This window comes from Mytilus edulis, chromosome 2 (genome assembly GCF_963676685.1).
Source record: "Mytilus edulis chromosome 2, xbMytEdul2.2, whole genome shotgun sequence".
In the NCBI taxonomy this organism is placed as follows: Eukaryota; Metazoa; Mollusca; class Bivalvia; order Mytilida; family Mytilidae; genus Mytilus; species Mytilus edulis.
This window is the reverse complement of record NC_092345.1, coordinates 88,986,683-89,047,630: the sequence shown is the minus strand read 5'-3', so window position 1 is coordinate 89,047,630 and position 60,948 is coordinate 88,986,683. Positions and strand designations below refer to the sequence as shown.

Below are 60,948 nucleotides of genomic sequence, written 5' to 3'. Positions count from 1 at the left end.
AAAACATATGTGTGGTTCCAGTAACCCTACCGTCCCTACTTTTCAGCTTAAAAATAGCCTACCCTAAAGATTTTAATGTCATTTGCCATTAAGCACTGTTAATGTCAGAATGTTGCTCACATAGACTCAATGTAAAAAAAAACATTTTTTTCAGATGTAACTGGAACCACACATATATTATGTTCTGTTCTGTTCTGTTCTGTTCATACTTTTTTATTTGGCTTTAGAAAAATAAACAATCAAATGTATATGATATAATCGTTTCTGTTGTATTTGACAGTTTTTAGCTAAACTCAGTTTTAACAAGTGAAGATTTGTGTAAACACAATCGTTGAACAAATACCCCGCAACATTATCTCTCTAAATCTACAGAATACTTTTAACTTTTATATGCTGCAGGTTATAAGATGACACATGCTCTGGAAACTAAAATCTCAACATATTTACTATAAATGTCTTTTGGAGGGAAGGAGGCTGTATAGATACAAAAATACATATGTATTCATTTTAGCTTTATATAACGAATTGTGCTCCAGACTTTAAACGCCAAAAGTAAAATCCAGGAAAGACAAAGAGAAGAAATATTTATTTTTTCTGCAGTACTGTGATTATAATGTTGAAGGGATGTAGGAAAAGTCTATTATGTAAGACCACTTGAATATAATTCTAAGCTAGAACCAATTTTGTAATGTTTCTGACTCCAGAAGTGGATGGTTTTGATGACATTATTGTTCTTTTTTGTGTAAAGTATTAATTCTTTTAGTGCAGCATTTTCTTTTTCAACATTGAATATTTATTGTACTATTAATTATTGTAATATATTAAAAAATCTTTTCCTTTAGGTTTATCTTATCTCTAAAATTGAAAGTGTATTGCTAAATTGTGAAATAAATCTTGAGCTAAAATAAGTTATACTGTGGCACTAAAATGTCTGATTATTTATGCGAGTTTAATCACATTTCCCGTTTAAATATGATTAATAATAATTTACATATATGGTTTCAAAATATTATCTTCATGACGTAAATATTCTCTTTATGTCGTGTATGGTGTTATTTTTCGGTTTTACACGAACCAGTTTTTATTCAAATAGTTAAAGATTTGATTGCTCCAGAGAAACGTATAAAAATCTAGGGAGAATTTAGTTAAAAATAATCCTTTTATCGTATAAAATATGTTATAAGTATAAAAAGAAGATGTGGTATGAGACAACTATTTAAAAGAGACCAAAATGGCACAGACATTTACAACTATGGGTAACCGTACGGTCTTCAACTATGTACAATGCCGACACCGTACAGACAGCTATAAAAAGCCCCGAAATGACAAACGTATTTTCAATTCAAACGAAAAAACTATAGGCCTGATTTATGTACAAAAAATAATTGATTTCTTATACAATTCTAACATCTTTATACGTGTTACTACATAGGGTAAATCAAAATGTGTGTGTAGGTGAAACATCATGTTTCTACACATCTTGTATGTTGTAAGTCTGAACGTTTTTTGTTAAGTATCATATCTTGGTACAGGTGTATACAGATGTTCCTGACATTCTACAACTTGAACAATATTCTAATAATGACGGACGACCGACAAAGAACGCTAAATGATGAGACCCATTGGCAGGGTCTGGTTTCAGGAAAGTATAAATGAATCGAAGTAATTCCTAATAAACACTGTCAGATATTTTACCTTATATCATTCGGTAGATAATTGTTTTGAATGATTAATCAAATTGTGCTTTGACGCGAGTATGTCCTTGTATTTTTCTCTTAATCACCAATAAAACTCCTACAATAGCTTCTACTGCTTCAAAAACACATAATAATGAGACTCCGATACACAGTCCTAAAGAACCACCAATATCAGCAATCACTTGGGTTATCTACAAAAGAAAAGGGAGCATAGAAAGCAGAAGATTTACGTCAGTATGACATGAGTTGTTCTTTTGTCATATCTCAGCAATCCGACGTAAGGCTGACATTCAATATTTACGTTTTCCAACCCAGTGTTAATGAACGGATTAAAATAGATATTAGGGGGTAGCATTTTACAACATCTTTCTTCAATCCTAGAAAAAAATAATGAATCGCAAGGCTTTCAACGCTATTATTGTACCATTTTAGGTAAATATGTCTATCTATCGAGACATTGATTATATCTAGTACAGTTATTAATCATTTAGAAATTGCCCTATCAGAAAGTGCAAACATGAAGTCCCAGAAAATAGTGCTAGAACAACAGTAAAAACCATATATGTATAACAAATATCTGTTTAATGAAGCTGTAATGTAAACGGCGCTAGACGTTTTCAATTGCAGATATTTTAATCTAGATGTAATTAAAAAGTTTACTAAACAACAAAAACTTACGTCATACATAGGTTCTTCTACAATCTGTTCATAATTAAGTTCTTCGAAGTAGATATGAAGTTTCAGGAAATTTGAGCTAAAAAATAACCATAGTTCGTAGCCTTTCCCTAACTTATGATATAATTATATTTTATTCATATACTAGAAATATTTTGTGTCATGAAAGTCTGAAACGGAACTTGCGATTACCGAAAGCTATGTGGAAAACATAAGTAAGATTAATTATGTTTCTTCGCTAGCACACAAAGGAGTAAACATTTTAAATGTATCAAATGATCATACACGTAGAAAAAAATGTATGGCCTTTAGATTTGAATGTTTTGTATAGTCTTGGGTAATTTATGACTTGATATATTGTATAAGTCCATTTGGTTGCTTTCTCACCACAGTTTTCTCAATATTTCCCTTTGTACAAATGTAAAGAAAACAAAAGGAAGGAGTATGGTTTATCAATTAATTCATGACACAAAATCTCTTCACACAGTAGACAAAAAAGGAAAAACAAACGAAAGTTACATGGCTTTTATTGCATCTATTCCTTTTATTGTATCTACTCCCTCTCAAAATCGCAGCAAGGCATACAGCATGGAGCAAATAATCGCATCTTAAAGCAAGTTTAGGATTGTTTATAGCCACCCTTTGTGAAGGGACAAATTTATTTGGTGTCGTTAACGCTTCACCTATGTTTTTAAGACATGCAGAGATGAGTGGTCATTTAAACAAATTACCATAATTAACCATACAAGACAGCTTCTTTGCCGAATAATGTCACTGTACCGAAACAACAAGCATTGAGATGACTACGGGACATAACATGATCTTGGTTGGAAAACTCGGAAGAAAAAATACTGAATGCAAATTATTCGAATAACACTATAATGTCGATAACATAGTTACCAACAGAAAAAATTGTAAAAACAAACATTAAGCTACTTAATATATCTAGAATAACTTAGTGTGAGAGCATACCCCTCAAACACTGGACGATAGACCAAACCCTGACACTCTTACAAAACAGAAAAAATATAGTGTAATAATTCAGAGTATAAGAATACTCGGTTATCAGCAATAGTTAATCCAAAAATTTAGGATATGCATACCTTGGAGTAGAATTTGTTATCATATGAAGTCTGCATGCTGTGCTATTCTCATAGGTTGCACACGATGTGTTTTTCAGCTCCTCCTGTAAAATATGATCAGTAATCTCCGGAGCACCTGAGATCACCCCTAGCTTTTGGTGGGGTTTGTGTTGCTTATTCTATAGTTTTCTATGTTGTGTCATGTCTACTATTGTTTGTATGTATGTCTTTTTCATTTTTAGCCATGGCGTTGTCAGTTTGTTTTCGATTTATGAGTTTGACTGAACCTCTGGTGTCTTTCGTCCCTCTTTTAAAAAATTTGGTAAACAATACAGATCTGCAGATATGTACGAACTATTTCATAGGGCTGTCGAAATAATGTATGTCTTTTAAGCTTACTTTGTTTTTACCGCTGGGTTTTACAATTCATTCCCATGGCAGTTCCCTGATCTGTTATCATAACAGAAATCCATTTACCTTTATTTACATGATTATCTGCAATTTTTATTTTATTCAACAGAGAATTTCAGGAAAGTATATTAGATATGTCTAATATGCAGCCCATAAATTACTAAGAAACTAAGTGTCCACTTCCCTCTAACAAATGTTAATTTACTTTCAGATGTAGGCCCCTTTTGCTTATATAGCAACACACGTATTTAAAATAATGTATCAATTAAGAAATAATTCATGGAAGCCATAGATTTGTTGGAAATTTACACATGGCCTGGGACGTGATATTCGAATTTTATCCTGAGCGTTAGCGAGGGATAAAATTAACGAATATCACGGCCCAGGCCATGTGTAAATTTACAACAAATCTATGGCTTCCATGAATTATTTCGATTCTAATAGGACAAATACGATCATTAACCCTCTTGCTGCCGGAGGGACACATATGTCCAAACCGGCAGTGCCGGAGGGACACATATGTCCATGGATAAATTTATGCAAGCTTCTTATCAATGCTGTATCTCTTTCAATTAAAATACGGAAGAATAAACAGGGTTATGTTTTTCTCCAATTGGTCCCAAATGTAATGGTCATTTTGTCGTGACGTCATATATCGAATGACGTTGTTGTTTGGCATGTTACGTCACAGACGTTGAGCTGTCGTATTTTCCGGCATATGAAATGCAACCTTGAAAAACGGTCGGCAGCAAGAGGGTTAAAAACTGAAGCGATGATGGGTATACCGTGTGTGTGGCTGTTCTATTTTACCCACTGTTCGATAAATGTAAAACAAATCTAATAAACCTGCATGAATGATTTCTTAACTAACCGCTAGAAAAAAAATGTGATTACTTTTGTTACTTCTCAGTAAACCCAACATTTGCAATTTTAAATTTACATTTTTTATCGTAAGCTACCGTCAAATTTACTGTTGACATGTTGTAACCAAGTAGCCGCCATGTTGACTTGCTGAAATCAGTAAATGTGCGAATAATGCAATAGAACAGAAAACAAGCAACACCTACCTCAATAATTTATTAATGCAATTGTATCCGAGTTTAGAAGGTAAACGCAATAGAAAAACGTTCAGCTTTGACGTTTTCATTCGTATGACGTCATGTTTTGAAATGACGTTAATGCGCCAAAATCATTACTGGAATTTCGCGGAATTTTAATTTATTTTGTTTTTGTCTATTTTTCTGTTCTCTAATGTGTAAATTCTTTTTGTTATGCGTCAGAATCAGAATAAATGTTCTGTAGGGTTTTATTCAATTGTAATTGTTAACACAGCGAAATCCACAACCGTTTACACATAGGTTACGATACATGTGGATTTACGTGGGAGGCATATTTAAACAGCCATTTGTGTACATCTTGGAGTCTGCGCTAAGTATAGATATATCGAGAATTTTATCACGGTGTTGTTTACAAAGCGAAAGAAGCACGTCATATTAGAATCAATTGTAATTGTTAACACAGCGAAATCCACAACCGTTTACACATAGGTTACGATACATGTGGATTTACGTGGGAGGCATATTTAAACAGCCATTTGTGTACATCTTGGAGTCTGCGCTAAGTATAGATATATCGAGAATTTTATCACGGTGTTGTTAACAAAGCGAAAGAAGCACGTCATATTAGAATAAATGTTTTTCTCTTTTTTCTCTTATAAATGTTCATAATCAAGTTCAATCTGGGAAGAGCTTCGCATGCACTTAATTTATAAAGTGTTATTTAGTTTATTTTCGTTTCCTAGCTAGCACTAGATCGATACTGTTGTTGGGTGGGCTAATACTCCCCGAGTGTACCAACAGCTGAGTAGTTCTGAAGAATTTCGGTATTGACATGATTTAGGTCATTCTTAAATATTGAAATTTCCGTAGATGAATTAGAAATATGAAACTAAGGTTCAACTCCACTAGGCGAAGTTGAAATTATATGAATTTGAATATTTTTTATGTCAATTTTTGTCATTTCACATCCTTGGCTTTCCCATTATTAGGTTTGTAAGCGTTCTTATTATAGGCCAATCCAGCAATGTTCGAACAGGAATTCTGAAATAAACTATAAGACGACCTTTTTAGTGTTTGTGATGTTTTTTTCCAGGTCATTCTATCTCTGTCTAATTGACATATACTCTACACCTAGCTTTTAAATTATGAATTATCATTATTGACGGAAAATGTTTTCATTTTATTTCCAATACCAATGAGAAATTCGTATGTCAGGAAATGAGGAAATAATTAGAATTTCTGGCTTTATTGTTAGATTAATCTGCAGACGAGAATGCAAATTACTCACCAACTTTGTGTCGTGTGGCCATATCGCTCCGGAATATGACGTCGTATAGACATTTTCACTGAAAGACAGAAAAAAACTGAAATTATTGTGTCACCTTTTTTAGAAGAAATTTCAAAACAAATATGTTTACTAAATACTACAGCTGTGACTTTTTTATCAGCCGATCATAATTTATCATAGTCATCAAAAAGGCTTTTCAGTGCAATTTTGTCAACTGGTTGCCGTTAAATACTACTTTATTCACTTGTAGTTTCTTAAAGTTATCTTATCTTCGTTGAAACTCATTTTAAATATTTTATTTTGAGTAATCATTAGATCATAAGACTATTATTATTAAAAACAACTAAATGTTTATACGTACACACAGGGAGGTGGACATGTGCAATATTTAGATACACTCATGAGAAATCCAGGTCGTAGTTTTGCAACACAATCCTTCTCTGAAATGATAATATACTGATTAAAACATTATTTAATCTTAACTGGGACTCAAACGATGGTAATTCTATACTGACTAGAGAAGGGCACACGTCAACGTCATTTGTCAATCTTTTTTTGGTGCACTGAACTCCTATCTTAATTGATTAGTATTGTCAGTTTTTCTATCGAAGGTCGGTGGTTTTCTGCAGGCACTCCGGCTTCCAATCTACCATCTACCAATAAAAACTGGTCGACTCGAAAAAGCAGAAAATGGCGCTTACAAGTGGCATTCAAACACCAACAATCATACAATCATTCAATTAATCAATCAATCTTTTTGGGGTTGAGGGAATTATTTTTTACCCAGACTATACATTTTGTTTCCAACATTTTTACAATGTACTGGTATGTGTACATATGTTCCTCAGGATAAGCAACAAATCAACCAAACCAAGTGTAACTGCGAGCTTCTACTCACTGATGATACCCCCGCCGCACGTGGATAATGCTAATAGTGTAAAAATATGTAAGTGTTCGGTAAACAGGAAGTTGTTGAGTGATGAATCTGAAAACGAATCATACGGCTGATTTATATAAACCCTGAAACTCAATTTCAGAAATCCTGGCATTGTAGTTCCTGAAAAAAATGCGACGAAAATTTTCTACTTGGCCATCATGTGTAAAATGATACAAGTGTTCGGTAAACAGGAATTTGTCGAGTGATGAATCTGAAAACGCATCACACGGTATAGCTGACTTATATAAACCCTGAAACCAAATTTCGGAAATCCTGGCATTGTAGTTCCTGAGAAAAATGCGACGAAAATTTTCTACTTGGCCACCATGTGTAAAATGATACAAGTGTTCAGTAAACAGGAAGTTGTCCAGTGATGAATCTGAAAACGCATCACACGGTAAAGCTGACTTATATAAACCCTGAAACCAAATTTCAGAAATCCTGGCATTGAAGTTCCTGAGAAAAATGCGACGAAAATTATTCATTGGACGGGCGGAGGGATGGACGGACGGACGGACTGAGGGCGGAACGGACAGACTGACTTTTTTTTTAAAGCGGGGGTATATTAAAAGTACGTACGAACCTTAATGGGCCTAAAAAACCTAAAACAGTTCTCGATTCATGTAACTTCGATTCGTTCATACAAATGGAATTTCTTCCAAAGTAAACAAGTTATTGTATTGTTAGCAAAATGGATAAGAACATTGCCAAGGTCAGCAAATGAAAGCATTAAGAAATGCAACAATTTTTACCGACCAAACATCTTTGTCATTCTCAGAGCGCTTAGAGTAAATGTTTATTTAGATTTAGATTAGAATCTATGTGTTGTCATTTGTTTCGTTACTAACTAAATGATCTTGATATAAAACTGATATAAAACAAATGAAATATTTTGAAAGAAGGTTCACACAAACATATTATTGTGCCACTATAACCATACAAATATTTTACCTTCTGTTGTATAGCACCCAGTGACAGTCGAATTTGGGTCTTCCGTCACATTTAATCTATGATCCGTGTAGAAGTGGATTTCTGATGACAAATAGCCAGCCATACAACCACAATGTGCTGCTGCATGAGTTTCCCAACATGTTTGTATGCAACCCTTCAAAAAATGGTGATTGTTGTAATTGGTTCAAGAAAAAGAATGAATGTGTGAACTTTTGGAACATGGATTAGATAGTAATTTGATGTTGGTTAAATGAAGTTCTTTGAGCAACAAATTTTAACTAACCAAATAAACACAACTATAGTGTCGACACTTTGGCAAGGTACACTTTAAAACACTTTGTCATTGTTTTTTTTTTTAAATAAAGTTTATTATAAAACTTTGATATTTTCTAAACACTAAGGATTTTCTACCGCAGGAATAGAAAACCTAAGCTGTATTTATCAAAACCTTTCGGTAATTTGTGTCTCCTTGCTCTTCGTTTTTATTTGCTTTTTTTAATTCAAGCGTTACTGACGAGTCTTTTGTTGACGAAACGAGCGTCTGACGTACAAAATAAATATCCTGGTATATCTATAATGAGTTTTTATATTTGACCAAATGGTACGAATGTCTATTGACAACCAATGATAAGAGAGTCATAACCTGGGAAATTCTGAAAAAGGAAAATATAAAAAATCCAACGAAAAAAATTGTCAGTAGGTAATGATAGTACTGTACAAAATATAGGACTTTAAAATCAATCATATAAAGCAAAACTATTTTTTTAAATAAAATAAATGCACAAACCTGTGTTGTGTAACGAACAAGATGGTTTTTGAAATATTCTACAGGATCTTCACAGTCCCCATACGGGGGCCCCTTTCGTTTTATTGTCGTCTGTAATAAATTAAGCAAGAAGTGCAGATGACTCCTAATTTGCATAATTTCAGACAGGATATTATATGCAAATGAAACCATAAACAACTTCAGATTTCAATTATGATTTATTTTTGATTGTTTTTAGTTTTCTGCATGATAAATCAGAAGTATTTATAAGGTCTATTGATCATTGTGTGTCGAACAATACTACTTGAACATTAAAATATTAGAAATGATATACAAATGTATCATAATCTTAGCTTTTTCCAATCAATCTAAATATTTTGAAAACATATAAGGTGGAATATGTTATAAAACTATGTTCAGTAAAAGTTTCTCATCCTTTTGAATATTGTCGACATTTGAAAAGATATTGGAAATTCATTTCCGTATACTTTTTAAACACTTAAAAATATTTATTATTCAATTCTGTTTCTCAAACATGGGACACAGATCTATACTACGTATGTTGCTTGATTGACTAAGGCCGTGTTCACACCAAACTCCATGTACAGTAAACTTGTTTACAACTTGTTTAATGTACTGGCCATTGGTTTCACATTGAATTTGTTCACATCTATACACTTTATTTAATTACCTGTACATAAGATTTGTTCACACTTATAAACTCTATGTCATTTAAATGTTCATTACGTAGAACCGAATGCAAAGTTTTCGGACATATTTTCTAGCAGTAAGGGAACGATCATTTGACTTCAAATCGGGGGAGGAGGGGGGGGGGGCGGTATTTCGAACCCCAATTGGATAAAAAAAAATCTGGTCCTACAGATGATTAAAAAAAAATCTGAATAAAGAGTTTCTCCATACAATATAGTGTTAAATGTTGAAAAAAAAAAAATTGATCACCATCATCGAAAAACAAACCAACTGAATATTACGTTTGCGCGGGAAAATTTCTGACTTTCTGACTCAGATAAATAAACAAAATACCCCCCTTTTTAAAGTTAAGTGGTTGCTTTTTTATGAAAGACATTTTGATGATTTGCAGTAGTTTAATGATACTAAAGATGTCTCGATTAAGCTTGAGAAAACGTAGGCTGCAGCAGTGTGTTTACAGACGAAGAAGGATTGATATGTTAGGGATCACTACATTTCTATCTTTTCTGTTTGTTTCAAATGGTATTTCTTCTCCAAGGAGTATTTGGCAAAGGGAGGGGATAACGTTTTTTTTTGTTTAGTTTTAAGTGTTATTTTACGGATCCGAGATACTAGACAAACAATACATTTACCTCACACTTTTTAAGTAACGCATTTATAAGTGAATCGTTATTTGAGTTTAGTTTAAACATATTTATTTATAGTGGAATTGGGAAACAAGTTTTGCAACTTATATTAATCCCTTTCCACTTTGCGGGTGCGAGTGCTGCCTTGTAGCGGCATTAGCCTGCTCTTTTTCGAAATCTACAAGGGTGTCTTTAACGTGCAAGAGATATGGCTCTCTCTTAACACGGGTCGGCCATTTATCGTCCCCTTCCGACGGACTATCATCGTTTCCTCGAGACCATAGTCGCAAATGGTGTCAAGGGAGAGCCGAAAATTCAGTTCCTGAAATTTTCATCCCAGACGAGAATCGAACCAGGAACCTTTATGTTAGTAGTCCGATGCACTAACCACTACACCACGGCTCTCTTATTTAAGTGAAGACCAGTGGCAAATATTTCTGTGTAAGTCAAGTCGATTCGGCAAAAAACCTTAATTTTGAAATGAATTATGTGTCCGGCATGATGCTGCTTTGAGTCTTGATGAGGGCTTAATAAAGCTACATTAAGTTTGTTTTCAAAAAAAATATCTATCAAGTTTAGACAAATATTTTTGTAAAGAACTTTTATTAATAACTGTTATAAATATCAATTTTATTCAAAAATCGTTTCTTCTTTAAATATGCACGGTGTAACTAATGTTTTAAATGCCTAGTTTTGTGTACACTTAATCTACACAAGGCCTACATCGAGTATCGACTGCATGTAGACAAAACATGATCTACACTACATGTAAACATTGAGTTTTATCAATGGGAACGTAACTTTGTTTAGTTTACGTGTGAGTTACACTTACACAACACCGAGTTTAGGTCAATGTGAACACGGCCTTAGGTTCATCCGAGTTATACAGTATCGACATTATATGTATTTAAATATGAATTTATATGTTCTGCACTGCAAATAAAAAAACACTACAATACGAATTTTCTTCACAAATGGGAAAAGTTCAAATGACTATATTTCTAAAACTCAATCATTATTATGTTGCCTCAATAACAAGAGCAAGATACAAACAAAGGAATATATAATATATAGTATATTTTTTGTGAGGATATTACTGTTTCTACTAACCAATTTAAGTGCTAGTGATGTTTCAAATCCTCCTGAAATTGTCATGCCTCTCTCCAGAGGTAACGGAAAGCTACCAACTTCATGTAAAGCCAGTCGTAGTCCAAACCCCTCAGTCATTGTCTCAATTGCTTCGTGATTCTCCAGATTTATGGTTAATGTCATTCCTGAAATGGTATCACACATATACAGTATGAACTACTGTCAAAATCGACATTTGGATAGAATTCAATTAGTAGGTAAAACGTCCGTCGCTCCTACCACTGAATTATAGGCTCCTGTGTAAAGACTTAGATTTGACGTTTTCATATTCTATTCATTATTTGTCCTTTTTGTTTTAAACATTAATGACATTTTTTCATAAACTTCCACTGAATTATAATTGAAAATATAACACTCATAAATATCATTCATAGTTGAGATGCAATATATAAAGGAGTAGGTCCGGCAAGGGCCCATTTTGGCCTCAGATTTCAGGTTCATCTGATGACAGATTTTGTACACTTTTTTAAACACTAAAGTGTCTACTTTAGTCGATTCAATTAGTTTGTATGAAAGATTTGAACTATTTTAGTCATTTCAGACGCTCATATTCAAGCTTTAATATGAAAAATCTATCAAATATGCCATAACATGTCACTTCTCAGATGTTTTTTTGTGAATAATGAAAATGGCCGCATCCGTGTTCATCCTCAACCTTTATATATGTTATGTATTATCATCAAATACAATTTACATTAAAATATTAAGAACACGAATCGGCCATTTCTATTTCAGACAAAACCTGTTTACAATTTAACTCAAATGCTACAATTGTGAAGATTTCAGTAATTTGGCGTGTCTTTATGATGCTAGTACCCGATATATGTGCATTGTATTGTAAAAAAACAGCCCAAATTTATGTAGCAAAAGTATTTTACTTTCCAATAAATAGCTGAAAGTTTACATTCAACTTGTACGATTCGCTCGTGTATGTAACAATGTTTTAGATTTTAACGAGAGAAAGTTATGTATTACTGAAAAATTATTACACCAGGGTTTTCGATATCACAAACTAGTCAAAACATTTACTAAATTTTATCATCGGTATAAAGACATCATTCGTAAATATAGCTCAACATGCAGACTTCTAATACGTTCAGGTATTTCACATCCAATTTTTTATGGTAATATTCTTTATAAAGCACAAAGGTGTCAGTATTCACCTCAGAAACTTACAAAACCTTTGAATAGACTTATTAAGAAGGGATATAATTACGATACTGTTGTCAAGTCATTAAAGATTGCATATTTTGGCGTTAATATTGAGTCACTGATAAGGTCTTTGCATCGGAACTAAACACATTTTTTTTTTTTTTTTTTAAAACAGTTGTTGGCATGACACGGGTTATGTTCTTCTCATATATGTTATGATGGTATGATACTAAACCCCTAACGGGAAGGATTGTGCCTGATGTTCATATGATGAAATCATAATCTTTCAGTCAGTTTAATTGAAGTCTGGAGCTGGCATGTCAGTTAACTGCTAGTAGTCTGTTGTTATTTATGTATTTTTGTCATTTTGTTTATTTTCTTTGGTTACATCTTCTGACATCAGACTCGGATTTCTCTTGAACTGAATTTTAATGTGCGTATTGTTATGCGTTTACTTTACTACATTGGTTAGAGGTATAGGGGGAGGGTTGAGATCTCACAAACATGTTTAACCCCGCCGCATTTTTGCGCCTGTCCCAAGTCAGGAGCCTCTGGCCTTTGTTAGTCTTGTATTATTTTAATTTTAGTTTCTTGTGTACAATTTGGAAATTAGTATGGCGTTCATTATCACTGGACTAGTATATATTTGTTTAGGGGCCAGCTGAAGGACGCCTCCGGGTGCGGGAATTTCTCGCTACATTGAAGACCTGTTGGTGACCCTCTGCTGTTGTTTTTTATTTGGTCGGGTTGTTGTCTCTTTGACACATTCCCCATTTCCATTCTCAATTTTATTTAACGATTTTGTAAAACTGATATTTTTTTGGGGTCAAAAAGGGGTCTTACTGAACCTTTTCCTTTCAGGTATGTTGGTGCACCTGCGTTTTACGAGAAAAATGAATTCTGTGATCTAACATGATGGACAATTTGTATATTTTCGAAAATAAACACACAGTTACTGAAAGTGCACCTCAAAACTATTACAATATAGTTTTACCTCCTACTGGTCCACTTGTTCCAGAAATATATCTTCGAGACTGAAGAGTGTAGCAATTACCATAGTCAGGGGTAACAATATGCTTTGATGGTCTAAAAATAGAACATTTATTAAATTATTATAGTTGTGATTGTCATTTATGAACCTTGTTTCAATTACCTAAATTTTTAATAAAGGTTTCATGCTTTCGGTCAGCCTTTTGGTAAAATAGATTTTTTTTTAAGTAAGAGAAATCAATGTCAAATGTGTACTGCATTAATTACCATTGAACGTCAGTATTTCCAGTTAACTTTCGAAAAGAGAGAGATGGTTGATATTAGACAATGTTCATGGTGTTGGCATACGTTGAAAAAAAAAGAGACGGAGAAAAGAAATAAGATTGCCATTGTAAACTTTTGTATAGTCTACAATACACATTAAAGATATTGTAAGCGCGTCGATGAGCTTTTGTTCTTATTCGTTTATCTCATTAAAATTTGTATTCTATGGTTTTGTCTGCTCATAGTTGAGAATCCTAAATTTGAAATGATAAACTTACCTGTCACACTTATGTCCAGCGTAAGTACATTCCAAAAGCATATTTTCAATTTGGTGTCCTACCTGCACTTTTATGTGCCTACAAAGATATTTAGGTAGTCACACCAAACAACATATTTTAAGAACATTTGCTAAATTTATGTCAAAATTCTTAGAATATAAAACTTTAACGTCTAGCACATCTAATGTTTTCATAAACGGTGATAAATTACCACACACAGTTGCAAAGCTAGAACCACAACAGATGTGGACAACAAAACCATTTTATAAACATTGAATGAAACGGTCAAGCACAGTCAGTGTTCAATGTTTTCAATTTGGTTTATTGTTGAAAGTGATGTTTAATGAGTAAGTTATATTATCATATTATGCTATCAAAACTATGTTGTAACATAATAATTATAATGTATACTGTCAACCTGTATGATTGGAACTTCTGAAGCGGAAATGGAATGTGGTTTGTGTCGCAAATGAAAGATAATGTTGCGCAAATGAAATTTCAATGGAGGTTAACCACTGACTTTGTCTAATTTTGAATTGGAAAATTGATATAAAGAAAATGAATTGCAATGGCGTAAATGAAAAATATTTGAATTCAAATTATTTTTGTTGAAAATATAGTATATCATTTTGATTATAGAATAATTGAGTCGTATAGTCAACCGACCACAATTATTCTAAATAACGTTGACATGTATAGCAACGACATTAATAATATGATTTAGTACATTGTCTATAAATAAGGTAAAACACTACTGTAAAATCAATTTAAAAAAAGGAAAAAGGATGAAAGACTTGTATTTGCAAAGTTAGATTATTGAATGATAAGCTCCTAAAATAAAGCTTTAACACGAATAAGTCACCAAGTGTGTCATATGAACAACGGAAAGCAACACAAATATGACATCCTAGGGAATTCAAAGATTGAGAACAAGTCTTTAAATCATATTATTCTTTTTTTAATGTAACTAATTTACATTAAATACTTTTAACAAAGTGCATTTTACAGTCAAATGTACATCTAAAATCCATGTATTTATGGTAATCAATATTATGTTTCCTTCATACATGTATATCCCTTAATTGGTAATAAAATGTGTTGTTGTTGTATTGCCCCCTATCCACGACAGACGTGGGTTCGAAAATTAAGTGACGATATAAGGTCTGAAAAAGCAGGAAGTTTAGGACAAATTGTTCATATGAATTAAATATTTCACAGAAAAAAATAAAAACAAATGTACAACTAAAATACTCAGCACTGTAAAAGAAATTAAAAATAGTCCTGAACAATAGCCAGAAACATAAAAATGTATTATAAAGTTACACACTACATGATATGTGTTGAATCTACACGAAAACAAATATAATATTGAAAATAACTGATTTTTTTTTATCTCAAGCAAAATATATATAATGACCAGTGCATATCATACCTCTTAAGCTTCTGATATTCGTCTTTGAAGTTCTGGTAAGCAATGTAATCGTCCTGCATCTTCCCTGCTTCTGGTTGTAATAGATCGCTACTCCCATAAAAATCTGACAAGATATTATCATCAAGCAATGTTGACAAGTTCAAATTCAAGTCTGGGATAGTGACTTCAGTGGGTATTATATTCGGTAAATCCAGGAGAGAACTTTGAGTTGTAGTAGTTGTGGGTTGATGAGTACCAGGAGGGGTTGTCGTACTTGAAGTCGGAAGCAATGTTGGTAGCGTTGATGTATAAGAAGATGATCCCTTTTGAAAATATAATGTTTATGACACAAATATTTCAACATTATATTTGCAATACTAGAATAGCAAAACTCCTTATGGTAATTAATAAGCATTACAGTATCCGTAAATTGTGTAAAAAATAAAACAATAAAAGTTAATTTGTAGCGAAAACATTTTAAATTTATCATACATTTCATGCAAGCCTATCATTTCCTCAAAACAAATGTAAATTATAATCAAAACAGTTAAACATTTTCAGAGTATTTCTCATATATCTTAGATAATGCCGGTAATTTTATATTGTAGGAGGCAAACGGAATACCAGCGATATCTTTTTGTGTTTATCTTATGTCTTAATTTTTCACAAAATATATGTTATTTGATGGTACTTTTTTGTGTCATATGTCTTTTGGTATGTGCAAACGTCTTCACTGTGACATCACAAAAGCTGACAAATATTATAAACCAACCATTAAGTCAATCAACAGTATTCTAAAAGAATTGACGATATTTTTTTTATTTCAAGACCAGAATCATGAATTGGATCACAATTCACTTTTTGACATTTTCAACTCACACAGTCTTGAGTTTGACTGATGCTGTCTCTATTGTAGAAACCGTTGCAATTTCTGCTTTTATGGGCACAGTATGTACAACATTTTGTTTATTCCAACATCTTTGTCGTGTTAACAACAGTGTTTAATTTAACTAAGACATTTTATATCTGGATTTGTTGTAATTTCGTTTTTTATTAGCATAATATATATATTTTTTCAAACTCTAATTGTTTGTCTATTTGCAACAAGAAAACTAACTTCGAAATTCAGATTTTAGACAAACAAGTTCACCATTTCTAAGTTGATCCAATGTTGACCGTCGAATAATAATTGTCATTATTGGTATTTTTACATTTAAGGGAGCTAATGTGTATTCTAAATAACGTATGAACGCCGTGAATAATTACAGAAACACGTTAACGAATAGTCATTTTTCAAATTTCTTATATTGATGCCGATTTAATATTTTTTACCAAAGCGAAACTCAATTTATTTATTACAGGATAGAAAATCTTTTATGTATCTTTAATATCTGCAGTTACACGTACAATACTTACGTTCAAAATGCGCTGCAAATTTTGATTTCCAAGGTTACCAGACTCGGATTTCTTTATGATATTCATATTGCATATGGTTATTGCTGGAAATGCAATCGGACTATACCGAACCTCTACATTGGTTTTGACAGAGTATTTCAAAAATAAATGTATGATTGTGTAGACTTGATATAATCCGAACGATAGTGCCACAAAAAAGGCAATTAGCCATAACAAGCGTAGGAATATCGGCCTATCAGATACTATTCGGGAAATCCCGTGAATGCTGGATTCAGATCCCACGTCTACAAGCAGACTTCTGATTTGTGTATGTTTCTTTGAATCTTCTTTCATTCTGGCCTCATCGTTCGCCTGGAAATATAAAAATACACGATACATTAGTAAAAAAAAAAAAAAAAAAATCCGTGCGTTTTAATGCATAATGCTGAGTACAGTATAATACATTAATGTACAACTTCGAAAATACACGCGAGGAAAGGGGGACTTTGTCCGTTAGACTACAACTAGTGCCCAGTGTAGAGGCTAAAAACAGGGGGTCTAAATCTACCATTTGCTGCTGGTATCGTAACATATGTCCAACCTGACACTTGAAATACGGGTGTTTTTATTAGATTTAATTGATGTTGATTTAATTTTAACTCAATGGTTATTGCATTCTCTTCAGGGAACAATAAATTTCTCAATGACGAATAAATACTAATTTCACAGTTAATTAAATTCCCATCTCGAAAAGTTTTTCCTTGCATTATTAATATTTATTTGATTTTGTGCAATAGAATGTATAGGTTGTTTATTTTGAGTTCTTTTATATAATATTGTTTCACGTAATGAACCGCAGATTAATATTAATATTCACGTGGAATGACACACAGACATGAAAACTTTTAAGTCAGACATAGACGTCTGTTTTGACAGTTTTGTTACAAAATCGTTTCTTTTGATTGCAAATATTTTAACAATATTGTAGAAAAAAAGCAATTAAAACTGTATTCGTCTCAGCAGTCGCGTATGTCTCGAGTGTTTTATGGCTAAAAGGAGATACATTGTTAAGGTCAACTAAAATATCAATTTAACGACGTAAAATCCTATGTATCCAACAAATATCAAAAAGGTCAACAATTCCATATTCAATAAAAGCCAAATGTGTATACATTGTCAAGCTTTTAAATCGCCAGACTCTAGAAAATTTGTGAATGAATTTCATATAGACTAAAAATGTAAAACGTTAAAATGTTATAAAAGGCATCCACCAAAGAGGTTCACAACTTCGAACAAATAAATATGAGACAGTGTTTCTTTCACTTGTTAATAATTTAAGTGTAGGTTAGTCTATTAAAAGGTATATAGTTTGAATTTAAAGCGAGGGGCCGTTATCTTTTCATAGACTACCAGGGGTTACTCCTGGTTTGCCCACTTTTAATTCTACCAATTATCTATTAGTTAAGAAAACAAAAAAGACAAAAGGTTTAAAGAGCATACAATTGTATAGTCTGTTCCAACTTAGGTATATAGTTTGTAATTGTTTTTCTAGATATTCAGGTTGTTTGTTTTTGTATAGAAAAATAATTAAAAAAAATCAAATATTTTTTCTCAATAATTTAATATCAATTCAATCAATTAATTCAACATACCTATACAGCAAATAACTAATGAAATGAACTAAAAAAATGATATTCAGTTATACAATTGTCTTTATGTTCATTAGTTTCTGAATGATTTTCATTATAGAAATATATTTATACACTGAGTTCTCTTTTATTGCAAACTTTATTTAATAAATTAGTTAATTTTATAAATGCATTGCATAAGGAAATCAATTAAGCACAAAAAAGTAATAAGGGCACTATATGTAAAATGATGAGAAATACAATCTTTTATATATACATCAAAAGTAACAAAACATTTAATATATTTACAAAGTAACAATTAACAATAATTCATTTCATTGTTCAGTTCAAATGGAGAAGATGGGATGTTGCGTCAGAGTAATCTACCACGTTGATGGGTCCTTGTTGGTATCTGTATATGAGTCTGGTGTCTATTACTCTGCATGGTTGTCTTTAAGGTGGGCGGGTTTCTCCTGCTGCATACTGGATAATGTTGCATTATGTTAGTGCCTTTGTTTTTTTCAGTAGCTCAATGATCTCGTAGATGTTTGGGTTGGCTTGTTTCAGTCGCTTCTTATGTTTGTTGTGCCATCCTTCCAGGTGATTTGTGCATGGTGCAGGGTCCTTCTGTGTAATAGTAGTTCCATAGAAAGCAGTAGTTTTCAACCCAAAACCCTGTCACATAATCTGTAAATGAAGTTGTAGCGGGTATGTTTTCAATTTCTCCAATGTCTTCTAAAGTGTTTAGCCAAACATCGTCAACAAGGTGGTGGAACAAGCGGTACCAGTAGTACTGCGGCTCGTCGTATCAGTTAAGTAATGTCTTCATTTTCTTTATAATAGGACTGCAGTCCATATTTCTGTGTCTTTCGCCATATACACTGGGTGATAGTGTTTCTGATTGAAGTTGTAACTGGTGTTGTTGGTAAATGGCTACTGAACAGTTGCATTTATATTCTAGTTGTTAAATTCAATTGGATAATTTTATATTTTACTAAATTTTGAAACAGCGTATTGTATTGAACATTAAAAAAAATTAAGTTGAATAAATTAAAAGATATTCAAATGAGATTTATTCTATTAAATCTTTAGTTTCATTATTTTACTTTTCACCTTTTTTTTTCAGAATGTACCAATAATTAAAAATATTTGTTGATAAATTGAAATATTTATTCATTTTAGAACACATTTTTTTCTAATTTTTTTTGTTTGATAAAATACATTATCCTGCCAAATATATATAAAATATAGAAAATTTTTGCACAATTTCCTTGATTTAATAGCAGAATATAATATTCTTTTTTTATTTTACAGGTAAAATAAAAGGTAAAAAATATGGTGTCATCCTGGTTTGCCCACTTTTAATTACATGTATATGTAAACATAGAGGGAATTGTTGTTTTAACAATTATAGTTTATTTCTGAATTATAGTCATATTTTTTACCTTTTATTTTACCTGTAAATTTTTATAAGAATATTATATTCTGCTTTTAAATCAAGGAAAATGTGCAAAACTTTTCTATATTTTATATTTCTTTGGCGGGAAAATGTATTTGTATTTATAAAAAAAAAGGAAAAAATGTGCACTTAAAATGAATTATTATTCCAATTTATCAACAAATAGTTTTAATTATTGGTATATTCTGAAAAAAAGTAAAAGAATGAAACTAAAGATTTATTAGAACAAATCTCATTTGAATATCTTTGACTTTATTCAACCTTTTTTTTTTTTAAATTTTAATAAAATACACAGTTCTAATAATTAAATATAAAAAATATCCAATCAATTCTAACAACTAGAATATAAATGGAACTGTTCAGTAGCCAAGCTATGAATATGACACAATTTGAACAGTAAACTGCAACAAGTTAGCATTTTCTTTAAAAAAAAATAAATAAAGTATCTTTCAATTAATAATCATGATTACAACACCAGTTGGAACTTCAACTAGAAAGACTATTTATTGACTATGAGACAGCAACCAACAATGCAGCACGAACAGTTTGGCCAGGGGTAAATGAGAAAGGCTGCATGCTTCTTCCATTTCACCCCGTTTATTTGGCGATAGGCACACAAATATGGTCTACAGTCCTATTATTAAGAAAATGAAGACATTACTAAACTGATACGACAAGCTGCAGTACTACCTCTTGTTCCGCCCACATTGTTGAGGATGTTTGGCTAAACACTTTAGAAGACATTGGAGAAGCTGAAAACAAACCCGCTACAACTTCATTTACAGAATACATGACAGAGTTCTGGGTTGAAAGCTACCGCTTTCTATGGAATCACTATTACACAGAAGGACCCCGCTCCACAAATCACCTGGAAGGATGGCACAACAAAAGACTCAAACATGCCCACCCAAACATCTACCAGATCATTGAGTTACTGAAGGAAGACACATGCAGGCACTAACAAATGCAACATTATCCAGTATGCAGCAGGAGGAGCACGTCAACAAAAAGACGAGGATACATAGTAAAAGACACCAGAATCCAACTACTGAAAGACTGATACCAACAAGACTCATCAACTTGGTAGATTACTCTGACACAGCATTACATCTTCTCCATTTGAACTGAACAATGAAGTGAAATATTATTATGTGATAAGACTGCTAATAAAAAAAAATCAAAAATTTAAAAAAAAAAAATGGAAATTGCGACTTTGTAAATATAATGTTTTGTGACTTTTGATGTATATATAAAAAATTGTATTTCTCCTCATTTTACATATTTCCTTATGCAATGCATTTATTGAATTATTTTTGAAATAAAAGAGATCTTGTATTGATGTATATATATCATGAAAATCATTCAGAAACTAATAAACTATAAAGACACTTTTAATTTGTAACTGAATATAATTTTTTTTTGGTTATTTGTTGTGTACATGTATGTATGTTGAATGAATTTATATTAAATAATTGAGAACAAATGTTTGATTTTTTTTTAATAATTTTTCTATACAAAAACAAACCAACCTGAATATATAGAAAAAAACACATACTATTCTATTCTTTATTTACCTTAAACAATACAGTTTATCGGTATAATATGCATAAATATACAGTTTACAAGTTGTATAGCATTAACATACACATAAATAACAAACGTCAGAAATATCAGTTACATATTAAAAAGTTTGTGAGTTTCAGACTACATATAATAAACATAGGTCTTAAATATTATTCCTAAACTTAAATGCATAGAGTAAGTACTTTCCTAAATTACAGAGTTCCTTAGTGTTTTCAACAGAAAACAATTGTACTAATTTATAAGTTGATGGTCTAGTCCAATAATATTTCTTGATAAACTTTTTACGTATATCATTATAATTTGTACATTGTAAAATAAAATGAAATTCATCCTCTACTACATTTTTATCACACATAATACACATTCTACTATTTCTACTTATTCCATAAAAACGACCAGTTTCAATGCATAGATTATGTGAGGATAGGCGAATTCTCGTTATCCATTTACGAGCTATTACAGGAATACATTTTTGTAAATAAAATTGTAATTCTACATTTGACACAATATACTTATATAATCTACACTTTGGTGATGTTTCAAGCGTGAAATGCAACTCTTGTTTAGCTTGATCATATATTCGTTGTTTGGTTAATTGTAAAAATGAACTATCCAAACAAAGTACCCATTGGTTGTCCCAATAATAATTCATACCAAGATCATATAAAATTGTTTTAATACAAGTTGCCCAGTTTTTACATTTATTGCTATTTGCTACTAGTTCTTTGTAACAAGACTTTATAATACAATTTTCACTACCGTGAATTTTAGTCCATAATTTGAGCATCCTAAATTTTCGCTCATATAACAATGGAAATCTTCCGAATTCATAATATACCAATACATTAGAAGTGGAACATACAAACTATATACCTAAGTTGGAACAGACTATACAATTGTATGCTCATTAAACCTTTTGTCTTTTTTGTTTTCTTTACTAATAGATAACTGGTAGAATTAAAAGTGGGCAAACCAGGAGTAAACCAAAAATATGACTATCATTCAGAAATAAACTATAATTGTTAAAACAACAATTCCCTCTATGTTTACATATACATGTAATTAAATGTGGGCAAACCAGGATGACACCGATCCAATTTAGCCCATATTTTCAACTCGAGTAATCCTGTAATTAGTCTATATCTCAACCTTCACACTGTCAATCTTTTATCACGCCGTAGAAAAACAAAACGGAAAAGTCAGTAGAGACAAAGTATTTCATGATGCGTGATTTTGGTATCTGATTTGTCTATTGCTAATCGATTTTCGAGATTTGAACATCGATAAACTACTATCGTCATCGATAAACTACTATCGCCTCAATTTATAGAAACAAAAGCACATTCAAATTAAGCAAAGAATACAAACTCCATTATAAAACTCATTAGTAATATTTAGTTAAAAACAAATGGTTCAAATGAGATCACCACTTCAAAGCATTCAGACTTTTAGTGCTTCATTTAAATGAACATTACATTTCAATATTGTGCTGTTTTGAATAAAATTAGTTCACAATTTACATTTTAGACAAATACTAGAAAATAGATAAATATTCTGTCACTACAACAGACATTGATAGTTTTACTTTTCGTTTAAATGAGTAAAATATTTGGCACTTAAATTGGTAATATGTTGAGGCTAAAACAGTTGAGATATCCTCAGCCTAAACTTTTATGACAACATTTTTTTGTACTTAGTACTCTCAGTAACTGGACATTGTTTGACACGCTATAATTAGTTTTGTTCTTGTACCAGTTTATCTTCCTCTTTAATACAGTTTTATAAAGAAACAAAAGATTTCTTAAATGATTTGTACCATAATTGTTTTAAAACTAAATGATTTTAAAAGGTGACCAGTTTATTACTTAAATTCAATGCAAACCCTTTTTTTTAAATGTTTCTAAGCATATCTGCAGTCAGAATATTTTACAGTGGTTGTTTCGAGTGATCATGTCTTATTTCTTTTTGCTTTTTTTTTATATAGAATCTGTAGTTTTGTGAAAGGACAGGGTACGATACGCAATTATAACAGGCCCCTATTTTCGTTGAAATTATAATGAATAGAATCCAAGAAATATGATTATTCTTAAAAAGTTTGGTTGCTAGTTTGCTATTTGGACCTTCTTTAAATGTTAGATCAAAAAATAATATATATTGATGTGTTTGGTAACACATTATCTAACATTCTAATGGATTCAGAAGTCTTTTTCCAAGGGTAAATGCATTAAAGTTGGATATTAAAGGAAATTTTATGAATCCCGTTGCTAGGTAACCGCATGTTTACATAGGCACAAAATGTTCAACCCTTTTCAAGTCACTGTGCATAGACTAATGATGGATCAACTATAAAGTCATTTGAAGAGAGACCAATGCCACTGAAATACCTTGTCCTTTATTGACATTTTCCACGTTTGGTACGATTTTTATTCTAGTGCAGAAACTTTATTGAAGACCATGTGATTACCTGTAGATATCTGATTGTATTGTTTTCGTATTACTCCGTAGATTGACGTTGTTTGATTCCCTATAGTAACTATTTGATGGATATGGCATAGTCGTCATTGTGTGCAATGATATCATGACTTAATGTTTGTTTGTTAAATGATACAATCTATTGCGTATATAAGATGACGTGTATTAACATATAAATTATCCTTTTATTATTGCCATTCCTTTAGGTATTAAAAATAAATACCTTTGATAATTTGGTCGTCGTGATAAACTGAAATGAAATCAGCAATCTTTTGAATTCTTTGACATCAATTAATAAACCTTTAAACTTAAATGAAAATACCAGAATTAAGGATAAATAAAAAATGCAAACAAGTAAATCGACTGTTTATGTAGAGAGGTTACAACATAGCAAAATATGAAATATTAATCCCCCTCCCCCAAAACAAAAAAGAAAACAAAAACAAGAACAAAAACAAAAACAAAAACAAAACAAAGATAAATGAGCCCGCCTCTCCCATTTAAAAAAATAAAAACACAACAAAACAAACACTATATACAGCAACACACGGCAACTTTTAAATTACAGCCTCCTGAATTGGGACAGTTATATACAGAATATGACAGACAATTCTTAGTGAAAACTTACCAAAGTATCATTGACATGATTAAAAACATACTTTTTTTTTTTTTATCTCCGTTGATGAATTTAGAAATTAACAAGAAACTAATGTTCAAACTCCCCTGCATCGAGAAATTATTAAAAATCTAAAAATTCAGTGGCAAATCTACGATAGATTTTCCCATCTCTGTACATAAACCAGTGATTGTGATGCAAGGCTGAAAACACCTTTTCAAAAATAATATTTTTAGATATTTATATGATAGTAATTTCGAAATATCTCTGAATCAGTATAGTTAATAATACCAACATAAAGAAACTATTGATTTTGTCACCGTAACCGCTTGAAGAGTTACGTTTTTTTTTCGTTTTTTTTCAGGCTATTCAACAGTATTCCCACTGCTAAACTTAACTGATGTGATATTATCTTAATAGCAATCCAAGTAAATGATAATAATAATAATTTAGAAACATTAATATTACTGAAGAACTGAGCGTGTAACCAAGTAAACATTCTCGATCTTCGTGAATTGAAACTCTGTACAGCGACTATTACAGTTACAGTAAACCTAGGGAATGAAAAATGGAATACAACTTATCACATTAAAAAATACCTATATGCTAGACAGGAAACCCTATCTATAGGTAATCAGTGATAAACTTTGTAAAATAAGTAATGATTTACACACGTATGGTAATTATAGAGTAAAAGTAAAGTGTGGTAACGTTTGATGTTACACATGCCTTATCCCTCTTATTAATGTAAAATTTCTACATACTAGCAAGAATGTTAGATGATGCGTCTAAGCCATTTTTAAAGAGTTTCCCCATTTCATTGTATATCAAATTGCCAATGACAGATTCTGAAAGTGATAGTTCATAAGATCCAATAAAAGCGATTTCAGACAGCTCTGATTCCGATTCCGGCTTTGGCTATATTTTTTCATCCTTTATTTATTGTAAGCATTTTTTTTTAAATAACTTAAGTTTTGGATTTTGGATCTTTTGTTCGATCCAGCTCGTGATTGAAATCACGACCTCTTGTAATAGTGAAGAGGAAGCTACAACTAATCAATTCTAACAGTCATCGGTTATTGTATACAAATATCTTTAGGGTTGGTAGGAATAAATGGATATTGATGAATGTATTTCTTATGCGGGAAAAACTAATATTTATGCTTATGCTTTTAATGGATTATGTGGTTTTCACATTTGAAAAGCTTAAAGTAGAATAATTGAATAAAATAATGATATTGTTCAATTAATATAATTTCCCGGTAAGTTTCATGGTGGTTAAGATTAATTTCTCATACGTTTCTGTGATAACTAGTGGTTTTGACAACAAATCGTCATGCTACGACGTTTTTCAAACTGTTCTCATTAGATGAAATGAAATCGTACTTGAAAAAAGTGTTTGAGAATTAAATTTTACCATTCGGCAAAAATTGCACTATTTTTGCCACTGAGGAACGATCAAATTTCAAATTTCAATCAATCATAACTTTCTTATTTGCTGTTAGTAGGCTTATAAACTAAGACTTTTTACAAAAAATAGTTTTTCAGTAATATAAATGACAGATTTGTAAAAAAAAATATATCATCTTTGATCACGTGATAATCAGTCCAATGTCACGTGACAACAACAAAAAATACAAAATGTCCTTTTTTGAAGTTTATTTATGGAAATAGTATCAACAGAGCATTCAAATACAATGTTAGAAATAACATCTCTAAGAAAAAGAACCCTGCATGGTCTTTTAATGTGAGAAACAGCAATGTTTATTAAAAAACGTAGCTAAACTGTGCAACTGAAGTGCATCCACACCCTAATCCCTACAATCATTTAAAAGACAGAGAAACAAAAGTCTTTCCGCTTCAGAATCCCCTAATAGTTATCGATTTGTAATAGATTATCTTAACATGTATGTCTCTATTATTTTATAAATGATTATAAACAAAAGACAGACAATTAACTTTGTCACAAGGAAAAAAGAATATTCAATTTGAAATTAGAATTAAATTAAAGTCAAGTCAAGTAATTTAATAAAATTAACGGTATCAATTTTCTTGCACCAGATGCGCCTTTCGACAATACATGTCTCTTCAGTGATGCTCGTGGCCAAAATATTTGAAATCCAAAGCTTATATAAAAGATGAAGAGCTATAATCCAAAAGGTCCAAAAAGTATAGCCAAATCCGTGAAAAGGAATCAGAGCTTTGCACGAGGGAGATACATTCCTTAATTTATAATAATTTCTATCATTTTGTTACAGCAAATTTTAATAACACAAAAACAATCCGTATTTTCATGCCAGTACCGAAGTACTGGCTACTGGGCTGGTGATACCCTCGGGGACTAATAGTCCACCAGCAGAGGCATCGACCCAGTGATAGTAATAAAATTAACGGTATCAATTTTCTTGCACCAGATGCGCATTTCGACAATACATGTCTCTTCAGTGATGCTCGTGGCCAAAATATTTGAAATCCAAAGCTTATATAAAAGATGAAGAGCTATAATCCAAAAGGTCCAAAAAGTATAGCCAAATCCGTGAAAAGGAATCAGAGCTTTGCACGAGGGAGATACATTCCTTAATTTATAATAATTTCTATCATTTTGTTACAGCAAATTTTAATAACACAAAAACAATCCGTATTTTCATGCCAGTACCGAAGTACTGGCTACTGGGCTGGTGATACCCTCGGGGACTAATAGTCCACCAGCAGAGGCATCGACCCAGTGATAGTAATAAAATTAACGGTATCAATTTTCTTGCACCAGATGCGCATTTCGACAATACATGTCTCTTCAGTGATGCTCGTGGCCAAAATATTTGAAATCCAAAGCTTATATAAAAGATGAAGAGCTATAATCCAAAAGGTCCAAAAAGTATAGCCAAATCCGTGAAAAGGAATCAGAGCTTTGCACGAGGGAGATACATTCCTTAATTTATAATAATTTCTATCATTTTGTTACAGCAAATTTTAATAACACAAAAACAATCCGTATTTTCATGCCAGTACCGAAGTACTGGCTACTGGGCTGGTGATACCCTCGGGGACTAATAGTCCACCAGCAGAGGCATCGACCCAGTGATAGTAATAAAATTAACGGTATCAATTTTCTTGCACCAGATGCGCATTTCGACAATACATGTCTCTTCAGTGATGCTCGTGGCCAAAATATTTGAAATCCAAAGCTTATATAAAAGATGAAGAGCTATAATCCAAAAGGTCCAAAAAGTATAGCCAAATCCGTGAAAAGGAATCAGAGCTTTGCACGAGGGAGATACATTCCTTAATTTATAATAATTTCTATCATTTTGTTACAGCAAATTTTAATAACACAAAAACAATCCGTATTTTCATGCCAGTACCGAAGTACTGGCTACTGGGCTGGTGATACCCTCGGGGACTAATAGTCCACCAGCAGAGGCATCGACCCAGTGATAGTAATAAAATTAACGGTATCAATTTTCTTGCACCAGATGCGCATTTCGACAATACATGTCTCTTCAGTGATGCTCGTGGCCAAAATATTTGAAATCCAAAGCTTATATAAAAGATGAAGAGCTATAATCCAAAAGGTCCAAAAAGTGTAGCCATTAATATTGGTATTGGTTATTTTTCAAACCGCACATTCATCCTTACGGGATGCAAACCCGGATTGCATGATTACTAGTCTCATATGCATCCCCTCAGCTACGGAACCAGACGGTTAATATTGATTAAATTCATACTTATTTTCAATGTTATTTGTAATATTTTTTTTTATGTTGACCTTTCACATACAAATATTAGATTATAACAAGATATTCAGAAAGACGTAAAAACTTTATTTTTTTTACATCTTTAAAAGAACGCACAATGTGCGATGGTCTGTAAACCAGGGGGGATGAGAGATGGAAAAGGGAGTGGATGTAATTATGATTTTAATTCAAAAACAAGTAACACAAGTAGAATGAAATGCATTTTATTTATACTGTTTGGCCTCTGGAACCAAAATATGCACGTTTTTACTGGTTTGGGCAGAAATTCCAAGAAATAATTGCTGAAAATTACTGACATGTTGACAATGTTCACTATTTGTATTCGTTTTTCGTAGAAATTAATAAAAAAAATAATTCAATTAACCTTCATTTTATAACGTTTAACACAAACCTGAAAGAAAAAGATCCATAACGGACCGTTTTTTGCGGTTTATAGCAACCAAACACCATATTTTCATAATTCGAGATTAGCATAATTCTAAAGTTTTTTCTATTAAATTTTAGCTATTTTTTTTTTCAAACGATGATAGCTTAATGCTTTATTCAGCCAAAAAGATCAACCCCAAAACACACAACTTCAATTTGAACGTGTAGCGGAAACTCACAGGTTTCATTTAAGCCCTTGGTAAAATCTGTTGATAGTCAAATGGCAAAGAATTTAAGGTTTAAATCCAAATTTTACGCAAAAAAGTGCTTATGACCCGAATTCGGGTCATAGGAACGGTAAAGAGTTAACACTCCTGCTGCATGCCAATTAGTTTTGCTAATGCGCGTCAAAGATACCATCGAAAATAATATGGAATGAGTCTGTCTATTATTAATTCGTACGATAACTAAAGATTGCGTTAACCTGTTGTCATGTAAACCACTTTAGGATTGACGGATAAATGCACTCTTTCGGTTTTATTAATTGTTTGCCATGTTGTTTCGGAGTAACGGGACTTCAACCTTTCGATTTGAGGCAATTTTTTATATTTTGCACACTTACTCCAGTATACCGGAATGGATTGTCTCCAATTTTTACCTTTTTTTTTGGATTTAATTTTTTAGTTTTCCAGAGTAACGGCACTTCAATTGTCAGATTTAAGTATTTTTTCTATGTTGTACCGTAATTTGAGTTTTCTTGTATTAAATAACTAAAAACTTACATAATTCTTGGAATTGTTGAATATAAATAAAGGCAACAGTAGTATACCGCTTTTCGAAATTCATAAATCGATTGAGAAAAGACAAATCCGGGTCACAAACTAAAACAGAGGGAAACACATCAAATATAAGAGGAGAACTACGACAGAACAAACACACACCACTAAAATGTAACGCACACATAAACGAACTATAACATAACAATGACCATTTTCCTGACTCTGTACAGGACATTTTAAGAAAAAAAATATATAACACAATGTCCGATTATAAAAAAAATATATGTCATACAAGAGTTTGATATACTACTTGAACTGTCTGATAAACGATATTGTTTATTAGTATCATGCACTTAGATAAATTTATTTTATTTGTGTCTGATTGCCTTTCAAATATTTTTGCAACAACTCTAGGTTTGGCGTAGCTAGGTTATTTCTTTTGCTTTGTTGGTTTAAAAAAATGATCAAAATTAGAATTAAAAAAAACTATCATTGAAGAGTTTTTACTTGTCATGTGATTACTACATTAGATATGTTAAGACCATCCTCTCAAATATATTGTTTTACTCTAAATCAAACGAAGTCCACTCAATGTTTTGCAGTAGCATCGTTTTAAACTTCTGCAATAAACGTAGAATCGACATTTTTTCCGAAAGAGATATTGCAACGCTTGTCTTAACGTACGGATGTTTTAATTCTTTTGGAGACATATTTAAACATATCACAAAATATCTTGTGAATTGTAGACAGGATAAAAGCATCAATGAAATCGTTGTCCCTTTAAAATATATTACTTTTATAGTGGTGTCTTAAGCATACCTGCTAATATATCAATTTACGACAATACCTTTAGTGCTCTCATCTTAAAACAAAGATTTTGAATATAAAGAATTTGCGTGCACCATCTGAATCGACTTCGTTTATAAACTTTAATAAAAATAGGATATACGATTTCGTTTATCATTTTAAGTAAAGGAATATGTTGATGTGCCAATCATTACAAATATTTATTGAATTGAACAAAATTCAGGGGCGGATCCAGCCATTTAAAAAAAAGTTCCAACCCCCAGAACAACCCCCCCCCCCCCTTGGATCCGCCAATGAAATTCTCGGTAAACTGAACAGAAGAGGAATAAATAGTTGCATGAAATTAACAATATTCGTTTTTACCTGTTGCGATACTTGTCGCTGATATTCTACAAGAAAGGAAAGGCAACACAAAATCAAATTGAATCGTGTACCTGTATAATACAAATACACAGATACAAATATTTTATTAGCACAAACTCATCAACAATAAATGGTTAAGGCTAATGGTATATCAATTACATAGTTGGTCTCACAAAATACGTATTGCAAATAATGACTATATTAATATGTAATATTATAAACAATGATTATTAATTAGACATATTGACAATTTTATAGAGTTTCTTCTTTACGCAGGTTCAGACTGTCTGAAATGAAAGAGGAAGTTAATTTTAGGATTGTGTATGAATTATTATTTAACAAAAAGATTATATTATGTTCATGTTTTTTAAATTTGGTAGGATCAACGATTATATTTGAAACTTTTTGGTAAAATATGGCCCTTTTAGTTGAGTATTTTTCACAATGTAAAAGAAAATGGTTTTCATTTTCAATTTGACCAGAATTACATACAGAGCTGTATCTCTCATTTCTGAGAGTATTTAGATGTCTTCCTCTTTTAATCATCAGTATATGAGTGCTTGTACGGATCCTACATATTGCAGATCTGTCCCTTCTGTTTTTCAATATATCAACATAGGGTGGTCTTCTGTCCATTATGTAGACGCTCTTGAAAAAGTCTAACTTTTTTGATTCAAATATATTTGCATTTTGAACTTGCAAACATTGGTCATTAATTCTTTGTTTAATAGAATTTAAATTACCTTTAACATAATTAAAGTTATTGATGATATAAGACATTCCAAGTCCATTCAAAAGACTCTTTTTAGATTTAGTGAATATATCATATGCCAAAGAGTTTCCGAAGAAACTATATGGTTCAGGTAGTTGAATATTGAATATAATATTTTATTTTTTAAGGGAATTCTATTAAGTTCGGCTCGACATCCATCATTAGATGCCTTACAGTGAACCCCTAATATATCTTTGATAAATTCAACATGCAGTTTTTCAAAGGGATCAGAGTATTTAAAATGTGAATCCATCCCCCAAATTTCACTACAATATGTAAGAATGGGAGTAACTAAACAATAAAACATTTTTTCAAGAAGTCTACATGGGTTGTTGAGACCTATAGTTTTCTTTATCTTATAATATGCCTTCCTGGCTTTTTCCATGAGAGTATTCACAGCAAGGCAAAAAATGCCATTAAACTTTAAGACAATACCCAAGTAACAATAATTTGTTACCGTTTCAAGATATGCATTATCATAGGTAAAATGGTTAAACAATGTCTTGCCATTAGAATTAAATATCATATTTTTTTATTTATCAGTATTAACTTATAGTTTCCACGATGAACAATATTCATGTAAAATATCAAGCGATTGTTGTAGACCCTCTTTGCTATCAGATAGTAAATTTTATAGTAGACTGTTTATATAGGAAAGGTAACACTCTGCACACAGAACATTGAAATCATTTGATCGATTGCAGTGTTACACGATTCACACAGGACCGGTGACTGGGCCAACTTAAGTTACACATTTTAAATCTATGCTTTTAGCAATTCAATACCTGCGTCTACCAAATATAATCAAATTGCTTCTCGATGTGTAATTAATCGCAAAACGCATAACGAAGTTAATAAAAAAATAAAACACTAACTACTTTGTCAGAAGTAAAACTATTATGTTAAAGGGCGCAGTTTCCCTCTGGAGAGCTACCGAGTCATTACCTACAGTTATTTTTAGTGTTGATTATTCATTTATTTGAAGCAACTCGTGGTGAGAACGTCACTGGACACAGTTTAAATTTGCTGTATGAGATTTAGATTGGACACGTAACAAGCACTTACAATTATGACTATACATAATTCATCCGAATATACTTAATTCCCGGGGCTGCAATGACGTAATACAGCTTAACACATGATTTCAAATCTTAAACTTCATAATTGTGAAAAACTACTCACCAAATCAGATATAGATGACATTTTTGTATCTTGAAAATAGAAGACAGTTTCAAAGATCTTTAAATACTCTTGTGAATATCGAGGAGAAACTTTTTAATTTTTAATTTTGATTAATTTACTACGTTGGATATTGTCTTTCTTTTCACATGTGTTATGTCATCACATAGTCATTAATTTTGTCCTATAATTCAAAATGATTTACGACTAAAATGTAATTAAACCGTGCGGTCATGTAACTCTTATGCGTATCAAAGACGACAGCGCATAAAATGTTGCATTTCGATTAAAAGTTGTATTTATAAAAGAGGAACGAAAGATACCAAAGGGACAGTCAAACTCATTAATCTAAAACAAACTGACAACGCCATGGCTAAAAATGAAAAAGACAAACAAACAACAGCACACACGACACAACATAAAACACTAAAGAATAAACAACACGAACCCAACCAAAAAATTAGGGGTAATCTCAGGTGCTCCGGAAGGGTAAGCAGATCCTGCTCCACATGTGGCACCCATCGTGTTGCTTATGTGATAACAAATTTGGTAAATAGTCTTATTCGGTAGGTCACACTCATGAACGGGAAGGGGATTGTAGTTACGACGAAAGGAACATATCCGATATCATTTGTGAAACGGTTATTCCATAACGGTCAACCAACTCGTGATGGCGTCAGTAAAATTTACGAAGGGATGATTTCAGCTTCACCATTTGGAACTCTTGGTTTAATAGCTTCCTTGTGAGCAGCAACCCTCTATCAAGAAAATCATGATAGGAATTGCAAGCACGGGAATATCGTATCAATTGGGAGATATATACCCCGTATGCAGGTACTGCTGTGATGTTGCTACTTAAAAATGGAAAGTTCACAATTGGAAAGCTGAAATCATCTCTTTTATCGTAAAATTATGATTTCAACCGACCCTCATTGTCAATTTCTAGATGTAAGTCAAGATATGAGACAGACTTAACTGTATCTGTTGTATCCTTTATCTCTAGCTCAATGGGATAAATGCGTTCCACATAGTCACCAAATTTTGAATTATTTAGTGAAAGAACATCATCTATATAGCGGAAAGTAGAGGTAAAGGATATTGCTAACTTCTTCTCTTTCTTCCTAAGAAGTTCCTGCATGCAGTCAGCCTCATAATAATAAAGAAACAAGTCGGCAAGTAGAGGGGTACACTTTGTTCCCATTGGAATGCCGACAGTCTGTTGAAAAACACGTCCTCCGAACGTAACAAATATGTTGTCAATCAAGAAATCAAGCATCTTGATAATATCAGTTTCAGAGAATTTTTTGTTTGAATCAGAGTGATCCTTTACAAAGTAGGATTTATCCCTCCCTAAGACAAGATACTTGTATCTACGTTGGCCATTCTTTTTTATGAAGCAAAGCAATACTAACTCTGTCAATTTTATATGTTATACATAACATATAAACATTTTCTACGTTATGCATAACATAGTATAACATGATACATACTGCCTGAGAGTTAAGTCTCAAAGTTGAATGCCAACATTTGTATTATGATAAATTGTGATATAAGTCAACAAAAACATATAAACAAATGGACGTATTTTTCAAAGACATACATTTTCTTTCTGATTACTATCAAACAAAGCAGTCCCGGACGAATTTGATTAACTAAAGGAAAAAAAGCGATTAAAAACTAAGTAGTCTCAGTTGTATGTGATCAAATATAAGAACCAATGAAATCAATTATTCATGTTGACTTGTATGGAACAGATTATAATGGTTTTGAAATACACAAGTTAGATAACCAGTAATTTTGATACATAACATAGGACGACATGCGTTTTTGCTATGGATTGGTATCTCATTTCATTCAATAAAGAAAGATGATAAAATATGTCGTGTCATATCACCATTTCACCCACTGCCATTTAGAACATATTACAGTAGCCTTACTCTGATAAACATAGAGAGTTTGATGTTATTTACTTAAACTAGCAAATGAATTTACATGACCTTTTCAAAATGAGACCTTTACAGATTAACTGTACTTATGCATGAACTTGCATAGCAATTTAGGATATATGTACTTAATAGTATGCAAATTAAGATATTCAGAAATAGCAATACTGACTGGTATTTTTTTAAAATATTTTTTAGTAGGGGCATTCCAGAATATCATGTGTCACTATAAGACATTGATTATTGTCTGAAAACTAGCTTGTAAGCCTATAAAAATTATGTTACTACATGAATAATTCAGGATACATCATGTTTTAATGAAGTTAACCTCATTGTAAAATATCTATAGGGCCATTAAATTTGAAAAATATGTGGGATTTTGAATTTGTGGTTTGACCCTTTTAATAAAATAATGTGTCACACTTCTAATAAAAAAAGGTGCAAAACAAAAAACTCAGGGAATTTTTTTCTTATATAACTTATCATTCAAAATGCAGGAAGTCATTATATATGTTTTTTTTATAGTAAAAACGTCCCATATTGCCACTTTACACTCATACACTGGAGTTGTGTTAATTGTGTGTTCAGAAATGTTTAATTAAATTGAGAAAGGAAATGGGGAATGTGTCAAAGCGACAACAACCCGACCATAGAGCAGACAATAGCCGAAAGCCACCAAATGGGTCTTCAATGTAGCGAGAAACTCCCGCACCCGTAGCCGTCCTTCAGATGGCCCCTTAAAAATATGTATACTAGTACAGTGATAATGGACGTCATACTAAACTCCGAATGATACACAAGAAACTAAAGTTAAAAATCATACAAGACTAACAAAGGACAGAGGCTCCAGACTTGGGACAGGCGCAAAATTGCGGCGGGGTTAAACATGTTTATGAGATCTCAACCCTCCTCTATACCTCTAACCAATGTAGAAAAGTAAATGCATAACAATACGCACATAATAATTCAGTTCAAGAGAAGTCCGAGTCCGATGTAAGAAGATGTAACAAAAGAAAATAAATAAAATGACAATAATACATAAATAACAACAGACTACTAGCAGTTAACTGACATGCCAGCTCCAGATCTCAATTAAACTGATTGAAAGATTATGTCTTCATCACATGAATATCAGGCACAATCCCTCCCGTTAGGGGTTTAGTATCATACTATCATAAAATATATGAGGAGAACATAACCCGTGTCATGCCAACAACTGTTTAAAAAAATGTGTTTAGTTCCGATGCTAAGACCCTATAAGTGAATCAATATTATAAGCAAAATATGCAATCTTTAATGACCTGACAACAGTATCGTAACTACATCCCTTCTTAATAAGTCTGTTTAAAGGCCTTGTAAGCTTTGGAGGTGAATAATGACATTTTTGTGCTTTGTAAAGAAAATTACCATAAAAGATTGGATGTGAAAAACCTGAACGTATAAGATGTCTGCATGTTGAGTTATATTTACGAATTATTTCCTTATACCGATGATAAAATTTAATAAATGTTTTGACTAGTTTGTGATATCGAAAACCTTGGTGTAATATTTTTTCAGTAATACATAAATTTCTCTCGCTAAAATCTAATACGTTGTTACATACACGAGCGAATCGTACAAGTTCAGATATATAACCACCATTAGATGGTGACAAGGGAACGTCACCATCTAAAAATGGACAATTAACGGTAGGAAATGAAAAATCATCTCTTTTGTCATAAAGGTTAGAACTAAGCTTCCCGTTAATAATGTAGATATCAAGATCGAGGAAAAGGAAGTGGCCATTGTAAGTATTAGCTTTATTTAAAGTAAGTTCAACAGGATAATTTTTTTTAGTATATATGTAACACTCAGAAACGTGTCCTTCCCCCCAAACGTGTCCGATACTCCCAAACGTGTCCACATCGACGTCACTGAAATGCAAAACATGTCTAGTTGTGTCAAAGTGTGTCATTTGTATTATGCAAACGCCTAAACGTGTCCATTTTTTTAATAACACCCAAACGTGCCCAATCCTTCAAACATGCTCAATTCCCCAAACTTGTCCTATAATATAAAGGGAAATAAAAGATTGTTATACTGATATTCCGTAAAAATAAAACTGTCTTTTTCCGCTCCAAAGAAATATAATTTAATTCCTAGTTACGATTAGTGTAAATTCCAAATAACCGTAAAGCGTAAATTCTTATAACTGTACACAGTCAGGCCTAATCCCAAATTCCCGGAATAATTAAGGTACAATCCAAGAGTTCCGGCAAATATTCTTCCGCATGTCATAATATAACTTATCCAAAGTATGTTGTCGTCCTGTCCATGCATGAACTATTTGCCACTGGACGTAATGTCCCTTGTTTGCGTGTATTTTTAAGTGATGCTCGAAACCAAAAGTTCATAATGTGAAACCTTACTACCAGTTTATAATTTTCAGAGTTTTTTTTCTATTTTTTTAGAGAATCAAATAGTTTCTTAGTGAAGTTATAAAATTTCGGTCTTTACTGGTTCTTATGATTTTTAAGTTTAACTAATGTTAATCCCGAATAATCGTAATAATCGTAAACAAATTTAGGCCCAATCCTAAATCCCCGGTATGATAATAAAATATCAGAACTGTTGAAAAAAAGGAAGTCAATCCTTTTAAAAGCCCGCCGTGCAGTATTCGCGGATTACAGCTGATTTCCTAATGCTTGCAAAGTAAAACGTTGTTAGGCTTGCTTGCATTGTTTGTATAATTGATAATACAAGCTTTGTAAATCAGATTGGAATCTTTAAACAAAAGTTGATTTAGATGTTACAGGTTAAATTTGCAATAACAACCGGCATTGAACCAACTAAAACTAATAAATGACCACTTCATCAACTATGCCCCCTTTATAGAATTGCCGTAAACGTTATTGATTTTATTCATGTATTAGCGCTAAAAGACGTGAGACGTCCTGCGTTTAATAGTGGACACGTTTTGGCGAATAACAATTATAGGACACGTTTGGGGGTTATAAAATCGGACACGTTTGGGAATTATTGGATATTACGGACACGTTTCGGGAGAATAGACACGTTTGGGGGAATCGGACACGTTTGGGAGTGTTACTTATATACTGAAGTCGTCATTATTGAGAGCCAAGATATCATCCAAATATCTAAAAGTTCTGTTAAATTTATGTATTAAATGTTGTTTCGATGGGTCTTTGCTAATTTTAGTCATACCTTGTAACTGATAACAATACAAAAACAGGTCCGCAATAAGTGGTACACAGTTACATTATGCATGTATATTAAAAGGTCAAAAATTGTAATCAATGGACAATTAGTTGTTTCGGTGATATCAAGCAGGGAAATGTCATGATTATTTGAAAATTCAAATTATTTGATATTTTGCAGCAATACTATCGTGACAGATATATAATTAAATTTTTGGTGATAAAAGCATCAGCCATTTATAAGACCGAACATAAAAACCAATTACTGATTCAATTCGGGACCTTTCAAAATAAAGATAACAAAAACGTAGAACCACAAAAATACTGAACTTAGAGAAAAATCCACATAAAAAACGAATGGACAAGAACTGTCATATTCCTGACTTGATAGAGGCATTTTCAAATGTAGAAAATGGTGAATTAAATCGTTTTTAAAGTGCTTAACCACTCACTTTGATGACAGTCTCATCAAATTGCGTTATAAATACAATGATACGTGAACTAAACAGACATAATAAATGAAATAGTCAAATTATGGGTACAGCAGTCACTATCGTGTAACAATTTAAAAGGAACAAATTAACAGAACACAAAAAACATCTATCTACAAACACATTCATTGATTTGCGTGTCTGTCGTCAGAAAATTTTATATGTCACATAAATTCGTCGTTCAAGGTATATACAAACAATTTAAAAATTTCACATGGGCAATGTGAATGCACCTGGCAATGGGCAATACAGGGTTAAAATTTCAAAGTATGTAAGAATTAATATAAGAAATAGACCGAGATTTAAAATAGTCTAAAAGTTATATTGAATTTATAAGAATCCATTAATAGTTCATTCCACTACGCGATTGGATAATTTTGACAAATTTCACACGTAGTCTATCATATTTACTCGCTGTTGTTCAGTGCTCAAGCCAAATGAAAAAAAAATTATTTATGTCTGAACATGCAATAGCTGATTTCAATATCCTAGAAGCCAACACTTATTGAAAGATTTAGATAGTCAAAGTTGTATAATAAATTAATCTGTATTCTTATGCCATTTTAAACGTTTTATAACATTTTCAATTATCTTTTTTGTGGGAAATTCGATGTCCAATGGGAATACTTGACTTCCAATTCCTAAGGTAAGAAATGGTTTTCATTTCAGAACACACTCGTCTTGCTTTTTTTTAAATTTCATGGACCAAACATTTAAAAAATACTTACGAAGAAACATTTTGGTTTTATCATCGGTTGAGGTGTTTGGACAAATCCAACCATGTTTTAAATATTTACCAGAATATTTAAACCAACATTATACGAACAAACTTATGGACATGATACATAATGAGCGTAGGTTATAAAAGTTTATAACTCTCTCTCTCTCATTTTATAAATGATGGTCTATAAGACGACAAAGAACTATCTTTTTTAACAAAAAAATGAAACGATAGCTGCAATATGAAATATTACACAAAGTCATTGATTACTATTTCCTCAGGAATTGCTGTTTTTTTCAGCGCATATTTTAATTTTAAAGAATTTATGATTTATGATAGTCCGAGACCACAGTTATTTCGTAGTGCATTTCTTTTAGACAATAAATGAAAATTAAAAAAAATCCCAACTGCGCTTTCTAAATAATATTTTTCAGTGTATTGTACTATTTTTGGGACAAATTATAAAAAAATTATAGAATATATAAATTCATGACCCAATTGTTTTTACAGTGTAATTTCACCCCTACTTGCTATTTGAGGCATTACACATGGAGCAATAAATTTGGAAAGGGTATACAAATAAATTGGCAAATTAAACACTGTCTACACTAGGGACCTTGGTCTCGTACCTGATGTCAGGTCCAGATTCCTTATTATAATCCAATTATCTAAATAGTTTAAGGATAGAAAAACCTTCCTCCTCCATGGTATATACAAATTATACTAAAATACTTGTTCAAAAGTTCATATAAAGCGTGCAAACAAACATACACCAATCATTATTCAAAATTTTATTTAACAAAACTTTTAAAGTTTTTTATTCAGATCTCAAGTTAGTAACTTGTATTCGTCTGTTATTTATATCTAATAATATCTGATTCATCGTAATGTCTTACGAACTTTTTTTCAAAATCGGTCTCTTCCCCAAATGTTTTTTCCTATCTCATAGTCAAACCGTGGCCTGTCGCTGTTAAGTGCCTTGACATATTTAGTTATATTAAGCATGCACCCCGTTCGATGTCAAGATATATATTGCTCATCTCATCAACATCTTCGACATTCGAAAGACATTAATCACAATTACATGGCTTGCCCTTTTAATAATTTATTTACTTTTGACAATGTTATTTTATCTAGAATGACAATGAAGAAGGTTAATCCTGTTGATGTTATAGTTTACAAGTTTCAGATACTTTTCATGGACAAATATGAAACAATAAATTGACAAATATTTATCAAATTTTGACAATAGCTAAATAGGCTTTTGTTTTGAAATGTATTAAACATTATTACTACCCAATATGCTAAATGTTAGTTTTATCTTAGCACAATTGTGTAATTCAAATAATTTCATAAAATTACAAAATTGTGAACATTGAATGTTTTTATTTTAATGAAAGATGATGATAGAATGGCTTATGTCGTAATATAAATTTAAACGTTTCCTTACCCTGAGCTGATATCAAAAAGTTTGCGATGGACGTACATTTTGCTGTTAAATTCACCAAACATGTCTAATAATTATTCCTTTGAAATACACTAGGCGGTAATTGTTTGTTTTGTCAACATAGAAATACATAAAGTAGAAAATGTTTCCTTGTTCTTACCTTTGTAAGTAGATACCATTCTGTTATCTAAGTGTGGCTGGATGTTCCTTTATAAGTCAATGTTTTATAATTGGATGTCAGTATTAACCAATACCAATAACGGTTCCAAATGTTTACAGCAGCATATGCGCATTCCAACATTAAATGTCTTTTCAGTGATAGTTGAAGCCAAAACATTTTAAAATCCAAAATCTAATACAAATCCCTAATTTAGAACGATTGCCAAAACTTTACAACAGAAAATTACGACCAAACAATACCTGTTACCTGTTTGTTTCTCTAGCCAGGTCCAAATTATTTCCGAAATTATTCGTTCTTCAAGAGTTTGCAGCTGCTATTCAGAATTTGTAAACGTAACCAGTGTCTGAGTTGATGGACCAGGTGAAATGTCAAAAAACGAGACGTTCTTTTTCTAAAACAAGTTCACCGGAAGGTACCGATACCTTGTTTGGTAAGTATTACAGTATCCACTTCATAAATAATACACGATGGTTTTGAAGTACATATTTGCTTATGTGCTTTGTCTATATGCCTTTTCGTGTTTTTTATACATATGATGTGACTCTGTACTGATAGATCCCGTCATTGTGTTATTGTGCTATAGCAAAGTTTTGGTATTCTTATATTTCATGTTCACTAATGTGTTTTTTCTATATGCCTTTGTGTGTATCTTTGCTGCATAATTGTTGGTGTTTATAGTGATTTAGATATAAAAAAAAAGCATTAAAAAAACACAATGTTGACGGCTGTACCCCTATTTTTGACATTTTCATTTTAAACTATTATGTCTGTTTGTTTTTTTCACACATCGTTGTCAATATGATGGAATTTGATGCGACTGTCATACAGGGGAGAGGTTTTAGCTAGCTATTAAACCAGGTTTAATCCACCATTGTCTTAATGCCTTAAATTTCCTAATCCAACGGAAGTAATATGACATTTGATATCCGTTCGTTTGATTTTGCCATTTGATTACGGACTTTCTGTTTTGAGTTTTCTTTGGAGTTCGTTATTTTTGTTATTTAAGTTTTATTAGCTTCTTGGTAAGTCATATCCTCGGGAACTTACAGTCCATCAGCACAGCCATCGACGTTGTAGTAGTTTTAACATGAAAGGTAACCGTTTACTGGACCAGAACCGCATTTGAACGACTTATGTCTCCTAACGAATTTGCATGGCATAACTTTTTGAAAAACCAAAGCATGCAAAAAACGCCGAAGAGCTCAACAACCCAAAATAAAGCAAAATCCAGACAGGCAATCAGAGATATGCACTTAGAAGATAAATTGATAAATTAAAAAGATGATATCTAAGATTTAATAAAACAAAATTCACTTTTAAAAGCCAGGACCGAAATACTGGCTACTAGGCTGGCGATCACTCCGTGGACATGAGTCTCTATAGTGACACTTAACGTGTAAAACTTAAATACTTGATAAAAGTACTCAAAATGTTTTTTTCATTGTTTTTTCAAAACAAAAGTGTATTTTAACAAAACAGTTCAGCGGATAATTGTCAAATATTACATAGTCACCATTTCACATACTTTATATGAATTATCAATGTATATAATGAGTGTATTGTGCACTAAATTTAATTCTATTCTTATCGAAATTAAACATACATTAATTATGTTAATAATTAAACTCATCATAGATACCAGGACTAAATTTAATATATACTCCAGACGCGCGTTTCGTCTACAAAAGACTCGTCAGTGACGCTCGAATCCAAAAAAGTTAAAAAGGCCAAAGAAAGTACGAAGTTGTAGAGCATTGAGGACCAAAATTCCTAAAAGTTTTGCCAAATACAGGTTAGGTAATCTATGACTGAGGTAGAAAAGCCTTAGTAAATCACTGTCAACTGTTGATCGGTACATATTATATCTTCATACTAGTAGTATTTACAATTGATATCGGCAGAATATGATAAAGAATACTGATGTTCACTTTCACGAAAATATATCTAACGCTAACACCTATGATCCTATGCTCACAGTTTTCAGCAGAGGATTAATAAGTCAACTACACTTGAATTATATTTTAGACACAGAAAGGAATGAATGGATTCATGATACAGTTCAGTGGATATTTTATGAAAAAAAAGTACACTGAACATTCTCATTAAATTTCAAAAAATGAAAACGACATTTATAATTGTCATGTGCTCGAAGCGGTTTTCTGATTATACCATCATTAGAACAATTCTTTCATTGAGAAATAAAGGTCAAATGATACCAAGGAGCAATACCCCCAAGCAGTCAAAGAACAACGACAAACACACTGACCCATGTAAAAAGGCGGGAAAATAGCTATGTTCAACTGAGTTTTGTTTTATAGTCTTGTTGACTACCAAAGTATATTGTACATTACAACACTTGCCAATCTCAGATTAACCGAATGGGTAGCCTGTTCAAGTTCCAACAGTGACTCTACTGTTGTAACTCATGTCAAGTTAGTACCTTGTGATAAGTCACATTCGATGAAAGGAGGATCAGTTGGAAAACTGATAACACGGGAACAATAAATAAAAACAATCATTCTTACAAAAAAAAAAAAACTTATTACAAGTCGTTTCCTGAACACAAAAGAACGTTTTAAATAAATTATCGATTAACCTTTTATTTGAAATAAACATGCAAATACATAATATCTTTTTTCATTATCTAATAAATGATTTCTTTGGATGATTGTCATCATGATATTTACAAAAATGTTAGCTGCATAATTATAAAAAAAACCATGTGGAAGCTTCTGTATATACAAAATCTATAATATATAGCTTTTTTTAGTCAGCAACTACCAGAGTTTTCCTTACATTTCTTAATACAGTTAAACTTTCTGGAAATATATAAATTTTTAAGAACTGAGGTTGCGAGTACGCTTGTGTGGTCATTGTCAGATACTTTTTCAATAACCACATATTATCTTCGTGTGACTATAGCGATTATATTTAATTATGCCTGTTCTGATTAAAAAATTAGAGTTGTTTCTATTATTTAACGTGTCTTCTCGATATAGTCGCACTAAATGTGTACATTGGATTAACGATCGGATGCATTTGAATGATAAAAATGAATTTCGATATTCCAGTGAGGTGTACAACCATTGAGTTTGTACACACGGAATTTATATATACCAATTTTATTAATAAAACCTCCCATAGCCTGCTTTTCTAAAAGTTAGCTATATTGAAAACAACAATTCTTTCATTAAAAAATACTAATGTTTTCTTGTGAATTTATTATAAATAGCGTCTTTGCGGAAAAAGCTTAAAACATTAAAGAGATCCATCTTTCAGTATTTGCACAGGAGTTTTTAACAAGATTTCCCTCTGGATTGCACTTATATTCAAATTAAAAATATGCTCGTTGTCACCTATGACACACGTATTCCTTAGCAGTAAACTAAACAACGATGGGATCAATTCCTGGTGAACAGCCGAAAATATATGAGTCTTTGAAAATCAAACCTTTCAGTCACACAAATGTATCTGTAGTCGCCCTTGCATTATTTTTAAATCTTATAAGACCTCATTATCAAATGATTGCTAGTATTTACAAACATATATCTGCAAATTCGATATAAATAATCCGAAACAAAATATTTGAAGAAAGGGGAAAATATAACATATGACGCATTTTTAATTTCAGAGAAAAGTCCCAACTGTACATTAAAATGGAGGAATCTTATGGTCTCCTGTTAGTTTGAAAGCCTGCCGACCGCGTCATAATTAGACAACCGTTGTACATATTTGTTTTAATATTATTGTAGTGCAAAATGTTGAGTCTGGATCATACCGCAATTTCGTTAGCAACATTATATCAGGTATAATGTACTAACTAACATTACTAAAATGAGTAAAGTGCTACTAGTATATTTATATCAACAAATAGACAATTTTGATATAACATCACAAGGAAAATATTATCACTCATTGTACGTCAAACTGTGGTTAGTTTTACTTTGGTCGGCCGTCTTGTATCTTTAGATATCTAATTAATAAAACAACACTAAAATACAAAGTACTTTGTATTTTTAATAACGCTGGTGATGACGTTCCGCTACTTTGGCACTAATATACATTCTTTTTTTTTTATAAAAGAGGGACGAAAGATACCAAAGGGACAGTCAAACTCAGAAATCTAAAATAAACTGACAACGCCATGGCTAAAAATGAAAAGACAAACAGACAAACAATAGTACACATGACACAACATAGAAAACTAAAGAATAAACAACACGAACCCCATATAACTTGGTTCAACGCTTCAAACGAAGTACAAGGTTATTCTAATATTGAACCTTTTATTTGGCTTTTTTTATGTTAATATTCCGTTATCATAATTATAATTAAATGATCGAAACGTCGGACCAATGGCATGTCAGACCATTTAGGTGTCGGAATATTGCGATATCGGAGTATCATAGCTTCATTTTCACTTGTAATGTCATCATTCTTACCGGTCAACATATTCATACAAAGACCACTTCCTTGGCATGGGCATATATCAGTACAGCAGAGGTTTTGCTCAAAGCGGACACAATTAAAATCTACTACAGATTGATTTTAAAACTGAGAATGGATATGAGGAATGTGTTAAAGAGACAACAACCCGATCAAAAAGCAGACAACGGCCGAAGACCACCAATGGGTCATCAATGCAGCGAAAAACACCCACACGCGGAGGTCTTCTTCAGCTGGTCCCTTAACCAAAAAGTATATACTAGTTTGAAGTGATAATGGATGTCATACTAAACTCCGAAATATACACAAAAAATTAAAATCAAAAATCATACAAGACCAACAAAGGCCACAGGCTTCTGACTTGGGACAGGCGCAAACATGCAGCGGGGTTAAACATATTTTTTGAGATCTCAAACCTCCCCTATACCTTAATCTTTGCGTGAACAGATCCAATCTTGTAGAAAGTCGGATGACATCATAACAGTAAATATAATTGGCATCAAACCGATGTTGCCTTTTAACCAACCGAAGTCATATGGAGAATTTTTATTGTTTCTGTAGTTAGGACGACGTTGTCGTGGATAAGGTTTGACCCCCAGAAGAAGAAATAATACCATGTAGAACGTATGCTCAATCTTCAATTTTTCTAATCTCATGATAAGCCAAACTTGTTAATAGTGATCAAAGGTGTGTCCATATATACGGTGCATTTGTAATGATAAACCTTAAGTAAAAGGGGTAAAACAAAATGTCTTTTTATAGATAATATACATTCTGCTAAAGCCATACATCTAAGAACTTTGTTAATAGGTATATCGTACTCTTTGTTAACTGCCGCGTATACGCCATCATCCAAAAGATAATAAAGAAATGTTTTAAAGCAGGTGGCATAATTTAAATTTAAATACCTATCTGCTTCCGTAAAATACTAGTAGCTGCATAAAGTATTTGCAACCAGTTTCGCAGTCACTGCTCAGATCTTTAAATTTGACAGACTATGTATCACAGTCATTTTAAACGGTTAATTTTCCGTCTTTAAGGTGGTATGGGAGTCTAAAATAAAAATGATAGAATTTGTTCATACTTTGCCAAAACGTTGTATCTATTGATACATGTTGAAAAATATAATAAAAATGATAGGTCACCGCGCATTTTCTCAAGCTACAGGACGGGACAAAATGACACATTTTGTATGGATTATACAGGAAAAAACACCATTTTGTGATTAGAAACTAAACAAAATGATAGAATTGTTAAATACTTCAGGAAAAGATAGCTTTCAGACACTGCTTTGAGAATATCAAAAGAAAAGATAGGGTCACCGTACGTTTTTTCCGGCTAAAATACAAAATAGGAAAATTCCATACAGAATCCTTCAGAAAATGCACTTTTTTAGAGTAACCTCCCCTTAAAATGCCAATTTAAAAAAAAAAATTAAAACAACCCAAAATAATTAACATTTGCAAAAATATCAATATTTAAAAGTTATATTCTTATAAATTGGTACTTTTAAATGAAAATGTACATTAAACATCTGCATTCCTGCATCAAATTTTGCTAACTTGATGGAAAATCTGGACCTTTGATTCTCTGTTTTTTACAATCCAAGATGGAGGAAGACACCCATACCACCTTAAGGCATCTGACAACATTAGAGAACTTCTGTATACAAAATTGAACGTACCTTGGCCTTGTTTAGGCTGTATACATGTAACTTTAAATTGACCAAAATATATTTTGAGTTTTTGCTGAAGCTGATATGTTGTGTAGTTTTCTCGGTGGCAATACTCGGTGGAAATTCAGTCCGGTTTAATTATCAAGTAAAGTTGTTAGCCAGAATACTTTCTTGTGTACAGTCAAGTCATCATTAATCGTCGAAACGTTAGCAAAGCTGTTTCATGTGCAGAATTAGATAGCTCTTTACTTTCTGATTTCAAATTGTGTAGTAAATATTAGTGATGCAAGCTCGATAGTATAAAGCTTTACAAGTAAAATTCTCATGAGTTATTTTGTAAATCAAATAATTGTAGGAGATATGTGTAGCAACACTCAATACAGCGTGAGTTTGCTCCTCAGATGATACCTTATGAAGTTGAGTAACTTGCTTATAGGCTTTATACATTTGCAAAATATACAAACAGACAAATCAGAGTTAGTTGTAGATCTACTGCCTCGTTGATATATGATCAGAGACTGGCTCAGTAAAATTAGTAACTGTAGTACAAAGTCTCTGTACAGACAAAACAGAAGATTATATGTTGTGCTTTTTTGTGAAATATTTATAGCAACTGTTATGATAATTTGTACTTTCAAATGGGATGCTTTCATTTTTTTTCATACTTCTGTAAACTTCGTCTTTCTGTTTTTTTCCATTGCGGCGATAAAACTGTATCTTCATTTAAGTGTTGAACTACATAGTTTTAATGTAGTAAATATCTGACAGACTATGCATCTGTGCCAATCAATGGATAGTTTTTGCATTTTGGCATAGGAAGAAATTTCATTTTAACTGGACTGTGAAAATTCTACACGACTCGGAAGATCTTCTACAATTTTCCGATACGACTCCTTATTTAGACAGGGGTATATTCGGCAGAACTCAAAAACTATGTTTTAGTTTGATTTTATCTTAATTTCGGACGATTTTATATATATTTAAGCTACACCAAAGTTAAAGATAGAAATAGAACCGTTTAAATATAATTGATCGTACTAGCACTTTTAGTACACGGAAATCGACTAACATATTCAGTCAAAAACCGATAACGAAGTAGATAAGGAATTCCGGAAAATATAGTAATAATACCCAACATTATAAAATAACAAAAAATCGTGATTTTAAGAAATGTTGAGATAAAGTCTTGGTCTTGAATGAAAAAACGATAACTGACGAGTAATTTGGTGTATTCTAAAACGGGTAGAGTCCAAAAACATTTCATAAAAATTCAATTGTAGATCCGAAAAGGTCAGGATTATGAAAATTTTCAAAGATGTCAAATATTTGGAAGGAATGCAAATGTATGCGGACTTACAGTTGTAAATATTGTTTATGATATGAGCGTCACTGATAAGTCTTATGTAGACGAAACGCGCGTCTGGCGTACTAAATTTTAATCCTGGTACCTTTGATAACTTTTTACAAAAAATAAAAACGTAAATTCCATTATCAAATGGAAAAATATAAAGCTTAAATAAATGGATATACAACTGTAATATTCCTGATTTGGTAAAGGCATTTTCTTGTGAAGAAAGGGTGGATAAAAACTGATTTCAAAGCTAGCGAAATCTCTCCCTTTTATGCCAGTCGCATAAAATTCAATTACTGACAACAAAGTGTGAACTAAAATAACACACAAAAAAGGTTAAAAAAAATAATGTATTTTTATATAGGGATACAGCTTTCTTTATTGTTTTATAATCTTATAATTATATTTCAATTTGATTTAGATATCCTTTTTGGATTAAGTTTTCGTTCATGTTAAGTTTCCCTTACAAAAAAAGGTAAAATTGTATTTCAGGTTAAATTTATTTGGCAATTCACATATGTCACAGAGCCATTTGCACAAAGGATATCATCACAGTATATAAACCTGTTTATTTATAGTTGAAATATTATTATTTTTAAGCATTGCAAAATTCTAATATCTGCATTTACAGCAATGACAAATGGCTCTAATTTTGTCCTGGATTAGAAATTTTGTTAATTAAGTTTCAAAAAATATAGATTTCCCAAAAACGTTCAATTAATTACAAGACGGAAAATATTATTTTTTCATTTCTATTCAATATTTCTTACCTTTATATGTTGATGCCAAACTTGCCAAACCTCTCTAGCTTTCAGCTCCTTACATTTTTTATCCATTAGGAGGTTTTACCACTTCAAAGTTTGATCACATTTCAGAAATTAATCAAACACAAATCGTTTATAAATTCTATCATTAATGTCTAAAGCAATTCACACAGGAGGCTATTCAATATGTAATTATAAAGCAAACCGAGTTTATGAGTTAATGATCGTTTCAGAATTGATTGGCTAGAAATTGGATACATTTGTGCATAAGGTTATTGCTAAAAATAAATTATCATATATATATATGCTCGTCTAAACATCAACCCAACAATGTTAGATCTGTAAATTTGCTTTCGCAAATTTTTGGTTCTTCCCTCGCCGGGATTCGAACCCATGCTACTGTGATATCGTGACACCAAATCGCCTGCACTGCAGCCGTCCCGCTAGACCACACGACCACCTGGGCTCTCAAAAAAAGAGCTTTCGGTGGGCATGTGTTACCTTTCCACGTCAGTTTTAATCTAGCGGCGTACTACAGTACATGATATATGAGGCATGAAGATGGTGTTGTTACAGATCAGCTAAATTATCTATAGTAAAGGATCCTACAAATTAATGTAAGATACAGTCACAGAAAATAATTATATTCATAAGTACGTCTGAGTCAGTGACAACCCTACAACAGATGTATCCATCGGATCGCCATCAATGATGGTGATACATGGCTGTGTACATAATGTATATACAACTCGTCTAAACATCAACCCAACAATGTTAGATCTGTAAATTTGCTTTCGCAAATTTTTGGTTCTTCCCTCGCCGGGATTCGAACCCATGCTACTGTGATATCGTGACACCAAATCGCCTGCACTGCAGCCGTCCCGCTAGACCACACGACCACCTGGGCTCTCAAAAAAAGAGCTTTCGGTGGGCATGTGTTACCTTTCCACGTCAGTTTTAATCTAGCGGCGTACTACAGTACATGATATATGAGGCATGAAGATGTTGTAGTTACAGATCAGCTAAATTATCTATAGTAAAGGATCCTACAAATTAATGTAAGATACAGTCACAGAAAATAATTATATTCATAAGTACGTCTGAGTCAGTGACAACCCTACAACAGATGTATCCATCGGATCGCCATCAATGATGGTGATACATGGCTGTGTACATAATGTATATACAACTCGTCTAAACATCAACCCAACAATGTTAGATCTGTAAATTTGCTTTCGCAAATTTTTGGTTCTTCCCTCGCCGGGATTCGAACCCATGCTACTGTGATATCGTGACACCAAATCGCCTGCACTGCAGCCGTCCCGCTAGACCACACGACCACCTGGGCTCTCAAAAAAAGAGCTTTCGGTGGGCATGTGTTACCTTTCCACGTCAGTTTTAATCTAGCGGCGTACTACAGTACATGATATATGAGGCATGAAGATGTTGTTGTTACAGATCAGCTAAATTATCTATAGTAAAGGATCCTACAAATTAATGTAAGATACAGTCACAGAAAATAATTATATTCATAAGTACGTCTGAGTCAGTGACAACCCTACAACAGATGTATCCATCGGATCGCCATCAATGATGGTGATACATGGCTGTGTACATAATGTATATACAACTCGTCTAAACATCAACCCAACAATGTTAGATCTGTAAATTTGCTTTCGCAAATTTTTGGTTCTTCCCTCGCCGGGATTCGAACCCATGCTACTGTGATATCGTGACACCAAATCGCCTGCACTGCAGCCGTCCCGCTAGACCACACGACCACCTGGGCTCTCAAAAAAAGAGCTTTCGGTGGGCATGTGTTACCTTTCCACGTCAGTTTTAATCTAGCGGCGTACTACAGTACATGATATATGAGGCATGAAGATGTTGTTGTTACAGATCAGCTAAATTATCTATAGTAAAGGATCCTACAAATTAATGTAAGATACAGTCACAGAAAATAATTATATTCATAAGTACGTCTGAGTCAGTGACAACCCTACAACAGATGTATCCATCGGATCGCCATCAATGATGGTGATACATGGCTGTGTACATAATGTATATACAACTCGTCTAAACATCAACCCAACAATGTTAGATCTGTAAATTTGCTTTCGCAAATTTTTGGTTCTTCCCTCGCCGGGATTCGAACCCATGCTACTGTGATATCGTGACACCAAATCGCCTGCACTGCAGCCGTCCCGCTAGACCACACGACCACCTGGGCTCTCAAGGACATTGTTAAAACGTCGCCTGAAGATTGCCAGAAGGCATGAAAGCGCTAGTGACAATATTTTAACGAACTGTTATTATTTGATGTGAAATGTAGTTTGCAAATTTAAAAATATTATTATATACATTCTGTACACCGTGTTTATTTACTTTTGCTATATATATATATATTTATTTAAAAACGTCTAAACAAGTGACAACTCTACGGATGATCAATCCATTGTATCACCAGAGAAGGTAATACAAAGCTGAACACACAATTTACATTCATAACTACTCTAAAAGTCAAGCACAACAATGATTTTTGCAAATTTGCTTTAGCAAATATTTATTTTTTGCTCGCCGATATTCGCACTCATGTTATTGGGATATCGAGGCAACACCGTAAGCACTGTGTCCACCGCTCTAGACCACTCGGCAAACTAGACTGAATTAAATAATTGAGCTTTTGGTGGCCTAGTGTTATCTTTCCTCGATAGTAGAATCTAGAGTTGTTACACAGTACATGATATATTTGATATGATGATGGAATTGATTGCAGATTAGCTAAATATGTATCGTAAAAGGTAAAATCATAAAAATACCAAACTCTCCGAGGAATATTGAAAACGAAAAGTTCCTAATCAAATTTCAAAATAAACGGCCCAAATACATCAAACGAATGAATAACAGCTGTCATAGTCCGGACTTGGTGCATGCATTTTCTGATGTAGAAAAGGATGGAATAAACCTTGTTATAGATTGCTCAACATACCGGTATCACTTGACAGTCGTATAAAATTCCATTATATTAACAACGATTTGTGAACAAAACAGACAGATGCAATAGGTAAAATGTCATAAATTGGTGTACAACAGCCACAATGTGTTATAATCTTACTCACTATAAAAACAAACAAAATGTGTAAAAAACCCAGCATAACCAATATGACGGTACGTACACGTATAGAGACACGTCTTATGTAACAAAGTAACACAAAAAGGCATATAGGCATATCACATTAGCACCAATGAAAGACACGAAATATTTTTTTTTACCATAGCACAATAAAACAATGAAAGGATGTATAAGAACAAAGCCAGTTCATACGTAACACAAAACACACACAAAAACAACACATTAGCAAAAAGAAAAGACAAGAATACAAATATATACCGTAGCATAATGACGAGATGTATAAGTACAGAGCCACGTCAAATAAAGAAGGACGAGACGCTCTTTGACATAATCCTGGTTCATCAAATTTCTGCTCAGACACTGGTGACATTTAACAAAGTCTGCGTAGCAGCTACCAGCTCTTGAATATCGAATAAAATGGGAAATGTAATCCCATATGAAGGTGAAATTGGTATATTGCCACTAAGATGGGGGAAATTGATAATTTTAAAATTAAAATGTCTCGTTTTATTCATTATTAGCAAAATATGATGTATGTTATCCACAAGTAATAAGTTTAAAGCGTATGGTAACACTTTTATGTTCAAACGTATTTTGGATTATTTCTTTTTGACGACTTTCAATATCTCATGGGGAATGGTGGTATACAGTGTGGAAAAATCAAAAGTTTTTTTTTCCGGAAAAAGATCGAAGTCTAAAATTATCCAGAAGTTCTTTATATTTTTTTTAGAATCAAGATATGTTAATACCATTAATACCACATCTAACGGACAATTGTTAAGTCAAACATGCAGATGAGCCGTTAAATGTACGATTGTTTGTATGGAATTTTGTGACGGGTCGTATGATAAATTCAAAAAAAATAATTTCGACTAAACAAGTCATGAGTTCGAGTTATGGCTAGGGATCAACAACAAAAATGTTTTGGAAATGTTCAAAATTAACATTGTTGTGCCTATTTAGAGTAGTTATATTCATATTTGGGTTAGGTTTAGACCCCGAATGTCAAGAACATGACAGGCAGTGTTACAAAAAATGTTAAGGAATACAATTGCATAAATAATTACACAGTAAAAAATAAAAAAAAATATAATGAATATGAAAATTAAAGTAAAATAGTGTCCTAATGTTAAGATGACATGCAACTTTGTCAAACTTTTTATCAAATGACATGTATATATATTTCATTATAGTACGTTACTTTGATTGGCTAACATCAATTACACGTCATTCTGGAATTAACCTTAAGTTTCAATGAAATGTAATATTCATGATGATATGAGCTTCCACAATAAAGTGCACCGTTAAAGAAAAGAAAAACCTGACTGAAATTGTGATTTGATGATCTAATTAAAAACACATGTTATTATAAGTACTTTTTAGTATCTTATAGGGTTGTAAAAGCGTTGATAGTTAACAAATATACCAGGATTATAATTTGATACGCCAGACCGTTTGTAAATTTTAGAATGAAGTGCTTCATGCAAAATGAACATCGGACATTGCTTTTACACTCCAATAAATATACAAAACGAAGCTATCAATTCTTAAATCCAAACACAGATACAAATAATTTTCTGACAAAACCTGACAATGAATAGTATACAAAAATTCAACCCATAAATCATGCCGTTTCTCATGTTGAAAAATAAATGCAACAGTAGTATACCGCTGTTCGAATTTCATAAATCGATTGAGAACAAAAACCAAATCCGGGTTACAAACTGAAACTGAGGAAAACGCAACTAATATGAAAGGAGAACTACGACACAACAGAAACACAACATTAAAATGTAACACACACAAAAACGAACTATAATATAACAATGGGCATTTTCCTGACTTGGTACAGGACATTTAAAGAAACAAGAACAAAAAAATGGTGGATTGAACCTAGTTTTGTGGCATGCCAAATCTCCCGCTTTTATGGAAAAGTTAACTATAACATTAAAATGACAACATTACATGACAGGACTACAATACAACTAAATGCGAAAAATATAGGACAAGGAAACACACGAATAATATCTAACAAAATGTACCAGGTTTAAAACCTAATACGCCAGACGAGCGTTTCGTCCACACAAGACTAACCAATGACGCTCAGATGACAAAGGTCGAAAGCCAAAACAAGTACAAAGTTGAAGAGCACTGAGGACCAAAAGTTCCAAACAGTTGTGCCCAATACGGCTAGGGTTTTTCTTGAAACTCATATCAACATCCTACAAGACTTTTATTTGTCTCAGCTTTTCCTTAATGTTGGGTCGTCAATACACTCCAGCTTCTTACTTTATCTGGCCTTATTCACTTTTTTTTTCAGCTTTACTGATAACTATTTTGTAGACGAAACGGGCGTCTTGCGTACAAAACTTTAATACTGGCATCAACGATGAGTTTATTAAATAAGAACTCTTATCTAAATCTGAAGAGTTCATAAAGGTATCTGTCGACATATTATATATATATTTATATATTTGCTGATAAAAATCAAAATCTCATCTAAATCCTATCTATACTATTAAACGAGAAGACCTCATTTTGGGTGTCGCTTCTCTTCTTTCCACAATAAATTAATCAACACGCCTCTGTGTCCTATAGGTAGAGTGCATAGTCGCATTTGACACCCATTCATATGATTATTCAGATTGAGTTATTTTAGGAGAAAATCGAGAAAAAGGGCATCCGGATATTGTCCCGTCATTGGACAAAATTTTAAGTCAGATTATACTTCCGGTTTGCGTTTTTCTGTATACTTTGAACATACATATACTACGAATAAAGTGTATTTTCAGAATTCTATCTGCTTTCAGTTTCAAGTTTACTATCCACGGTGGTCACAGAGTTTATTAAATAGAGAGGGTCTGTATACTATATCAATGACCACCATGGATCGATTAGAAAACTTAGAATTGAAAGTAAATACACTTTATTTATATAGTGAATGTTCATAATATACAGATAAGCGCTAAAATTATTCATGTGCACTTTTGATACCTTTTCTGAAATTCTCCAGTCATTAAATCTTTTACAAAATTCATTGATTACAAAAAAAAAGAAGATGTATGATTGCCATGTTGACATCTCTCCACAAGAGACCAAAATGAGACAGAAATTAACAACTATAGGTCATCGTACGGCCTTCAACAACGAGCAAAGACCATACCGCATACTCAGCTTTAAAAGGCACCGAAAGAAAAATGTAAAACAATTCAAACGAGAAAACTAACGGCCTTATTTATGTACAAACAATGAACGAAAAACAAATATGTAACGCATAAACAAACGACAACCACTGAAGTACAGGCTCCTTACTTAAATGTTCATAACATACTAAATGTATATTCATATTGAAATTGATAGAAAACCACACATTGGGAATTTTGGAAATAAAGGAGGAGGGATTAAAAAAAAAAATTTCCTGTCCCCAATAACCTATGATTTATGATAATTTTGCTGAAATTTTCCAGTCATTCAATATTTCACAAAATTCTTCCAACAACACTTTACATACTTTAAACTACGCTCTGAATGCCCGCGATTTCGCGGGTGTGTTCTAGTGATATTGAAACTTGGAAGTTGAAAAGCTTTTCTTTAAGTTTGCTTCCTTGTTCAATATTCAATCAAGTCTATTACCTGATTTACTTATCATTTTGTTATGAGTTAAATGTTAAGTACACGTTTTGAGTCCTTCTTCTGTTTTCTTATGATCGGCTACTTCGGATAACGCGAATCTAATCTTCTTAATTTCAAATTATAATCTCGAATGATCCTGTTTTCGAGGCAACTTTTATTAAAAATAAGAGATGATCATTACAATCATTTCAAACACAAATATCTTAACAGGATACAATTTTAAGTACACAGTTTTCGTCACATTCTATTACTGTAAATTAAAAATACATATATTTAGACATAAATCTATCTAAACAGCATAAAATATTAAAATATTCACAGTTTCAATTATATTCTACTAATGAACTAATTAGGAACTCAGTTAGTATCACTGTTCCACACTCTTAACAATATTTAAGCATGAATCAATGAGAAATGTAAATTCCCCAATATAAGTCGTCCAGATTTAATAACATTTACTTGATTGCCGTAGTACAACAAGGTATACAACAATCTTGTCACTATATAACTGCGCAAATTATTATTGAAATGATATAATTCCATTATTTATATAAAATTTAGTATTTAGTAGAGTAATTTTGAAACTATGTAACACTAAGTGTTTGATCTTCAATATCACAATCAGGTGTACGTAATTGATAAAAACATACATATTCTTTATTTATTATCATGCAACCAATGCAATATACTGGTATTGTAGTAATAAAACGATACGTACCTGCACTTTGGTAAACTATTTTTAGTTTTTCAGGAATTTACAATTGACTACAACTCTGTGCATTTATTTCAATCTGACGTTTAAAGCTAGGTTCACACTGCCAATCAGATCAACTCGATCAAGCCCGATCAAGACAAATTACGTGATCGGGAGACTGGTCTGACTCAATCGACAAGGATGTTCGGGATAGTCTACCCTACTCGTCATCAATCTGACATTGGTCGAGTTAATCTGGAAATGATCAGACATTAGTCGAACAAAGGTCGAAATGATCGAGTACTGATCGGAAATTTTGTTCTATTCCGACCAATCTCGATCTCTTCATGACCCTTTCCCGATCAATTCGACCGCTACTCGACGAATTCTCGATCTCTTCTCGAGTGACTTGCTTTTCGGTCCTCACTCGATTGTTTTTAACATGTCAAAAACTCTCGGGTAGATGGTCAGATCGATGACGAGTAGGATAGACTATCCCGAACATCCTTGTCAATTGAGTCAGACCAGTCTACCGATCACGTTATTTGTCTTGATCGGGCTTGATCGAGTTGACCTGATCGGCAGTGTGAACCTAGCTTAAAGTAACGTTTAACTTGACCGATAGATAACTACTATACAATATTCAATGTCGTCATAAAAGCTGTTATCGTTCTCATGTGTTCTTATAAAACGCTTATTAGACCAGCGATATATTACAATGTATACAACTTTCTTTCGATTATTCTTGAAAATATGCATATGTGTATTTGGGAACTGTTTTTATTTAAATCAGCAATTAATGGTTGCAAATTGTATGGTATAAGAATACATAAAATAGAATTTACGATTTTAATAGGTGGTAATTATTTCGTATAAGACTTGCCCTGAGTGAAAAGAGTAAAGAATTAAAAGAATCATTACTAACCATAAGTTGAGAAAAACGACAACACCATAACCAAATGAGTTAAGACAACACTAACAGTCCATAAGAAATTAAACAAACACCAAAGATTGAAAACAATTTAATCCTTATTTCCAACATGAAACTGATTACTAGACTTCGTGATAGTGATCAACTTGATAGTGCTTGGTATTTTAATTGTGCTGTATATGGGAAAACTGAAGCAGGTAGACGTTTGAAATTTGATATTTTTGATGACATTGCTAAGCGATTGAAATAGCTGTTAACTAATTGAGGAACATATTTTTCTATGACAGATACATTTCAACTGAAATTTAATTGTTTTAATATATGATATCTTACTTACACTCAAAACATATTAGTATTTATGGGAACTATCCACCCAAATTTTCATTATTTTTAATGATTAATATTATCATTATTTATTTTATCTTATCATTGGGGTTTTTTTGGTGCATTTTTTTGGGTTTTTTTTTGGGGGGGGGGGGGGGGGGGGGTTAGACTTAAAATTTTCATTTTAATGTTTTTTCAATGTGAAATTTATGATTAATAATGACCTTTCAATTATTATCTTTTGACAAGCATTCAATTCCTTGTTTCAACATATTTACTTTAAATTAAGCTTTTTGTTTATCTCTTGTACATTGTGTATATAAGAATTTCTGTTTTTTTTTGGTTTTTTTTTAATCAATTAAAATAGAAGGTTATTTTTGTTAGTGAAAATAACATGCATTTCAGAACTGTAGTATTTAATGCCATAAAAGCTGCAACACATCAAAGAGAACATCTATATGGATGTGGGTTATCTTAACAGTATAAATGTGAGAGAGAATGATTGTGTAAATGATTGTGCAAATGTAGTTTATTTAAGAATTGAATGCTGCTTTTTGTAAATTTATTGGGGTGTAAAAGCGTTGACCGAAGTACATTTTGTATGAAGCGCGGAAGCGCTTCATACTAAAAATGTGCGCACGGTCAACGCTTTTACAACCCTATAAAGTTACAAAAAGAAGCATTCAATACTTATAATTACATTTTTTAGCTAGTATCATGAAAACACGATTTTTATCAAGTTTTCATTTAATTTACCTGTGCACTTTATTGTGGGACCTCGTGTCATCATGAATGATAAATGTTATTGTCTAGTACAATTGTTTCAGGAATAGCACGTGATGTGCAGTTAGCCAATCAGAATAACGTATTATAATGAAACATGCATCTAATGTAATTATTTAAGTTTATTTCATTGTATTACATTGTTTTGCTTGCTCTTGTGTATAGACAAAAATATTGTATCTCAAGTCAATATACATAATGGATAATCATATAAAAATTTAGTCAATGAATGTTAGGGGTCTTTTCTCTAGTGCTAAGAAAAGATCTGATGTCTTCAACTGGGCGAAATAAAAAAATAGTTCGATTGTGTGTTTTCAAGAGACACACAGTACAAGAGATATTGAAACTTTATGGGGGGATGAATGGGGTCATCAGTGTTACTTCAGTCATGGTGATAGTAGAAGTGCTGGGGTTTGTGTCATGTTCAGGGGGGGTTGTGATTACGAAGTTCATGAATCTCTTATAGACCAACATGGACGATACATCATATTAGACGTGACTCTATACGATCAAAGGTTAACCTTGGTATGTTTATATGGTTATAACACAGATAAACCAGATTTTTTCTGTGATATCCTACAGAAAACTATGAGATTTTCGAATACAAGTTTCATCTTCTTGGGTGACTGGAATGTAGTGCAGGATAAGAATGAAGATACTTATAATGTAATACATGACAGAAACCCCAACTCCAGGAGAAAGATTGATGAAATTAAGGACACACTTTTGCTGTTAGACCCTTGGAGGACTTGTTATCCTAGTGATAGAAAATTTACATGGCGTCAAAAATCTCCCATTAAACAGAGCCGTCTTGATTATTATCTTGTATCTGAGGACCTTTTTACATTGATGGAATCAACAAAAATTATTCCTGGATACAGGACAGATCACTCTGCCATTATATTTACTTTTACAGCATCCTTAGCTAAGCGGGGCAAAGGATACTGGAAATTTAATTCTCAGCTTTTAAGAGAACCTGCATATGGAGATTTAGTTATAAACTGCATCAGAGACACTGTTTCTGAGTATTTCTCTGGGGGTGATTCCGAAGATTTTCTTCATGTTCAGTTATCTTGCAGTGATCAGCTATTTTTAGAGGTTCTAAAAATGAAGATTCGTAGTCTTACTATCTCCTACTGTATTAAAAAATCAAGGGAAGAAAAAGATGTTTTCAAGGGACTGGAGTTAGAAATCCAGTCTTTAGAAAACAGTGTAAATTTAAACCCTAGCGAAATTAATGTGACGTCACTCAATCAGTAAAAGTGTGAATTAGAGAAGCGACGACAGACATTAGTTGAGGGCCTTATTCTCCGTTCTCGTGTAAATTGGCATGAGAATGGAGAAAGATGCACTAACTATTTTTGTAAGTTAGAAAAGAAAGCCTTCTTAAATAAAACCATGACCGAACTCATTGATGACCAAGGAAATCAAATTTCTGATCAATCTAAAATATTGTTTGAACAGGAGCAGTTTTATAGGACACTTTATACATCTAAGTCATTCAGTTATGATGACAATCAATTTTTTAAACATGACATAAAACTCAGTGCAGAAAAAAAACTTCTTTGTGAGGGAAACTTATCTTTTAGGGAATGTGGGGAAGCTTTAAAACTGATGCAAAATGGAAAGTCTCCAGGATCTGATGGATTTACAGTGGATTTTTTCAAATTTTTTTGGAAAGATATTGGTCCATTTGTCTTTAGATCTCTACAATTTGGATATGAGTTGGGCCATTTTTCAGATTTTCAATACCAAAGTATTATTACTTGTATTCCTAAGGAAGGGAAAGATAGGAGGTACATGGGTAACTGGCGACCGATCAGCTTAATGAACACAGATATGAAAATTGCATCTGCAGTTCTTGCTGGTAGAGCTAAAAAGGTACTGTTCGCCATTATTAGTGACACACAAAAGGGCTTTATGAAAGGGAGATTCATAGGAGAGAACACTAGACTTCTATATGATTTAATGCACTATCTAGAAAAAAATGATATAGAAGGATTGTTATTACTAGTAGATTTCGAAAAAGCCTTTGATTCTATAGAATGGGATTTTTTAAAGCAGGCTTTGATTAGTTTTAATTTTGGTCCTTCTTTTTGTAAATGGTTTGATGTGCTTTATGCAGATGCAAAGAGCTGTGTCATTAATAATGGTAATATGTCCCAATTTTTCAACCTTGAAAGAGGCTGTCGCCAGGGGGACCCGTTATCTCCCTATTTGTTTATTATTGGGGTGGAATTACTTGCCATACAGCTAAAAGGAAATCCAAAAATAAAAGGGGTGAATATAAATGGGAATCTGCCACTCATTAGTCAGTATGCAGATGATACGTTTCTTACACTGGATGGAAGTGAAGATTCATTAAAAGAGACCCTTTCTTGTTTTGAAAAATTTCACAAAGTCTCAGGATTAAAGATAAATACAACTAAAACAAAAGTTGTTTGGATTGGAAGTAAGAGATATTCTGACTTGGTTTTATGTCCTGAAACAAATCTAAGCTGGTCCTGTTCAAACTTTAAGGTTTTAGGATTAAATTTCTCTTTGGATCTAGAGTGTATGCCCAGTTTGAATTTCAGAGCAAAAATCATTGATATTTCAAAATTATTGAAAAGT

General features: G+C 32.3%; 1 protein-coding gene across 1 annotated transcript; it reads right to left on the bottom strand.

Annotated features, from left to right (window-relative positions):
* Nucleotides 1-1,583: 1,583 nt before the first annotated feature.
* Nucleotides 1,584-49,034, bottom strand: LOC139513333 (epithelial sodium channel subunit beta-like). The gene is made up of 13 exons (XM_071301729.1): nt 48,844-49,034; nt 16,863-17,213; nt 15,468-15,769; nt 14,036-14,113; nt 13,498-13,589; nt 11,313-11,476; nt 8,887-8,976; nt 8,100-8,253; nt 6,573-6,651; nt 6,212-6,269; nt 3,476-3,558; nt 2,376-2,451; nt 1,584-1,888 (listed from the first exon to the last, which is right to left on the bottom strand). The coding sequence occupies exons 1-13, from the start codon at nt 48,907-48,909 to the stop codon at nt 1,730-1,732; spliced, it is 1,752 nt and encodes a 583-aa protein (XP_071157830.1). The 5' UTR covers nt 48,910-49,034; the 3' UTR covers nt 1,584-1,729.
* Nucleotides 49,035-60,948: the final 11,914 nt, after the last annotated feature.

Bases quoted from the DNA above. Each gene is read 5' to 3' on its own strand.
- LOC139513333 (XM_071301729.1), bottom strand. From the start codon at position 48,909: ATGGATAAAAAATGTAAGGAGCTGAAAGCTAGAGAGGTTTGGCAAGTT. The intron at 14,114-15,467 runs GTATGATATGCA...ATATCTTTGTAG, and splicing joins GAATATCAGAAGCTTAAGAG to GCACATAAAAGTGCAGGTAG. The intron at 11,477-13,497 runs GTAAAACTATAT...ATACCATTTCAG, and splicing joins AACAAGTGGACCAGTAGGAG to GAATGACATTAACCATAAAT.